The sequence below is a fragment of the Amphiura filiformis genome, chromosome 5 (assembly GCF_039555335.1).
Source record: "Amphiura filiformis chromosome 5, Afil_fr2py, whole genome shotgun sequence".
Lineage (NCBI taxonomy): Eukaryota > Metazoa > Echinodermata > Ophiuroidea > Amphilepidida > Amphiuridae > Amphiura > Amphiura filiformis.
The window spans coordinates 12,165,405-12,237,493 of NC_092632.1; the positions used below are offsets into that span (position 1 = coordinate 12,165,405).

The 72,089-nt window shown below is 36.9% G+C and overlaps 2 protein-coding genes and 1 long non-coding RNA gene across 3 annotated transcripts in view; all 3 read right to left on the minus strand.

Annotated features, from left to right (window-relative positions):
• LOC140151809 (uncharacterized) overlaps window positions 1–6,521 on the minus strand; it is a 6,802-nt gene extending 281 nt beyond the window's left edge. The window contains exons 1-4 of the long non-coding RNA XR_011858963.1: window positions 6,440–6,521; window positions 4,576–4,649; window positions 2,725–2,823; window positions 1–486 (exon numbers count right to left, since the gene is read on the minus strand). The exon at window positions 1–486 is cut by the window's left edge and continues 281 nt beyond it. This is a non-coding gene — a long non-coding RNA (uncharacterized lncRNA). The remainder of the gene's footprint in view (window positions 487–2,724; window positions 2,824–4,575; window positions 4,650–6,439) is intronic.
• A 12,214-nt stretch (window positions 6,522–18,735) lies between these two features.
• Window positions 18,736–57,519, minus strand: LOC140152629 (uncharacterized). Its single transcript, XM_072175051.1, has 5 exons — window positions 57,428–57,519; window positions 25,495–25,583; window positions 25,062–25,135; window positions 24,243–24,341; window positions 18,736–22,994 (listed from the first exon to the last, which is right to left on the minus strand). The coding sequence occupies exon 5, from the start codon at window positions 22,897–22,899 to the stop codon at window positions 20,353–20,355; it is 2,547 nt and encodes an 848-aa protein (XP_072031152.1). The 5' UTR covers window positions 22,900–22,994; window positions 24,243–24,341; window positions 25,062–25,135; window positions 25,495–25,583; window positions 57,428–57,519; the 3' UTR covers window positions 18,736–20,352.
• A 10,148-nt stretch (window positions 57,520–67,667) lies between these two features.
• Window positions 67,668–72,089, minus strand: part of LOC140152633 (uncharacterized) — a 10,628-nt gene continuing 6,206 nt past the window's right edge. The window contains exons 2-4 of the mRNA XM_072175057.1: window positions 70,843–70,966; window positions 69,615–69,670; window positions 67,668–68,645 (exon numbers count right to left, since the gene is read on the minus strand). Of these exons, the coding sequence (XP_072031158.1) occupies window positions 68,508–68,645; window positions 69,615–69,670; window positions 70,843–70,966 (318 nt within the window). The 3' untranslated portion in view covers window positions 67,668–68,507. The remainder of the gene's footprint in view (window positions 68,646–69,614; window positions 69,671–70,842; window positions 70,967–72,089) is intronic.

A 72,089-nucleotide genomic window follows, 5' to 3' on the forward strand; every position in this document is an offset into this window, starting at 1 on the left:
ATTAACAAATTCACTTTCATTTTTAAGTGCCTTTGTTAATATACAGACCAGCAACCTTTGCAGCCACTGGACATTCTGAATTGTATCTTCTTTATGTCCTTTATTACCAACATCCCTAAACAACAATGCAATAAAAACATGTAGAGACATACCCCTTCTTACTTTCTTCTTAGAATTTGAATATGGGTAAAAATGGTCTTCGACATTTAGCTGACAAACTGTTTTTACAAAGTTTTCAATCCTCACCCATCCAGATTTAGAAACATGGCAGTTCAATCCTAAAAATTGTTTAACAATATTGATGTCTAGATAGTTATCTTCATATCTTTCAACATCACTGTAGCAAAGAAGCTCCTCCCACATAGCATCTTTGAGCTCCTGCCTGTTCATTGTGATCTACCTGCTTCTACTATCTTGTCCACTGGAGATTGTTTTTCAGCATTCCACTTAAGCAAGTCTGCGGTGTTTACTCAGGTGATGAGTTCTCTGTAAGGAAAATGGTTAAAGGTGCATGTAGTGACACTCATAAGAAAAGCTTCAACATGTTCAATGAAGATACTGATTCCAGTGCTGTATCCAGAGTGCAACTTTGGGGCAAAGTGAATAGTTTGATAATTGTTTTTTCGTGTTCATTGAATCACTGAGTGGATATGTTGGATTTCAAAGTGAACAAGCAAAAAGATTAAAGGTCTGCATGAAAGGATGCTATTGATTTGAGGTACATGTCAAGAACACACTCCTAAAGACAATCTCTAAGAAATGTCCTCTGCAGAGAAGACAAATTTTTGCCAAAAAAAGTGAAGGAAGTCATTAAAATCAAACAAGAGACCAGCCCAACCCTAAATAGGGACAGGCCAAGAACTTCCCAGAATCACAAAGGACAGAAGGATATTGTCAAGATCTAGAAACACTAGAGAATCATCAGGTAGTTACCAACAGCATTACAGCGTAATGCTGTTGGTAACTACCAATTTAATTTACACTGTTGGTAATTTACACTGCTGATAGCTGCTGATGACGGAGAATGGTTTCTCTGAAATATTTGGTTCAAATAAACAGTGAGTATTGTTGACCAGTTTTAAAATCTACTTTTAATGTCTATTCCCAAGGCATAAATCTCTTCATTCATGAATTACATGGATGTTTATGTCTATTTAAACACATCCCTCCATTGTACATACTAGGGATGGGTTTTTCCGTTTTTTTTTCTACACGTTTAACGCATCAGAGATGCGTGCGTTTAACATATTAGCACACATTGATCCAGCCCGTCTGGCGACAAGATTTCAACTTTCAACTGTTGATCAGCATTGAAAAATGGAAAATTGAAGGTTGAAAATGACTTGTGTGTTACACGTTTACCACAATTGCTAAACGTTTAATGGATCATGCGTGCGTTTAACGGTACATGCGTTTAATGTTCCCATGTCTAGAACATACACATGTACAAAGATTGTCAATGTTTTATGACAATATATATTCTTGAAGAGGTTCATTAGGTTTGTATTTTGGAGCTCACCGTATCAGAGAATCAATACAAGCATGGAACACTATGAACAGAGACAAGGGGACATGTCACATTATACTATTCTCTTTTGAGCTCACTCATCTGAGTGCTAGAGTGCCCTCTATTGATGTGAAGAGGTTGGATTGACAAACATTACTCTGAAGGTGGCTTTCATCCAAGATGGTCAAAACTGTCAGCATTACAGCGTAATGCTGTTGGTAACTACCAATTTAATTTACACTGTTGGTAATTTACACTGCTGATAGCTGCTGATGACGGAGAATGGTTTCTCTGAAATATTTGGTTCAAATAAACAGTGAGTATTGTTGACCAGTTTTAAAATCTACTTTTAATGTCTATTCCCAAGGCATAAATCTCTTCATTCATGAATTACATGGATGTTTATGTCTATTTAAACACATCCCTCCATTGTACATACTAGGGATGGGTTTTTCCGTTTATTTTCCTACACGTTTAACGCATCAGTGATGCGTGCGTTTAACATATTAACACACATTGATCCAGCCCGTCTGGCGACAAGATTTCAACTTTCAACTGTTGATCAGCATTGAAAAATGGAAAATTGAAGGTTGAAAATGACTTGTGTGTTACACGTTTACCACAATTGCTAAACGTTTAATGGATCATGCGTGCGTTTAACGGTACATGCGTTTAATGTTCCCATGTCTAGTACATACACATGTACAAAGATTGTCAATGTTTTATGACAATATATATTCTTGAAGAGGTTCATTAGGTTTGTATTTTGGAGCTCACCGTATCAGAGAATCAATACAAGCATGGAACACTATGAACAGAGACAAGGGGACATGTCACATTATACTATTCTCTTTTGAGCTCACTCATCTGAGTGCTAGAGTGCCCTCTATTGATGTGAAGAGGTTGGATTGACAAACATTACTCTGAAGGTGGCTTTCATCCAAGATGGTCAAAACTGTCAGGTTAGTAAATAATTTTTTGTTTGGACAAGATGAAATGTACAGTATGAATTGTAGTATCCTCGGAATCTAATATCAACATAGCAACAGCAACACTCACACACTCATATACATCAACTGGCAACACTCTGGGCAGATTGGAGATGGCCACCAAGAAGAATAACACCAACAGATGTTCTGATATTTATATCATTTATATGCGTCCCTGTGTACCGTCATTTACAAATATTACATGAATATGTATAGTTATACACATACCTTCATCAAAGAAGCTTGACTCTCAAGTGGCAAAGTGATTTACTGGCAGTAACTGCTGTCTCTGTGTTGAATCATTATATACGCACCCAACTTTTCAATCTGCATAAACGATAAATAACAACAAAGTTACAGAGGTGGAACCAGAGGGGCCGTTGGGCCCGACCCCCCCCCTCTTGACAGCTAAATCATGCAAATCAGCCTGTTTGGGATTATATCAGCCACTCAGTCCTCTCTTTGCTTACAATTTAGACATTAGGCCCCTTCTTTTTAGAAATCCTGAATCCCACCCAAGTTATATAGCAATTGGATGTAATAATAAATAATATTTCAAATATATACTTAGGTTGGATCCCAAGAACCATTCCTACATATAATTTGCATGACACACATCCGTTTGAGAATTATTCCAAAATAGTGCACCCCATCCATCCAAATGTGAATTGAGAGTTTGATCATAACTGAAAGTCTGATGATTTACATGCTCAACACCATGGCCTTTTATGAAATAATGTGATTTTTTCCCTCCAATTCACATACTGATTATTTCAAAGCATTAATGCTGATCTGTACCAGTGCCGCCGACAAAGGGGGTTATGGGGGTGCGTTACCCCCGGGCCTGGGGTCCTAGGGGACCCGTAAAAAGTAAAGCAAAGGAAAGGGACCTCAGGGACCCGTAAAAAATTAAAGAAAAGATACTTTGGCATCTTTTCTTTCGGGCTGACTAGGGTATCTTTTCTTGTTTATTAGGCCTAAGGTATCTTTTCTTTGCATTTTACGGGCCCTCGGATCAAAGGGGCCCATGCGTTCATTTAACCCCCGGGCCCGGAATTGCTCTCGGCGGCACTGATCTGTACACACTTTTGATACCTTTTTATACAGCCTTTTTGAAACCTTTGAATTTATTGCTGATTTGCCCTCCTCTAAAATATATTTTAAAAAATAACCGGCAAAACAGTAATGATTTTGTAGGCAATTTTGAAAAAACTCCAGGGGGAGGATGTCTCTTCTGGCTTCCCCCAGAATGGCCAATACAGTCGCATTTGCTGCCAAATTGTTGGACAAAAAATCAAAAACTTGGATGCACCCCTGTTGACACCCATCCAGAAACCACAGCCCTTTGTGGGAGCAAGCAATGAAGGGGTCAGATGGGAAGCAAAATACAAATGGCTGAAAATCTCTGACAAATAGGGTAACATAATGCTTCCCTCATCTCCACAGTCTATTCAATCTGCAATATCTGAAAAACTTTTAAGGCAAGTCAGAGCATATGTATTGGAGGAGATGACCTAGAGGTATTGGCCTTCAAATTCCATGTTCTCTCTTATGAAATTGACAAATTAAAAAAATATTCTCTCTAAATTGAATTTATAGAGAGATACTTTTCTTTTAATTTTTCAACCAAACTGTTTCATGAATGCTGTCAATACCAAGGCCATTGTTATAGAGACATTGTTTACAGTATTTGTAGAAGACCTCTAATTAAAGGTCCCTCTTTTGGAAAATGAAACACCTCAGTGACATTAATTATCACATAAATAAAGCTATCACAAATGAGGAACATTGTTATGGACTCAAGGCTTAATATAAGGGGTGTCATTTGTGCCTCATGAACCACAAGACCTATTGGCAATATAAACAACATTATTGGCTTTCTTAACTCCTTTCCAGTAATTTCAAGTGTAGTTTTTTTAGTTATTAAAACTGATGGTTTAATATGGCTCCTGGCATCCCACTCATCTTAAAAAGTCAATGGACTCATCAGTGCAGATATGGACACTATAATTTACTAAATAAATGACCAATCATAATAATATACAATCAGGTTTATCATAAATATAATGAAACACTCACAAAGGCTTTGATAATATTCCTCCTCATTTGAGACAGTAAGCTTGAATATGTGTACATCTGAGCAGGAACATCATCTGTAAGAAATGCAGACATAATTTTATTACATTATTATTTGGTTTTCTTTCTTTTTTGTTTCTTTTTTATAGAGGCCCTGCATGCTTTTATCGATTGGCTCCAAATAAAGGATTTGAACTGGTGTCCTTCACCGTAATCATAGCGCAGTACAGTCCATTCAATCAAATGTTGTCATCAACCTATTTGATCGAAGTGCATTTCTTAATGTGTGTGAGACAAACTGTCGCGGTTTATTGCAATCATGCTTTTGTTGAATGCATTTGAGTAGTTCACCATATTTACGGTATGATACGTCATATGCACAACCTCTATTATTTCATATTTCATATAAACACAGCCATGGAGTTGTATCACACGGCGGAGCTAGCGTGAGTACCAAGAATTACGTCGCCTGAATAGGCCGGTAGGTTAATCGATTATAAAGCGCATCGGAGAGGTCTAATTTCATTGTCATTAAAGGTTTACCCAAGCATGTCAAAATGCAAATCAAATACCCTGCTCTTTTAATGTGCGCAGGCAAGTGTCCAATGATTCCTGTATGGGTTGCTTCGTGCCACTTAATAAGCTGATACCACGCATTGGCTTTTTGCGTGGTTAATTCATAATTTGTCATTTTTAAATTGCACAAGTTTCCATATAAACACAGCCATGGAGTTGTATCACACGGCGGAGCTAGCGTGAGTACCAAGAATTACGTCGCCTGAATAGGCCGGTAGGTTAATCGATTATAAAGCGCATCTGAGAGGTCTAATTTCATTGTCATTAAAGGTTTACCCAAGCATGTCAAAATGCAAATCAAATACCCTGCTCTTTTAATGTGCGCAGGCAGGTGTCCAATGATTCCTGTATGGGTTGCTTCGTGCCACTTAATAAGCTGATACCACGCATTGGCTTTTGCGTGGTTAATTCGTAATTTGTCATTTTTTAAATTGCACAAATTTCCAAATAACAGTTCCTATGCTCATGATGATTAAACTTCTTATATCAAATTTGGTATCAACCTTCGAAGGAAAGTGTATAGAAAATTATTATATAAATCATTTTGCCATAAACTCATCAGACTCTGATTAAATGGAGATGGAACTAGTGGCGACCTTTTAATTTGGCTGTGTTTAGTACTGTTGCTCATGCATGTTGTGATCAAACAAGAACTCCTTTCTACACTAAGCCAAAAAAGAAACTTATAATTTTTCACAAGGTCATATCTTAAAATCCTCTCCATAAAAATGAACAAAAATTGCACACATGATTACTTCAATACTCTACTCTAAACACTGGTCAGTAACCAAACAGTTGTCCAATTGACACAACAGCAAAATACACTGACATGCAACACCTTCCTGGACCACATTCACAGCACAACAGATTCTTTGGCTGGGTTCCAATTTTTCGCCTGTACATGAACAAAAATTACACACAGGATTACTTCAATACTCTATTCTAAACACATGTCAGTAACCAAGCAGTTGTCCAACTGTCACAAAAGTAAAATACACTGACACGGAACAGCTTCCGGGATCACATTCACAGGCGAATAATTGGAACCCAGCCAAAGAAATCTGTTGCGCTGTGAATGTGGTCCAGGAAAGTGTTGCAAGTCAGTGCATTTTGCTGTTGTGTCAGTTGGACAACTGCATAGTTAGTGACATGTGTTTAGAGTAGAGTATTGAGGCAATCCTGTGTGTAATTTTGGTTAATTTTGATAGACAGGATTTTGAGATATGACCTTGTGAAAAATTATAAGTTTCTTTTTTGGCTTAGTGTATAATACAGTATATCACTTAATTACTTTCATAATCTTCAGATGAATGATCCTATGTCATGGACCCAACTCTCACAACTGGAGCCCCAGTTATTCAGCAGCCAATTACCAGTGACTGTGAGAAAAAGAAACAATTATTAATCAGCAACTTGTAAAAAGGAATCTTCACTTTGAAGTTCACAAGCTGAACTGTGCTCCGGTATGTATATAAATTAGCTCAGTACATGTATATCATGTCAAGCATGGTAGACTCAGTGGCGGCGCCACGGGGGGCAAATTCCCCCAGTCAGAACTCTTGCCCCCCTGTTGCCCCCCCAGTAAAAACCCAAAATTACGACAAAAACCCAACATTGATTGGTGGGGAAGGGGGAGGGTTGGGGTGTTAGGAAAGGGTTTAGGCTTGTCACCAAAGAAACCTCCACTTTATCACGTTAACAATAACGGAAATAAGGCAATAATATAGTGTACGTTTTCCATAAGTGTCCCAACACATTTTGGCCATGGTTGTATTTGAAAAGTTGAAAAAATCATCTAATTTCAGTTTTTTGCTTATAACTCAAAAAAGTAATTATGATATTGACACCAAATTTGGAGCAGTAAGAGATCCTATCATTTTGCTTGACCACAAAAAATATAAATGGCTACATTTTAAATTTAGGGACTGGTCACTTTAAAAGTCTTAAAGCCATATTTTTGGCCATGTTTAAGTTCACTATTCGTCACTTTAATTGTCAAAAAGTTAGGTTTTAAAATGACAAATTATTGTTTTCACCAATTAAAATCTTATATTACAGTTATAGAAGAAAATAAAATTTATCACAACATCTCGTGATCAAAAAACAAATAAAGGAATTGAACCCATGCACACTTGTTTTTCCAATTTAATGCTGTCTACCTCAATTGAAGTAACGGAGTAAATCAACTTGTTAGCATTACTTTAGACTACATACAATAATGGATGAACAAGTACAGTGTGTTAGCTCAGTTGATGCTCTGCTTTTATTTGTGATCTTATTTATGAAAAAAATTCCTACACTTTTTCATTTTCATTTCAACAGAAATTCAGTGATGTGAGAAATTATTTATTTTAAAAAGAAAGCAAAAAAAAAAAATTAAATCGTTAGGAATTGAACTTGGACTTTTTGAGTACAAGACAGACGACTTATCAACCGAGCTAACATGTTCAAGTGACATTACGAAGTATTTTTAGGTATAAAAGCTATTACAAATGGAATAAAAGTGTTGAAACTAACCCGCTGCTTATAGGACATGAAACGTAGCTTATTGGCTATAGAACAACGGTATTCAAGGCCTTTTCGAAGAAAATCGATTCTTAAAGTGTAGAAAGTTTGAAACCCACGTTATGCACTCGTAAACTGAATCAAGAGATAGTAGTGATTCTCTTTTATTATAGTGCATACCGTGACATGAACTCAAGCATGTCCGCATTCAGTCTCGTTCCTAAAGTAAGACTAATCATGAAATTTAAATATATTGTATGGACTTTGTATTTAGGATGCGACGGTAAACCAACGAAACACCATCATGACCATACGCAAATGAATGCATCCCATCGATAAACCATTGCTATAAAGTCTGATCATAGTCAATTGCTTTTATTCTAAGAATACGGTGGTATATCGTGGATTCATGGCGTTATGTTTTACAAATCGACACAATATTTTCACAACAATATGGATTACAGATATGATCATTTCAGAAATTCAACTTATTTAGCTTAATATTGTCAATTTAAATATCATGATTAATTTTACACTTGTCAATAAACAAAACCATGATACGAAAACCAGTAGTCTCCGATAGCTCAATTGGTTAGCGTGCTGTTCATCTCCTGTAGACAGCGCGGTTCGACTCCATCCAAATTTTTATTGTTATAATTATTTTCTTTCAAATTACTTTGCAGACTAACAAACTCCTTTTTTTCAAATAACATACAAAATGTCACTATTATGCACATTTATTGTGGCTTTTTAGTATTATCTACTGCGGTTGTCTGTGTTATAAAGGTAATGTTGTATCATGAAGATCATTCACCTTTTGTTGTAACTTATCTCTAAATCATGAACTATCATATTTACTAGTACGGTATTCATCCTTAAAATCGGCATGACTTAATATGCTGAATCCATGAATCACGGATACCAAAAATAATGTATATGCTTTAACCTGCTAAGGGACCGTTCATTATTTCCACCGGAGGGGGAGCCGGGAGAATACATGGGGGGGTCAGATGGTTTTTGTCAGGCAAAAAGGGGGGTCAGATGGTTTTTAGTTATGGAAAGGGGGGGGTCAGATGGTTTTGCATCTCAAAAATCCTGGAGCTTCTGGGGGCTTCGCCCCTGGACCCCCATCTGGAACATTGCCCCTGGACCCCTGACCATTAAATTTGCCCTTTGCATATGGGCCGACACGTTGGTCCTAGTCCGGACTTAAGTCCGAAAGTCGGGCCTCAACCTGTTTTTCACCTGCCACGGTGTGAATTGACATAAATTTGCACCAAAAGTAAGTAATTTATTATAACATTTTGAAAAAATGGGTCATTGGGTAAAACATATTCCAAAAAATGGAGAAAAATTCTAGATTTTGCTTCTAATTTGCCAAATGTACAATACAAATTTGCTGAAATAAAGAGAATTTTGAACCATATTTCATAAATATACATGTACACTGCTATTTTCGTATAGAGAATTAAGAATAATCAAGCTGCTGCACAGTAATGCTGTGGTTAGACTCTTCTTTGTTCTTTTACAATGAAAAGAGACAACTATACCACCCCAAACCGCTCCCCCAATACACATCCACTATCAAACCCCACCCCACACAGGTGTCATTTCCATAGGCCCCCTACCCTAGTTAAACTACAAAGACTCGCCCAAACCACCATGACAGTAAACTTGGGCAATGTATTCAAATACATTTATAGAAAAATAACATAACAAAAATAACAAATGTGCAGTGACTGCCACTGAGTAGTGAACACACACAAACCACAGCCACCCTAGCCCTATGGATGGGGGGTACATGTCTGTGTGCATGTTTTCTCTCTTTCAAGAGTTTAATGAATTAGAAAGGTCCATGAAAGAAATTTTAGATATTTTTATATAGTCAAAATATTAATTAAAATATGTACAATTATCAATTATTTCATTAACGGTAACAGTAATGATTCTGGGAAGTGACATATAAATCTGAATAATTTTGTGGATATGTTGGATATTATGACAACAAATTTTGAATCAAATTTGAGATCTATTTTGACATTTTTAGATAATCATTTCACATTTTACATGGATCTAATTGGACCTTCTGTGTCCAAGTTTGAGCCGAACCGAGTCTGTTTGTGAGCTTTTGTGTCCGAGTCCGGCAAAATCACCCCCCCCCATGTTGACGCCTGAATATAGATTTCTGACCACATATTTGCCCATTTTAGCCCCAAAAGTGCAAATTTCCGTGCGCTTTGCGAGCATTTATTCCACTTTTGCACCATATTTCATCAGCTTAGCTTCAAAATATCACAATATTTCGCGTGCCATTTGTACCATAAACTTATTTTGTCGCCAAAAGGTGCTGGATTCACTATACTTCAAGAATTTTTTTCAAACACCACCCCCCCCATGTCAAAAAGAATTCTATGCCACTGTACATCACTGATTTATGGTAAGATGTCACAAACTACTTTTTATTCCTTTTAATATACTGATGAAGAAGATTTTGCAACTCATTCATTTTACCCCCAAAGGGGCCATGTACTGCACCCAGTATCAACAAGTTGATGCATACTTACAATCTAAGAGATTGAAAATTAATAAATCAGCTTGATAGTTTATTAAACTCATTCGATTTTTTATATTCTGTATGAATGAATTAAATTACAACTTAGTCTTAAAAAATGAAATAAATTCGTTTTACAGCCATTTTAGCCTAATTACATAAAACTAATGAATTATAATAATTTTGACCCCAAGTTTCCAAACCTGCCACTTGAAAGATTGTTCTTGGTGCAAAAAAACTGTAGTCCTATGGATAATATCACTGTGGTTTGTTGAAGTACATGTACAATTGTACATACTAGCTGGAGCACAGGGTGGCAGTTTGAACCAAAAACTGTGTACATGCATGTGAAATAAATAAAATTTTAGAAAAATAAATAAAACAAGTTAAAATAACCTGTGGGGTTCTACCTAGTTGAAGGTATATGAGGATGTGCCACGATTTTGGGGTTCTTTTCAGCTATTTTGGTATATTGTTGATGGGTGGCTATTCAGTAAAGACCAATATTTGGAGAAAAGTGCCCAATTACTGCAATTGGGGTAAATGTAGGTGCTTTTTGTGAAAAATTGGTTATATACTGATGATAGCCGGGTGGTAAAAACAGTAAAGGCATAATTTGTCAGCCTGATATGTGGCAGTAACGTGCAGTGTTGAGGCAGCTGATCCCTGCGCGCTATTGCGCGTCATTGCGCGTGTGCATACGTCAGGTGGGGGGGGTCATATGATTTTCATATGTAGCTCGGAGGGGGGGGTCATGTGGTTTTTATTATCGGAGAAGGGGGGGTCATATAGTTTTCGGCAGTGACTTTCTGTCTGCTCCCGGCCCTCCCTCCGGTAGAAATAATGAACGGTCCCTAATTTGCATCAAACAAAATGACCACCAAAATCATTAGAGTTTTACATACTAATTTAATGATTTTGGTGGTTATTTTGTTTTTATGCAAATTAGAAGGTCAAAACATTACTATTATTTATGGTATCAGCATACCCAAATTGACTTTAAAAAATAGATACCGCTTTTAACTTTAAAAATGCACCTAACACTTCTATTTCTCAGCAGGAAGTCGACTAGACTAATAGGATATGAAGGTGAATTCAGCATCGAAGTGGTTACGTAATTCTCTTGGTTACCGGATCACGCTACTTTGGTATGCCTTCGAGTGCCATATACTTTATGTGGTGATCATTTCGATCGTGGTTCATTACTCTAGCGCGTGATCCCGTTGACATAGTAACATTACGTAACTTCGATACTGAATAGTCAATGATGTTTGCTATCTTCTGAAGATAAAATTCTGATTTAGGAATTATGTGTAATATTATAATAATTACTCTTTTTATGTGTTATGTTATTTTTCAAACGTAAGTTTCTTTGAAAGCGCTTTAATAGATTTCAGTCATAAAACGTAATTTAAGCCCACTCCTGCCAACTATAATTATATTTACACGATATACTTGTTGCAAATACCACATACGTTTTTGATGCAAACGATGAAAATTATTAAAGTTTGTTATTTTGTCTAAAAATTAGCTTTTTTTAATTTAAGTATTAATTTTTTTCCAAAGTCACTCTTTTAATAGACTTCAATCAATTCCTGTCAACAAATACCATGTATTTCTGGCGACTAAATCACTACTCTTTCAAAATAAAACGTCATTTTAAGCAAAATACGTAGTTCGCATAGGCTAATAATGTACAGCACACACTGTAAAATACATGATATTGCGTATAAAAAGCGACCGTATCGTTATATCACGTGAGGAAAATCCAATAGTTTTTATATAAGTGTAACGATAAATAGTTTCTCCATTTTCATGTAAAATTTGATGAAAATCCAAGCTATGGTTGTGGAGATATGGGCCAAAACACACATTTAAAAATTGGATTTTTTGTACCTTAGAGACAATGCTGGCCATAAGTGTTGGGACCGTTTGATAGGGTAATGTAAATAAACCCCCCACTCCCCCCGATCAATGTTGAATCCTACTTTTTTGGTCACACGCGCTAGTGGCACCCAACATTGATTGGTGGGGAAGGGGAGGGTTGGGGTGTTAGGAAAGGGTTTAGGCTTGTCACCAAAGAAACCTCCACTTTATCACGTTAACAATAACGGAAATAAGGCAATAATATAGTGTACGTTTTCCATAAGTGTCCCAACACATTTTGGCCATGGTTGTAGGCCTATACTTCTGATTCCAGAAAGAGTACTAATTTTTGGAATAAAAACATTAGGGTCTATTTATCCTGCTTTGCTAAATTAAACATAGCCCAATCTTATTAGGGCTGTGCAATAACTATGAGCCCTGGGGAGGGCAAAATTGGGGGGCAAGAAATGTTTGGCGAGGGGCAAGCAATTTCTGGCAAGCCGAGAGGGGGGCAAGCAATTTTGGCACACATTCATGGGGTGCCTTTTAAATAAAACAGTACGGAAACGCATAAATATGCAAATTTTCCTGCTCGCTGCGCTCGCAGCGTTGCAAATAGCTGGTATCGCGTAGCAAAATGCTACACAATTTTATCAATTTGCTGCACAATTTTGGAGTTGAGTAGCATTTTTATGCATACACACTGAAGTATGTGAATGTACCAAGAGATAAGTAATGAAAGCAAATTTTGCTATGCATGAAAAAATGCTTAATTCCAACACTGTGCGCTCGTAACATGTATCTAGACCATTTAAGGTTAAAAGATCCTCATAGAATTTTTGGCGGGCCAAGAGGGGGGGCAAGCTATTTTTGGCGGGCCGAGAGGGGGGGGTGATTTTTGGCGAGCCATTTGGAAATCCCCCCAGAGGCTCATAATTATTGCACAGCCCCTTATAGTGAATAACTTCCTGTAGTAGTCCTTTAGTTGGAACTAATTAGCAATAAAAAGTCCAGTTTTACAAAATGTAATATTTGGCCATTTCTTGAATTGGCTCATTTTTAGCCTGTATTCCTTAAGCTTCTACCACAGCTAGCTGTGATGTCCCTGGTCAATAATTTCGGTATATCAAACAATAATTTTCAAACACAGCTTGTTTCACTAGTACAGTTTAGCTCGAGATACAGGTTTACATTTACTATCTTACCGGTACATTATAGCTCATTATCTTGCTGTATTTTGCTGTATCTTGCTGTACAGTCATGATCGTTCAGCAGACCTAAATACATGACAAAATATAAACTTATAAATGAAGATTCATTTTATTTAGTATTACAAAGAAAAGTAAAAACCGGTACCTTAAAATTTATAGGCCTTCACAGATACAGCATTGTAAATCCAACAACACAACACAATCAGGGAAGTGCAAACCACAATATAGGGTCCCTCTATAGGTGCACTAGATGGACTGTGAAATCATGGTGGAATGCAGTAGTTGTGCAACTATCATGATAATCATCACTGACCATGCTGACTGCATGTAGCTAGTGAAAAGGGAATAAAATGCCCTTGAAATAAACATGAATAAGAAAAACTGCAAAGAAAATGATGCTGGCATGCTGACTTTATACAATGTTTCAAGGTAAAACCCTAGTCTTGACTCAAGTCTTTGTGTTTTTACACAGTTTAACATAATAAAAATGCATTGCCCTCTTTTTAAATAGTAAGGGACCGTTCACAAACACTCGTTGGGGGCCTGATGCAAAAAAATTTCATCACAAAAATATTTCAGGACCCCCCCCCTTTACAGACCTCAAACATTTCAGGGCCCCCTTTTTGACATGAAATTATGGGTCAACCCCATAGAAAAGCATATAAACTCAATTTTCCCAGGAAAATTTGTGATCATTTTTCAGGGGCCCCCCTTAGGAGGGTCAAAACTTTTCAGCGCCCCCCCCCCCCTTTTTTTTGCATCAGCCCCCCTAACAAGTGTTTATGAATGGTCCCTAATAACTTCTTGAAGTTTTAATTTAACAAATTTATTTTCTTTGCATCACACTAGGAACCTGATCGACTCAAATCAGTTTCACACAGGCTAATGAAAGTCGATTTTGACTTTCCCATCACCCACCCTCACTTCATTTTCTGACCCAATAATTTTCTTGCTCCCCAGTTTTCCCCCACTTTTGAGGTAAAACCCAAAAAATTATGTAAATATCCACTTTTTGCGGCAATGTTTCGCCAAATTTGTCGATTCCCCCCCCCTGAAATTGTTGGTGCCGCCACTGCTTGCAGACTATTTTTAATATACTTTTGAATCTCATTTGGGTTAAACATCCATCTTCAAGTGGGTGAGCAGTAAATAACAACACATTTTACATGTTTGGTCATATAATTAAAGGCAGAAAAATAATAAATAATGAAGAAGTTACCTCACTTGTTTTTAGAAATTATATGACGGGAAACTTAAGATCGACTGTTAGTGGCCTAAATGCTCAATATTCACTACTTGCACGGTTCCGCCATTATGCACTATGTGCGGGAGAGCCTCGAACTGGCAGCATACATGAATGGGAATTGAACTAGTCATAACGTTCTGTGTAAGGTTACATAATTCTTCCTTTCATGTATGCTGCCAGTTCGAGGCTCTCCCCGCACATAGTGCATAATGGCGAACTGCAAGTAGCTTAATTGTAACCTAGGGTACCAGTGGAAGTTCTTAGTGGAAATAAGGGTACATTTTCAGCCATAGTTTAGGCTCGGGGAACATTAGCAGCCATTTTGGCTAAATTGATGGCCCTCAATTTCATGAAAACTGTTATGTTTTTTTATTGTTTGCAATGTGTGTACGTCACGCTGCTGAAGTGGCATGACATTGGAAACCAGTGTAATAGCACCCATGGGTGTGCATGGATCCATGATGTATGCATGCATCAGTATAGCCATGCAGTGACTGAGCACATGAAGCCCTATTACCCTATATTGGACTATTCCAGAAAACAAGGAGTAACTTTTCAAGAAAAGAAATGTCTGGATTTCCATACGTGTTTGCTTTCTGAAAACGACTTGAATTCCAGTTGCAAATATTGCTGAAAAACTTGGAAATACAATTAAATGAATAAAAAAAATCACAGAATTGTCCTAAATTTTGACATTACAAATTGAGACCTACCGGAGGTATATATAATTATGTAACGGTGAAGATTTTTATGGTAATTTCTTTTGGTACAACGCCGGATTCAGGGACTTATTCAGGCGATATAAATGTCCAATCCTGTTACACAAAAATAATAAACACAGATGACTTGCAGATGTATGATGTTAGTGCTCCAGCTTTAATATAATCATGTAGAAACAATATTCCTGAAGATGGATGGGGATGGATGCAATTAATGATAATATGATGTATGATGATTAAGTTGATGTTGAGCAGTTGGAGGCTCAGATTTATTTTTATTTATTTATTTATTTATTTGAACATACTTTCATAACAGTGGCACATGCCTACATTCAAAATAAACCCAGACAAACAAATTGAATTTCAATCTCTTTAACAGAATACCTCTAATCCCTAATATACTAAATATAATGCACATTAAAACTACTTTTAAAACTTGTAAAAGAGTTGGTAGAGATGAGAGCTACTTCCAGAAAGTAAAGAATGCCCTATTGTTGTCAGATAAGGGAGTGTTCAGAATTACTTTGGTGGGGGGCTGGTAAAAAGGGAGGGGGGCCAAAAAAAGAGTTTTAGGTGGTAGGAAAAGGGGGGGTCCAAAAAGTTTTCCTCTTCAAAACCCAAAATTTTTGCGCTTAAAATGGACAACTTTTGGTTTTCAGCGCTTTTGTTTGAAAAAATGATGGCACTTAGTGTACACATATCTATTAATTAATATAACATTAAAGATGATCAGCAACATCTGGGTTGGTCTAAGAAATACTGGCACTTTTTTATCATAGAATTTTTATATCTCTTCAAAGTAGGCTACAAATATGATTATGTACCAATCTGATCAAAATACAACTTATCAAGTAAATATTGCAAATAAATTGGATTTTTTGCACGTAAACTGCACACTTCAGTTTACGATTTCTCATTGCACAATCATTTTGTACAAAATAGGCCCATGGGTAGATTTACCATACGGCAGAGTGGGCATAGGCCCAGGTACCACGGTCTTTGGGGCCAAAACTGATACCTGTGTACATTTGTGTGACCAAATTAATCTCATATTTGACCATTTTAGCTTTTTGCATATTAAATATGTTCCAATTTTAACAATATTTGACCATTCAAGCCTCAATATGGCCAAATTTTTTGTACTATCATAATAGCCACGGATCCAAATTATGCTGATGTGCCTATATGAACCTCCAAATAAATCCTCTATTTCATTTATCCCTGTAAAATCAGACAAATCTAAATTAAGTATAAAATGAAAATTCCCTTGTGCTTGTATTTCATGCGCAATTGTCCCACTAAGAATGTTTCAATCATTTGCCTCCCTCATGACATGTGACGCAGATAGGCCTACTACACCACTGGAAACAACACTATTAAGTAATAAGTATGTTTGTTATACGATAGGGGGATCAAAAAAGTTTTGTCTGTCAAAAGAGGGGGGTCAAAAAAGTTTAGCGGTCCATCGAGGGGGGTCAAAAAAGTTTTCGAGCGAAAAATTTGAGGAAGACCAGCCCCCCCTACCAAAGTATTAATGAACACTCCCTAAGCAAAATGCAAATTAGCCTATTCACCAAGGTCCTTCAGTGAACATGTCCTAAAAAGTTTTCTCCCTCCCTCTCTCTATTATCTCTCTATTATCTCTCTCTCTCTCTCTCTCTCTCTCTCTCTCTCTGTCTTATGTATTTGTTAACACTATTATCTAACTATCTATTGTATTCCCTATACGGTATTAGTTATTCTTTTCTTTTATCTTCCAAACATTTATGCTTTTATTATTAAGACCAGCCATTCTGGTGCTGGTTACATACAAAAGAATACATTCACATGTTTTTATTTCTGTGGTAGCTGAATTTAACATGAAAAATGCACAAATTTATGTTCCACAAAAATGTGTACAGTACTCTGAATTATATGTATCATAACAGCAATGCCAAGAGTTTTCAGGTGATGTGTTTCCATGGAGCTTACCATGTGTGTTTCAAACTAAATAATAATAAGTTATTAATATCACAAGAAGCACAATTGTGTTTAATGCTACCTCTGTACTGTACTATATCACTACAACAAAAGAACATTAAAATGTTTATAATTTTTTCACTCATATGTGCAGTAACCTGTATTGTTGTTTTTTTTATATCAGAAGGGTTACGTATCAATCGAGGGACTCATTAAATGGAACCACACCATCTATATGCAAAAACTTTATGGTTCCTTCCCTGACACATTTCAATGCCAATGTACCGTAAAGTAACGTTCACCTAATGGCGCTATGGGCTCCCTTGACATAACTGGAATTTTATACAAACTAAAAGTGCCCTCCCATAAAAATCCCACCAGCAAATAAGGGCACATACACTTAATTCTTGTTGGGATTTTTTAGAGAGAGCTACATGAAATTTACCCCAAGGCAAAGGAGCCCAAGTGCGCCATTAGGCGAACGTTTACGGTATGTACATTTTGCGCAAGAAGTATAAGATTGTTAGAAAATTTACTGTGATAAATAAATAAATAAATAAATAAAAAACACTTTATGGCAAAATGAGCCATGTTTTGTGACACATACTGTAAAGTGACAATTTCCAAGGAACATTAATTATTGTGCTTTTTGTGCTTAACACAGCAATTGTAAAATTATCTTACGTTGTACTAATAAAGTAAAAAAAAAACTCAAAAGGTGACATGTTGCTGTAACTTTTTTGCCAACAACAATAAGTTGTTAATGCATACCACTTGATGCTCGAGAAATTGTACAAACTAATGCACTTGTACTGAGATGTTGATGCGTCTAATGCACTCCCCACTTTGGGGCTTGTGCATTAGATGCATCAACATCTCTGTACACATGCATTATTTTGTACAACTTCACTCCCAACAGGTGATATGCATTAACCTATTCATTGTCATAATCAGAAAAGTTAAGAAACCAAATCACCTCAAAATTCTACGTACACTCAACAAATAATTTCTTTGAGTGTAGGTTTAGGGACCGTTCACAAACACTTGTAAGGGGGGCCTAATGCAAAAAAGTTTTAACGCGAACATTTTTCAGGGCCCCCTTTACAGACCTCGCAAATTTCAGGGCCCCCCCCCCCTTTTGACATGAAAATTATGGGTCAACACCATAGAAAAGCATATAAACTCAATTTTTCCAGGAAAATTTGTGGTCATTTTTTCAGGGCCCCCTTAGGAGGGTCAAAATTTTCAGGGCCACCTTTTTGCATCAGGCTCCCCTTACAAGTGTTTGTGAACGGTCCCTTATGTAAGAAACTCGCAGATATTTTTACAAGCGAAGTAGTTGAAAATGAATAAAGCATAAAAAATGCCACTTTTCCAGTACTGTATTGGGATATTCCAGTTGGAATCCATACACCCTATAGAAGACATGATCTTATGCTTCCACACAATTGGGTTACCAGAATGGGTATTATCCATTTGAAATTCATAACCTCATAACCTTGAGCGCCATTGATTTGCATTATTTACATTATTATTATTATTATTATTATTAATATACGCCATGTATTTAATCCAATCACAGATACTAAATTTTATGTAGTTTTGATAAGATTATTTATACATATTCATTCCGACAAATTTGTTTCGAAGTAGGCGCACTAAGTGAACCTACCTCTCATCAGGGAATGAGATGAGAGGTAGGTCCGCCTATGCGCCTACTTCGAATCAAATTTGTCGGAATGAATATGAATAAATAATCTTATCAAAACTACATTAATTGATCCTTTAATAAAAGTTGAGCACTTTATTGAGAACCACCTTCAAAATTGAATATATAATCTAATTATAAATATACTAAATTTTAGATATGTGGACGCAAATGCAGGTTATTGAAAAAGTACAACAACCACGTCTCGGGATGTAGCAAAAAGCATGCTTTACAATGACCGTGTTATGTGACGTGTTATGCACGGCTGCCGTATTTGGACATCGCCTGATTGAGAGCTAGTGTGATTGGTTGCTAGCGATATTTCGTTAATGGGCTATTCGATTTTTTACAGGGAAAAAACGAAAGATACAGTTACAATTATCTTTTGATTTCAAATTTAAAAGAAGAAAATGTGACGTAAATTGAATTAAAAAAGTGAAAAGTGACGGCTATGAATGAGGCTAATGATTTTGCATCAGTTATTTTTCGGGTATTGTGAAATATCTAAACATTGTGCTTCGGACCTCGAAATATCCCCATGAGTGAGAGATTAAGGTCATGTGGGTGTATTGATTTAAACTGGAATAGACCATTGTTGACCTTAATTTACTGATACTTTCATTTGACCCTGTAAACATGGTGCATATTAGACTACTCCGTAGTCCACTTTCCCATTGTGCATACTCTGGATATTGTATTTAAGCTTAAAACTCTGATTTAATTAATGTGTGCACAATTGATAGATTTTCACAACTGATCTTTTCAGTCACCGTACTCCCTCTGTTTATTAGCTTCCCAAGTGGACTACTGACTTTGACTTGCGGTTAACATTTTTAACACGGGACTATGGAGAGTTAGGCCAATTTCTGGCCTAACTAAAATTGGTCATGATGTAATGCATCTTTAAATGAATCTGGCTTGTGATTCGTGCCATTACCATTAACTATGCATGGTACATAACTATCTATGGAATGCGGCGCTTTTGTGCTGGCGCGAAAGTTGGTGGATGAACGTGCGCATCTAGCGCGTTTGTACCACCATGCTTATTGCTTGTGGTTAGATTTGATTGATAAACAAGTATGATTGACAGTGTGTTTTAGAGAACGAAGTCCCAGGCAAAGTTCTGCTTAAAAGTCAAAGTACATGGTAGGATTTTCGGGTAAATAAACTGGTAGATTCCAAAATCAGAATTGTTCAGCATTAAAGTGAGCCATTATTCAAGATATATTGCATTCAATAACATAAGTATACGTACTTTTACTGTCACTAATTATATAAACTCTTTATGACCATAATAGTTAATACACATCAGTATAATTTTGAGCTCCAACAGGATGCGTTCATCATGGTTAATAATAACATATTTTCATTTAAATCAAAATTCGACTATGGCATAGTCTAGGTGCATATCTGCAACTGAGACAGGATTTTTGATGTCCTTATTCCTGGTGGAATATGCACACTTTCATATGTGCCTTGAGACTTTTTCCAGACCTTAAATTCTTCTTACAAACTGCACATTGAAATGGTTTTTCTCCAGTGTGCTTGTATAAATGCTGCTTCAGATTGCTGGAATTTATAAATCCCATACCACACTCATTACACTTGAAAGGCCTTTCTCCTGTGTGGACTCTCATGTGAACATCAAGATTTCTCTTTTCTCTGCACGTTTTGCCACAAACTTCACAAGAGAATATAGTCACCTGCCTGGACCTGTATACTTTCTGTCGATGGTTCCATTCGTGACTTTGTAACTGCTGTTTTGATGACAAATAGTCCCCACAAAATTGACACAGCATTCCAGTCTGATGGGTAGTTTCTATATGGCTATCACACAATTCTTGAGTGTAAAAGTTCATTTTACAGTAAGTACATTGATGTAACTTTGTTATCTCTTGATGAGACTTATTTACATGTGCCTCTAAACCCCTCGCAGACAGACACTTCTTGCCACAAATACTACATGGCAGAGGTTCCTTGGTACATCGTCTATACTTGGTGTGATTGTGAAATGACTTTTCCTCTGCAAATTTTTTACAACAAATATGACACTGAAAAATTTTCAGGCACCTCTTCTTGTGTCTAAGCATCTTTTCCCCGGTATATTCCCTGCCACAATACTGACAATGGTTTCTTGTTATATGGTTCTGCAAATATCCAAGTCGTGTGAATGTCTTGCCACACATTGTACATGTAAATGATTGTTTCTTGCGACATTTCTCCATATGTCCCTTGAAATACTTTTTGCTAAACACCTTGTCACACAAACTGCAAGTCACTAATTCTAACTTAGCTTGGATGCGATGTAACAGTATTTTATGGTCCCTCAGCTTATTCCTGTGACTGAATCTCTTCTTACAAATACTGCATTCAAATGGTTTGTCAGTTGATGAATCATCACCATCACATTGTTGTTGGGATGATATCTGCTGATTTTGTGGTTCTCCATTGTCATCTTTTGTCATCTCAGATCCTGATGAGTCACTATGTGTTTTCTGTGTAAACAAGTCACTTTTGGCATTATAATGTTCACCTGCTGACATAATTGGATTGCATCTACTGGTTGGTAATGCATCACCACTGGGTACATTATCAAGCATATCCAAACTTGATAGCTTTTGCTCATTGATGTTTCCTTCTACATCATGGGAGCCTGAAGTGTTGCTAGGTCTTGCCAAACGACCTACTAAAACACTTGATACACTTGCAATATTGCAAACTTGATCATTCACAATGTTAGGAGAAATGAAACTTGTTGACTGTTGGTGGATTCTGGTTCCCTCAATTTGGGTGACATTTGGTGTGACTTGAATATCTGTAATTCTATCTGAGCCCACATTTGTTGACTGAAGATGAAGGTATTTTCTTTCCATTGATTGGGTTAAGTTTGGCATAGCTTGACCATTTGCAATGCTATGAGCACTTGTTGCCTGTTCATGGATTCTGCTTTCCACTGATGGGGTGAGGTTCGACATGACTTGTCTATTCATAATGCTAGGAGCACTTGTTGATTGCTCATGGATTCTGCTTACCATTGACGGGATGAAGTTTGGCATGGCTTGACTGCTTTTGTATCTAAATTTCAAGTATTTCTTTTCATGTCTCTTCAAATGTCTTTTGAAGATAGGGAAACCCCACACATGTCTACGGAAACTTGCTCGGCAATACTTGCATCTATACCTCTTGCTATTACTACTCGGAGCACCAATTTGGTGTTTAGATTTATTGGCTGAACTGAGGGATTCTACCGGCCTACCCTTTTCACTTTCCCCATGTCTAATTTCTACTACAGACCTAGTCTTTTCACTATCTTGATGTCCAATTTCTAATACAGGCATACTATTTTCACTTTCTTGATGTCCAACATCTACTGCAGTTTCTAACACAGGCCTATTATTTTCTCTTTCTTGACCCCCAATTTCTAACACAGGACTACTATTTGCACTTTCCTGATCTCCAATTTCTACTTCAAGCATACTCTTTTCACTTTCCCGATTTCCAATATCTGTAATGCCATTCTTCTTCTTCTCCTTCTTCTTTTGTTTTCTTTTCAAATCGTAACTGCTGAACGTTGTTGATTCACTATTATCATCTTCATTAACAAATTCACTTCCATTTTTAATTGCCTTTGTTAATATAGAGATTAGCAACCTTCGTAGCCACTGGACATTCTGAATTGTATCTTCTCCATGTCCTTTATGGTCAACATCCCCGAACAACAATGCAATAAAAACATGTAGAGACATACCCTTTCTTACTTTCCTCTTAGAATTTGAATATGGGTAAAAGTGGTCTTCTAAATTTAGCTGACAAACTGTTTTTACAAAGTTATCAATCCTCACCCAACCATATTTAGAAACATGGCAGTTCAATCCTAAAAATTGTTTAACAATATTGATGTCTAGATAGTTATCTTCATATCTTTCAACATCACTGTAGCAAACAAGCTCCTCCCACATAGCATCTTTGACCTCCTGCCTGTTCATTGTGATCTACCTGCTTCTACTATCTTGTCCACTGGAGATTGTTTTTCAGCATTCCACTTAGCAAGTCTGCGGTGTTTACTCAGGTGATGAGTTCTCTGTAAGGAAAATGGTTAAAGGTGCATGTAGTGACACTCATAAGAAAAGCTTCAACATGTTCAATGACTACTGATTCCAGTGCTGAATCGAGTGCAACTTGAATATTTTAATAATAGTTTTGGTGTGTATTTTCGGGTTCATTGAATCACTGAGTGGATATGTTGGATTTCAAAGTGAACAAGCAAAAAGATTAAAGGCCTGCATGAAAGGATGCTATTGATTTGAGGTACATGCCAAGAACACACTCCTAAGACAATCTCGAAGAAATGTCCTCTGCAGAGAAGACAAGTTTTTGCCAAAAAAAGGGAAGGAAGTCATTAAAATCAAACAAGAGACCAGCCCAACCCTAAACAGGGACAGGCCAAGAACTTCTCAGAATCACAAAGGACAGAAGGATATTGTCAAGATCTAGAAACACTAGAGACACATCAGGTAGTTACCCACAGCATTACACTGCTGATAGCTGCTGATGACGAAGAATGGTTTCTCTGAAATATTTGGTTCAAATAAACAGTGAATGTTGTTGACCAGTTTTAAAATCTACTTTTAATGTCTATTCCCAAGGCATATAAATCTCTTCATTCATGAGTTACATGGATGTTATGTCTATTTAAACACATCCCTCCATTGTACATACACATGTACAAAGATTGTCAATGTTTTATGACAATATGTGACACGATCTAATCCATGGGGGCCAAAGGGGGCATTTTTGAAAATTGAGATACTGTAATTATTACATTTACATGTATATACAATATCATTTACTGAAAACACCAAAGGTCTAGCTTATTTGGCATACAAGCTTGGAACAACACTATGAACAGAGACAAGGGGACATGTCATCTTCAGTCACATTATACTATCCTCTTTTGACCTCACTATATATCTGAGTGCTAGAGTGCCTTCTATTGATGTAAAAAAGTTGGATTGACAAACATCACTCTGAAGGTGGCTATCATCCAAGGTGGTCAAAACCGGGGTCAAAAATCTCAGATCAGTAAATAATTTTTTGTTTTGACAAGATGAAATGTATAGTATGAATTGTAGTATCTTCTGAATCTAATATCAACATAGCATGCAACAGCAACACTCACGTACATCAACTGGCAACACTCTGGGCAGATTGGAGATGGCCGCCAAGAAGAATAACACCAACAGATGTTCTGATATTTATATCATTTATATGCGTCCCTGTGTACCATCATTTACCAATATTACATGAATACGTAGAGTTATACACATACCTTCATCAAAGAAGCTCGACTCTCAAGTGGCAAAGTGATTTACTGGCAGTAACTGCGTTCACTGTGTTGAATCATTATATACGCACCCAACTTTTCAATCTGCATAAACGATAAATAACAACAAAGTTACAGAGGTGGAGCTAGAGGGGCTGTTGGGCCCGACCCCCCCCCCCCTCTTGACAGCTAAATCATGCAAATCAGCCTGTTTGGGATTATATCAGCCACTCCGTCCCCTCTTTGCTTCCAATTTAGACACTAGGCCCCTACTTTTTAGAAATCCTGAATCCCACCCCAAGTTATATAGCAATTGGATGTAATAATAAATAATATTTCAAATAAACTTTAGTTGGATCCTAAGAACCATTCCTACATATAATTTGCATGACACACATCAGTTTGAGAATTATTCCAAAATTGTGCACCCCATCCATGCAAATGTGAATTGAGAGTTTGACCATCACAGAGCAGCTCGACACACTTGCCCTATCACTGTTCAAAATTGCAGCTCGATACACCAAAGGATATGGTGAAATACATAGCCTGAGAGCAACTTAATCAAAATTTCAAGAAAACATTTGACCTCAAATGACCTATGGTGACCTTGAAATGACCTTGAAATTATTTGACACAACTTCATAATGTTAAGAGACCTTCATACTTCACCTATGGCCCTAGTTTCCTTGCAATAGGGGAGCATAAATCAAAACTTTAACCAAATGTGTCACCCCCACCCACCCCACACACGGAAAAGTGATAGTCTCCTGCATTATCAGGCGAGACAAAAATCAGGTTTATCATAAAATATAATGAAACACTCACAAAGGTTTTGATAATATACCTCCTCATTTGAGACAGTAAGCTTGAATATGTGTACATCTGAGCAGGAACATCATCTGTAAGAAATGCAGACATAATGTTATTACATTATTATTTGGTTTTCTTTTTTATAGAGGCCCTGCATGCTTTTATCGATTGGCTCCAAACAAAGGATTTGAACTGGTGTCCTTCACCGTAATCATGGCGCAGTGCAGTCCATTCAATCAAATGTTGTTATCAACCTATTTGATCGTAGTGCATTTGTTATGTGTTTGAGACAAACTGTCGCTGTAGATTGCAATCACGCTTTTGTTGAATGCATTTGAGTAGTTGATCATATTTTACAACCTCTATTATTTCAAATAGTACCGTTGCTCATGCATGTTGTGATCAAACAAGAACTCCTTTATATATAGGCCTACAGTACATCACTTACTTTCATAATCTTCAGATAAACGATCCTATGCCATGGACCCAACTCTCACGACTGGAGCCCCTGGTTATTCAGCAGCCAATTAGCAGTAACTGTGAGAAAAAGAAACAAAATTAAAGCTTATTAATCAGCAACTTGTAAAAAGGAATCTTCACTTTGAAGTTCACAAGCTGAACTGTGCTCCGGTAAGTACATAAATTAGCTCAGTACATGTATATCATGTCAACTTCAAGCTGAATTTACATCACTTTAATCTTGTGCATGTGATCTTGTGTATACAACCACATGTTCCAATATCTGTGATACAACTTTGTGTGCCGTTCATTCATGCACAGCGTCAAGCAACTATCAAGTTTCATTTAAATATATCATCACAGCGTAAAGCAACTATCAAGTCTCATTTGAAAGTATCTAGTTTTACCAGATACCTCATATAAATATGTGACTCCTCGCCACAACTGAGCCCGGATGTCGCCAATCATCATTTTTGAGATATTCAACCAAAATATTCTGCTTGAAATTAGCTTTAAAATGATGTATATCATGTCTATAGTACTTGACATTTAAATAATAAAAAATCAATAAAACAGTCAATAAATCCTTTCTTTCCTATTGTTTATTGTTAAGTTCGATGGAGCATATCTCAATAGTGGCACTGGCGACATCCGGGCTCAGTTGTGGCGAGGAGTCACATATGTGACCTGTCACGGCGAATGAGCCGTAAATTCCTCCCCCGCTAAAAATTGTTTTATTTCGTGTTTAGAAAATATACATCGTAAGCTTTAAAATTGTATATTATTTGACTTCAAACGATATCCAGTAGCGGGGTTACGGTTTGTTGAACTTTTCTCCTTCAACAAAATGGTAGATTTTTTCGTTTCTACAAAATGTATGTGTGTCTCTTTTTCCACATTGCTGGCAATAAATATCAAACAGTCATAATTGGCGGTCATATCAAATCATCCCCAAGTCAATGAGGTTCAAGAAAGTTCTCTCATTGTTAATATTGTTGGTTATACATATCTATACAAAATACAATGCCTGGTAACCCACCACTTGAACAGGATTTAGCCAAAGCAAACAAAGACCAGAGCTATTAAAAATTCTATTGCCATCTAAGGTAGAAGCTTATTATCCTCTTCAATAATAGGATTATTGATTGGTGTTTGACTATCAAAATGAGATAGATGTCGCGCCAACAAGAGCGGCTGATGAATACGACCTGCATGACTCGGAATATGATTTAGGGAATTAACGGCTCATTCGAGCTGTACGGTCACATATCATCAGTTTTAAATCTAGCTTCATGATATTTAGATATCGCTACTTTCTATAATATCTTTATATCGTCTAAATATCGTCAACATATCACTACTTTCTATAATATCATGATATTTATATCGTCCAAATATCGTCAGTGTCTATATGATATTTTCATGATATAATCGGCAAGCTATCATTATATAATCAAGTTCAAATAGACAAATCTAGTGTCATGATATTTGGAAGATATATCGTTTTTTAAAATATTGCTATTTTCTATATCTGATATTCATGGTTTATCGCAGAAATATCATCTTTCTAGGCGATTTGATAGTAAAATATTGCTAGTTTCTATATGATATTTACACGATAAAGTCTAGCGTCATGATATTTAGAAGATATATATCGTCTAACTATCGTCAAACAATCGCTAGTTACTATATGATATTTACACGATATATATCACTAAGGGCTCATATTGAAATACCCTACCACGTTTTCACACAGAAAGAAGGCAGGATTCCCCTCGCTAAGCGCGCAGGATTTTAACAAAAGAAGAAGGCTAGAACAGGAAAGCTGAAGGATGGCGCACACCTTCCTGTGTAAGGGAATTTCAATATGAGCCCTAAAATATCATCTTTCTATCAAGTATCATTTGAAAGTATCTAGTTTTACCAGATATCTCATAGAAATATCGTCAGTTTTAAATCTAGCTACATGATATTTAGAAGATATATATCCTCCAAATATTGTTGGTTTCTATAATATCATTATATCATCTAAATATCGTCAAATATCGCTGCTTTCTATAATATCAGTGGCGTACCGTGGCCGCCGTGGCCGCCCAAACCCCGGGGGGCTGAAAAAAATCAATTTTGCCGCCCCTTCCTCAACAGCCCGAATAGGTTGACCCAATTTTTTTCTCGGTCGTTTGAAAAGTGAAGAGCAAAAAAAAAAAAAAAAAAAATGGGGTTTCAGGTGCTAGTGCCCTAAAAGCAACAGATTTTGATGTATTATACCATTTTTTTAATTATTTTTATGCTTTATCAAATTTTTTCGCCCTTTGTTATTTACTAATTCTTTTTGCCGCCTTCGTTTTTGCCGCCCTGTTTTTGCCGCCCTTCTTCTTCCGCCGCCCTTCATTTTGGCCACCCCTGCTTTTACTCCGGGGCTGGCGCTAAAGACCCCAAAAATACACGCATGAATATCGTTTAACTATCGTCAAAATATTATACTTTCATGATGGGGCCTATTATCGCCAAACTATCATTATATCGTCTAAATATCGTCAAAATATCGAAATCTCATCTTTCTAGGCAATATATCTGATAGTAACTATCGTCAAAATATTGCAAGTTTCTATGATATTTACACAATAATGGCGATATATCTGATAGTTAGACAAGTCTAGCGTCATGATATTTAGAAGATATATAGCCTATTGTCTAACTATCGACAAATATCGCTAGTTACTATATGATATATACACTTGACCATCAGAATCAAATTCAATTATGAACCCCCCTGCCCCCTTCCCCCAGCTTAAGTTTTGTCTTCAAGCAGGCACCCTTTGGAGCACTGGCTGGCGCATTCTCCCTATTCCAAAGATCATTGCGGAAACTCGAGGGCCAGTTCACTTGATCATCAGAATGGGGTCACTCCTGCTCAACTTACCCCCCATGACGTACCATCATAGGAGTATGTGTCCCCCCCCCATCAATTTGAACATTTAGAAAATCAAATAGGAAAATGGCCAAAAAAGCGCCTGAGTCACTCCCCGCCATCATACCCGATGTGCCCCCCCCCCAGTTATTCATGCATCTATCATAGCACAAATCTGCTAGCGCTATGCATGATGGGATAGGAATAGGAAGGGTCCAAATTTGCTTCTTCACCCGACTCATAGTCGGCACAGAATGAGAATCTATCCCAGCATCCACAGCATGAGCCCATTCAATTAGTATACGCAAACCATACCGGGTTAAACATGTTCACTCACTGGCAAAAGTCACCGAATTCATACTACATGAAGTCCCCAGTTCACTCACTTTTTGCGCAAGGCATCCATTCAATCTCATCAAACCAAACATTTTTATGTACAAAAAACTACCTTTATTCACCGCGTGCTCCATTTAAATTACCGCTCCACTCCGTTATTTAGATATTTGGAGAGTAATTTGCATTTTTTTTTTTTTTTTTTCACATTGAATTTGAATGCATTTTGAAATCATTATTAGAGTATATGACATGAATACAAAGTATCAATTTTCATATTAAAATACAAAACATCTTGAATTTTTCTTCTTTTTTTTTTTTTTTTCTTTTTTTTTTTTGCACTTTCGGGTCCCCGGTTACCCGCCCGAACATTGCGGCGGGTACCCGGTACAAAATTACCCGAAAATGCCAGGCCTAGTACTATTAAATTTCCAAAAAAAATTAGATCGAAATCGCCACTTTCAAACCCACTAGAAAGTCGCCAAAATTTGCCGCGACCACGTGCGAATCATCTGACCTCTTCCGGATTATGATCAAGTTTAACATTTTGACTTGACCTTGTAAGCTTTGGAACTGTTTCTAATTAACTTGATCTAATTCCCAAATTTTTTTTCAAAAACATCGACGTAAAATTTACTACCGGTAAAGAATTTCCAAAATGGGCCGGGTGCGCGATTTCACTATGCTGAGAGAGACTGAATATTGCGCATGCTCAGGTAAGGAATGCTCACATACCTATCAGAGGCAGAGCTATTCGAAAAGAGAAGCATGAGAAGGGGGACCATCCCCGCCGATTCTGTTATCTGCAATCAATCTACTATTCCTAGGTTCCAGGATCGTGATCGTGCATAGGTTAAAAACTGTGCACGTTAAGCCCGTGCGACAATACTCAATTTGAGGTATGCACGCATAGGAAGGAAGGAATATTCTAATCCTTTTTTTCTTCTTATTCTATTAATTTATAAATGCAAACATACATTTTTAAATCCCCGGTACATGTGCGCCTAGCCAGCGGTGCGTTCATGCATAGAGCAAACAAATTGACTTAAAGTGCAGTTTACATGCATGCCTAAATACATGTACAATCATGACAATACACTCTAAATAATACGGTAATCCATGTATTCCAGCCGTTCAAGGTACCTATGAATAATTAAGCAGGTGACGATTTACCAACTCTGAGGACGTATTTCGACCTAATACAACTGTTTGAATGTCAATTCTAATGAATACTACTACTACTATCATTCAATCGCTGTTAATTATTAAACAAAAGAATCATTATTATTATTATTATTATTATTATATTATTATTATTATTATTATATTATTATTATTATTATTATTATTATTATTATTATTATTATTCCTAGTATAATATTATTTTTATTTTTATTTTTATTTTTATTTTTATTTTTATTTTTATTACTATTATCATTATTATTATTTACATCATTATTATTATAAAAAGGCATACATATTTTTATTTTTATTATTATTATTATTACTATTATCATTATTATTATTTACATCATTAGGCCTATTATTAAATATAAAAAGGCATACATATCTTCTACCAGCCGGGCAGCGTGGGGGGTTTTGTCAATGAACTCAATGATACCTAATCAGTTTATTAATCTAATCAAGTAATCAATCAATATCTACGATATCCATGAATCAATTAAATAATAACCAATTCCATAATAATTATTCATGATGATTCTGATGATGGGTTGGATGATTCTGATGGTGGGTTGGATGATTCTGATGGTCATGATGACTCTGATGATAATGATGATGCGAATGATGACTTGTGTGATATAGGGATGCTGATGCTGATAGATGATGCTGATGATGCTGCTGATGATAATGTTGATGATGCTGCCGATCAAGCTGCTGCTGATGATGATGCTGACGATGTTGCTGCTGATGATGCTGCTGCTGTTGCTACTGATGATGTTGATGATGATGTTGATGATGCTGCTGCTGATGATGATGATGCTGCTGCTGATGCTACTGGCGATGCTGATGCTGCTGCTGATGATGATGCTGCTGCTGAAGATGATGATGCTGCTGCTGATGATGACGATGATGCTGCTGATGATGCTGATCCTGATGATGCTGCTGCTAATGATGCTGATGATCTTGCTGACGATGTTGTAATCGACTGATGATGCTGCTGCTGATGATGCTGCTGCTGATGATGCTGCTGTTGATGATGATGCTGATTATGATGCTGATGATGCTGCTGATGATGATGCTGCTGCTGATGATGATGATGATGATGGTGATAATACTGCTGATCATGCATGTCATCATCATGCTCCGGTCATCATGCATCATCATCATGCAAGTCACTGATGATTGCTGATGATGACGCTGCTGATGATGTTGATGCTGCTGATGATGGTGCTGATAATGATGCTGTTGCTGATGATGCTGCTGACGATGCTGTTGCTGATGATGCTGATACTGCTACTGATGATAATGATGCTGATTATGATGCTGATGATGCTGCTGCTAATGATCCTGCTGCTGCTGATGATGGTGATAATACTGCTGCTGATCATGCATGTCATCATCATGCTCCGGTCATCATGCATCATCATCATGCAAGTCATCATCCGAGGCATCATTGTCATCATCATCATCAGTCATCAGCAGCAGCATCATCAACATCATCAGCATCATCGTCAGCAGCAGCATCATCGTCAGCAGCAGCATCATCAGCAGCGTCATCATCAGCAGATTCATTAGTCGCATCAGCAACATCATCAGCATCATCATCAGCATCGTCAACAGCAGCATCATCATCAGCAGCAACATCAACATCAGCAGCATCAGCATCGTCAGCAGTAGCATCATGAGCAGCATCATCAGTATCAGCATCATCAGCAGCATCATCAGCAGCATCGTCATCAGCAGCATCGTCAGCAGCAGCATCATCAGCATCTGCATCGTCAGCAGCAGCATCACCAGCAGCATCACCAGCAGCATCAAAATCATCAGCAGCAGCGTCATCTGATCATCAGCAACGTCAGCAGCAGCATCATCATCATCAGCATCATCATCATCATAACCAGCATCAATATCACCATCAACATCATCAGTATCATCATCATCAGCATCGTCAGCAGCATCATCATCAGCAGCATCATTAGTCGCATCAGCAACATCGTCAGCAACATCATCAGCATCATTAGTAGCAGCATCGTCAACATCTGCATCGTCAGCAGCATCATCAGCATCATCAGTATCAGCATCATCATCAGCAGCAGCATCGGCAGCATCATCGTCATCATCATCAGCAGCAGCATCATCAGCATCAGCAGTATCATCATCATCAGCAGCAGCATCAGCATCGCCAGTAGCATCAGCATCATCATCAACAACATCATCAGCATCAGCATCATCAGCATCTGCTCGTCAGCAGCAGTAGGCCCTATCAACAGCAGCAGCATCAGTATCAGCATCATCATCAGCAGCAGCATCGTCAGCAGCAGCATCATCAGTCGCATCATCAACATCATCAACATCATCAGCATCATCAGCAGCATCAGCAGCATCATCAACATCATCATCAACATCATCAGCATCATCATCAGCAGCATCATCAGCATCATCTATCAGCATCAGCATCCCTATATCACACAAGTCATCATTCGCATCATCATTATCATCAGAGTCATCATGACCATCAGAATCATCCAACCCACCATCAGAATCATACAACCCATCATCAGAATCATCATGAATAATTATTATGGAATTGGTTATTATTTAATTGATTCATGGATATCGTATATAGATATTGATTGATTACTTGATTAGATTAATAAACTGATTAGGTTAATTAACCGACTGAGTTCAGTGACAAAACCCCCGCCCTTTTAACTACCCCCCCCCCCCCCCCATGTGGGATGCTGGCTGCCCTGATAGAAGATATTTATGCCTTTTATAATAATAATGATGTAAATAATAATAATGATAAATAATAATAATAATAAAACTAATAATAATAATAATGAATGATAAGAGCAGTAGTAATAATAAATAATAAATTGAATATTATCTTTGGATTGACATTCAAACATAAGGCCTATTCGTCAAAACAGACGAAACACTACGTCCTCAGAGTTGGTAAATACGTCATCTGCTTAATTATTCATAGGTACCTTGAACGGCTGGAATACATGGATTACCAAATAATACATTGTAGCTCCTCTAGTCAGCAATAGCATGTCTAGAATAAAATAATAAATGATAGTAAAAATCAGCAACAACGCCTAATACACTCTTACTCTAAATCAACAGTTGAAAGTAACAAAATCTGAAGACGACCTTAAAAATTTACATGAAAGTTGCTCAAAACATTCATTACTTAACACTAATACGTCGAAATAATGCATAGTTTCTGACTTGTCGTATGAGCCTAGCCCTAGAACTCTGGCCATAGTATCCGTTTTTACTTCCACTAGGGCCAGAGGCACTTACATTGAAAAAAATTGTTGGAGATGGTTGAACGCAACAGAACAAATAAATGATGAAAATTGACCTTTTCATTGTGTTCGTGGGTCACCGCAAGAGCTGTAAAATTCCATTTGAAAAAACATATTTTTCATATTTATGCACACTTTCCCTACCTATTTAAATGAACCTCAATATTGACCAACATATTGTACCCATTTGTGTTACCTTCAATTCGACGATCCCTGTTGATTTGCCGTGAAAACGCTTGCATTTACTTGGAGGGAATTGTTCAGTTCTTCCGTTATTTACATCATTGGCATCATTTGACCTCTTGACCTGATGCGAAATCTTCTAAGACCGAATTGAAAAGACTAGTTTGCGATGACGTCCTGTCAACCAGACCAAAAATGCCGTACTCATGCGCGGTCAGTAACCAATCACGTCGCGCTTTGCCCTGACGTCAGACGCAAAACTAGTCTTTTTAATTCGGTCTTCAATTATACCATCATGCAACCGCATCTGACCTCGCCACCTCTCGGGGTCGTCATGTCCATTTTACTTGTGGGGTGGATAAATGACGGAGTAGTGGACTAGGAATAGTAAATTAACATGAAACGTAAAACACCTGTATAAAACGAGAATAACTCACGCATGTCCGACCGGCCGCCTGCCCGTTGGAATAAAAAATACACGCTGGATTGTCTTGGAACTCCAAATGCTTTAGTTACAAACAGAGATTGCGCTAGTAAAAATGCATTTCAGCCCCTGCCAAAGTTCATTTTCGGACTCCCCCGTATAGTAGAATAGTCCAAATTATCGTAACCTTTGACATTGCCAATATCACACAAATGTCGTTTATTTCATACCGTAAAGAAGTATGACCAAGTTTCTGAAGAATATTGGTAAGTTTAAAGGCCAGATATCAGGCTAACGAATATGATCTGCATATATAGAAAGATCCGATCGTTGTCCGAACGTCAAAATTTGATAAATGTCAATGGTACAATTCCAAGCACGTGAAAGTCGTTAGGTCATTTCTCAACACAATACCTGTCAGAGGATAATTTACATAGGCACAAAAGACCGTGTTCAACGTAGCGTTACTCAGCCAAACATGGCAGAGTAGGTCCCGGATGGTCGTACATGTTCCTATCTCCACAACGTTATACCTTTCCAACAAGGAAAGAGATACAAAAGGCAACTGTCTATATGAGCCGTTGACTTCACTAATTTTACCTTATGTACGGCGCCATTGGTACTAACATATTCTGTTACAAATTCCGTTTTTTGTGAGGTGCACAGACAGCACCTATCGTATACACCTATCCGACTTCGCCATTACTGCGGTGTCCCCGATGTAAAACTGCGGTGTCCCGAGGTCGGGGGTTCCATCCATTATTTATTTTGTGCTATATAGTATTGTACCCGGAATTGTACACAACAGTGATATTCAATACACAATCATGAGTATTGAATTACGAATTAAATCTCCTGCTCTGGTACATCTGTGTTGCCGTCAATAGAGGGCCAAATACAGTAAACGCTTCTCGGATTGGTGTATATCCATGAAATCTTGCCGCCACAGACGGGGTTGGCATAAGGGACGCACCATTAGATACCAAGGGGGGGGGCAGGGTAGTTTTTTGAAAAAAAAAAAATTTGTCGCGCCATCTGAGCACAAAAAAAAAAAATTTGCTCCACTTCAGACTAAAAAAAAAATAATTTGATCCACCTCGGACCAGAAAAAAAAAAAAGATTTGATGTCAAGGGTGAAAAAAAATTTGTCACAGAATAGTGAAGAAAAATTAACCTCATATAGCTTTTATATTGCCCAATTTTTTCACGCTTCGCGCGAATTTGCCCCTTTTTTCATCAAGAATATATTTTAGCTTCAAACTGGTAGGGCCTACGTATATTTTGTGCGCATTTGTTTATGAAAAGTTATTATGTGAGCCGGGTCTGTGAGTGAAAACATTTGATTCACTCTACTTCACAGTTTTTCACCAAATTCCACCCCATTGTCAAAATTATTATAGAAATCTGTGCCACATGACTCTTGGAGAGCATAGGCGTAGATCCCGGGGGGATAAAGCCCCCAATATTTGGTCCATCATACAATCATCCCCAAAGTTGCGGACGCCTGTACTGTGGGTTTCTGACAAAATTAACCTAAAAACCACCAATTTTTGCGCGCTTCGCGCGCATTTATTCCATATTTCACTAGTTTAGCTTTAATATGCCAAAATATTTGCGCCAGAAGAGGTTCATTATACTTCAAGAAAATTTTACACATAAAAATAATGGTTTTTTTGTGGCACTCGAAATTTAGTTGCTACAAAACGTAAAAATGATTAAAAATATGGACAAATTTTTACAACTCGACAAACAAATTGTTGAAAATTATAGGACTTTACGATTGCAAAAAAAAATTTGCTTCATCCAGGGCTAAAAAAAAATTTGCTTCACCGAGGTGCTAAAAAAAAAAATTTGTCACGACCCCAACTACCCAGCCCCCCCTTGATACCAAATGGTGCGTCCCTAAAACGCACGTATCACTGATGCGTGCGTCTACGTGTACGAAAATAAACGGAATACCCATTACAAACTATGAGAAGCATTTTGGAACAAAAAAACTTTCTTACAAGAACATAGTAGGCCTATTTAAAACAATAACTTTTTTTTAAATAGGTTACCGTGAGAACCGAATTCTTGTAAAGTCACTGTTTCAAGCGAATGCTGATCCGGGAATGCTGCCAGTATTAAGCAAAACTCAATTTACATGGTAAGTATGAAACCAGTTAAAATAAGAACGAATAATATTAATGTCATTATTTACACACAAAATATAGCTCGGATGAATAACGTTATGCATAAAACGTAGGCCTAATCACGCATAGGCCTACCTCACGGAGCATGCAAGCACCGTGTCGCAGGTGTGAAATATTTTTGATATTTTAATGTTGCTCATTCGTAACCAGACGTGCATCATGGCTCATATTTGAAGTAACAATCGAATTTGCCCCTTTTTTCATCAAGAATATATTTTAGCTTCAAACTGGTAGGGCCTACGTATATTTTGTGCGCATTTGTTTATGAAAAGTTATTATGTGAGCCGGGTCTGTGAGTGAAAACATTTGATTCACTCTACTTCACAGTTTTTCACCAAATTCCACCCCATTGTCAAAATTATTATAGAAATCTGTGCCACATGACTCTTTGAGAGCATAGGCGTAGATCCCGGGGGGATAAATCCCCCAATATTTGGTCCATCATACAATCATCCCCAAAGTTGCGGACGCCTGTACTGTGGGTTTCTGACAAAATTAACCTAAAAACCACCAATTTTTGCGCGCTTCGCGCGCATTTATTCCATATTTCACTAGTTTAGCTTTAATATGCCAAAATATTTGCGCCAGAAGAGGTTCATTATACTTCAAGAAAATTTTACACATAAAAATAATGTTTTTTTTGTGGCACTCGAAATTTAGTTGCTACAAAACGTAAAAATGATTAAAAATATGGACAAATTTTTACAACTCGACAAACAAATTGTTGAAAATTATAGGACTTTACGATTGCAAAAAAAAAAATTTGCTTCATCCAGGGGCTAAAAAAAAATTGCTTCACCGAGGTGCTAAAAAAAAAAATTTGTCACGACCCCAACTACCCAGCCCCCCCCTTGATATCAAATGGTGCGTCCCTAAAACGCACGTATCACTGATGCGTGCGTCTACGTGTACGAAAATAAACGGAATACCCATTACAAACTATGAGAAGCATTTTGGAACAAAAAAACTTTCTTACAAGAACATAGTAGGCCTATTTAAAACAATAACTTTTTTTTTAAATAGGTTACCGTGAGAACCGAATTCTTGTAAAGTCACTGTTTCAAGCGAATGCTGATCCGGGAATGCTGCCAGTATTAAGCAAAACTCAATTTACATGGTAAGTATGAAACCAGTTAAAATAAGAACGAATAATATTAATGTCATTATTTACACACAAAATATAGCTCGGATGAATAACGTTATGCATAAAACGTAGGCCTAATCACGCATAGGCCTACCTCACGGAGCATGCAAGCACCGTGTCGCAGGTGTGAAATATTTTTGATATTTTAATGTTGCTCATTCGTAACCAGACGTGCATCATGGCTCATATTTGAAGTAACAATCTATACTGATACAAAGCAGCAAAAATTTAAATGCCATGGCCTACTTTGAAGAAGCTCTTTGAGTTTTTAGAAATAGGCCCTACCACCGAAATATGTCGCAAGGTTTCGTGAAACCTATACGTTACCCCGATATGTTAACACGTACCTTAGTCGTTGCAAATAGTGAAGTTGAACCAAAATGTCCTTAAATATACTGTTTATCTTGCAAGTTATATGATAGTAATGTGTTCAGGTCAACATGATTTATATATTTGAGATTGAACTCCTAGGAAATTCGGAAATTCAGACTATCTATCTAACTATCAGGTATATCGCCGATATTTCATAAAAAATCCTTGGTACTAGTAGTATTTAAATATCGCCATCCAAATAATTATAATTAGATGATTAGACCATGATTAGACTATGCCATAGTCCATTTTTGATAAATAAAAGCATGTTATTAATGTTAATCATGATGAAAGCATTCAGTTGAACTCGAAATTATACTGATATTTATTACATTAAAATACTAGTATAAAATTGTTATGGAAAAGTTTATATAATTATATTAGTGACAGTAAAAGTTAAGTGTACGTAGGCTTATATTATTGAATGCAACATATCATAATGTCATAGGCCTAATTGTTTTAGCACTTCAATACTGAACAATATTCTGATTTTAGAATCTGCCAGTTTATTAATCGCGAAATTCCAGGTTAAAAATCGAGTATGGACTTTCAATTTTAAACGGGATTTTGAACGGGCAAAGTCCCTAACACTCACATTGTCAATCATACTTGTTTATCAATCAGATTTAACCGCAAGCAAATACAAGACGCGCTCATGCACTTACTGACGCGTTCAGGCAATTACACAACACAAAGGCCGCATACTTGTGTACCATGTAGTTATTAATGGTAATGACAGGTACCCGGAGGATTTAAACCATAACGAGATCTGGGCGACCATTCACAAGCCAGATCCATTTAAAGATGCATTACATCATGGCCAATTTTAGTAGGCCAGATTTCCGACAATCTCATCCATAGAAGCTCATAGACAGCCGTGTTAAGCATGTAAACCGCAATCTAAAGTCAGTAGTCCACTTGGGAAGCTAACGAATAGAGGGAGTAGGGTGACTGAAAAGATCAGATGTGAAAATCTATCAATTGTGCGATATTCTTAGTCAGTGGGAGTGGTCTAGTTCGTATACACATTTTTGATTGGACAATCGCAAGAATTCGGGTGCCGTTTATCAGGCCGTAGACGACCCCACGTCATCATGCGTCTTGATAATGCCTTAATTGTAAAGAAACTGAACAAAAAGGTGTTGTTCAACGATGTATTTAATATAAAATACATCGTTGAACAACACCTTTTTGTTCAGTTTCTTTACAATTTTTACCATGCGATGTAACGTGGGACTCTTAACGTTTTTCTTGATAATGCCTTACACGCTTGTAGAGGTGCGCGTATGTATCGCGATGTATGCGTAGACTAGTGCGGAATACGCGACGCGCTAGCAGTACGCGCAACAGAATACGTGAAGTTGTAAACAAGTTTCGTTCATTTTATAATGAGGGAGTTTTTATGACGGTAACTTAGTTTTTGCTTTAAAAAATTGTTTACAGTTATTAAAATAATATTTAACTGACTAAGAATGAGAATAAACGATAGGAATGTTTATTTTGCCTATCCTCTACCTATGATAGACGACAGGCAGGTCCAATATTTTTATCGTAGTGGATACCGGCTGCGCCGGCATCCACTACTCAAAATATTGGACCTGCCTGTCGTCTATCACACGGTAGAGGATAGGCAAAATAAAAATTCCTATCGTTTATTCTCTAAGTATTTCTAGCTGTCAATTTTGTCTATCGTTCTCAAAAGTTAACCAGACGATATCATATCTATCGTCATTTTGTCTATCAGATATATCGATATATCAGATATTTCAAAAAATTTCCTTAATACTTTATCTATCTAAATACCGTCATGCAAATTTAACTAACTGATATGTATCAAATTTGTCTAAACTATCGTTCTAAAATTCTAGCTAGACGATATGTATCATTTGTCTTACTATCAGATATATCGCCGATATTTCAAAAAAGTTTCTTGCTGCTTTATCGTATTTAAATATCGCCACCAAGCTCTAGCTATTATACATGATATCTATATAAATAAAAGGAAGTCGCTAAATCTTGTCCAGAAGCAGGCTCCGAGATGCTTTCACTTTCAGCTCTGATTTATTCGTAGATCGATCGGGTACATATTGCCATCAAACCATCTGACGTTCATTTTTGCCAAACTATTCAATCACTATGGAAATAACAAAAAAAATGATCGGTTGTTAGGCCGTTGAGGTCAATAACCTTATGGGTCAGGTCATGACAGCAAACGCGTCAAATGCAAGCGATGTCCAACACGCGCGGTAAGTGGCGAGTCACGCACCTGCGCGTACATGGTTTCACGCGCATTGCGGCGCATGGTATGGGCGCACTTAATGTTGGCTTACCGCGCGTAGGCCTACGTATGTGTATGTGACCATAGACATTGTTTGTCTGGGTACGTGACTGACTGCTTCTCTGAGACAGTGGCGGATCCAGGAATTTGGGAAGGGGTGGGGCACACTCGGAAGTTTTTCGCCGCCACATTTTTGAATGGCCACGAAGCACCATTGTGTCTCGCGCCGTGCAGCCGGTTGTGTCCCTTCAGAATTGGAAACTTGGTCAAAGCAAAGGCCTTGAAGCAATTGCGGGGGGATCATTAGGTGTACGTGTAAGCTGATGAAAGGGGGGGGGTCATTGGGTGACAGATTTGCAAAAAAGTCCACTTTACAGAGGGAATGTTAAAATGTAGCCAACAGAGTCGTGCAACTGTTCCGTATAGCCCGAAAAGGTTAAATATTAGGGGGTGGATGAGCCCACTTTAGTGGAACTTGAAAGTCCACATTTTGGAAATTCTGCGGCCCCCACAAATAAATCCTGGCTATAATGTAGGCCTAGCTATTAACAACACGGAATCGCTTAAAATGTTTTGCTGCAACTTTTAAACATGTTGCTTACACATGTTTTATACCATTATAATCCTGGCTATAATGTAGGCCTAGCTATTAACAACACGGAATCGCTTAAAATGTTTTGCTGCAACTTTTAAACATGTTGCTTACACATGTTTTATACCATTATAACCCGAAATTGAAACGTTTTCTAGCAACCTCTTCTAACATTAATGTTTAATGTTTGTTTGGATAAAGTTAAAATCAACCATTATGTCACGAGCTGTTTCAACAGAAATCTGAGGGATTGAGTTAGTAACAACATCATCACAGGTCTGGATATTCAAGTTTAGCTTCTTTAATATGACAGGAGCTAACATAATTTATGATTATCAAGCTAACATGATCATTACTATACTGGATGAATAATCTACAGATTCTACACCAAGACACCATGATTATCATCACCGTTGACCATGTTTACTAACCACTCCCGTTTACTAACCGCTCCCGTTTACTCAACTAGCGGGGACCCGCGCGAAACGCGGGTCTCCCGCTAGTGTATCAAATTTGTCTAACTACCGTATCGTTCTAAAAATCTAGCTAGACGATATGTAGGCCTATCATTTGTCTAACTATCAGATATAGGCCTATATCGCCGATAATAAAATTTCTTAAATCATACTGCAGTTACTGTCCGTTTTCCTATATACACAATACACAGTGCTCTCACCATTGACGCGCGACCTTTACAAATAGTGTATGTTAGAAGTATATTGCATTGTCTAGTTAACATCACTGTGTGAAAAATAACCACCCAATATTTAAACTATTCTCCAAACTTCTAGCAAATATATTTCTCTAACATGACCTAAAATAACAGCTAGGTTAGATGTTCAGAAATAGCCGCACTTTCGTAAAATATGAGTGAGGGCAAGGCAAAGCTAGCTCATAGCTAGCCAACTCCCCGTGTTAATTGAATGGAGATTTGACCGAAAATATTGAGCTATATTGGTAACGGACCGCTCAGTTCTGAAGGATGCCACAAAAAAACGGTACAAGCTACATTTAAATTATTCTATGAAATTCTAGAAAATATAGTTTTGTAACATGTCCTAAAATTTTTAGCTAATTTAGGTGTTTGGAAATAGTCGCACTTTTGTGTTTTAGGAAGGCTATGTAAACGACAGATAACACCAAAAATATGAAGAAATTATTTCCAAACCGTGTTAAGTCTGCAAACCACCATGTTTCTCATTTTCAAGAACGCTGGTTAACAATAAGCACGTATTGTCTCATTTCGTAAACAAATACCACACAGAATTGTTCTCTAGCGCTCGCTTTATAATCGTTCACCCAACTGAAAGTAAAATCCCAGCTCAATGCTCCATTGTACGTGTAAAGCAGACACATATGTTGTGTGTATTTAACCAGAGAAGATATGATTTAATCAGTTGAGCTGTTTTCAATGAGTGTTATCTTGGTTTAATAGCTTTTAATGGGGTTTAAGTCCTGCAAAGGTCGAATTGAATTCTACTGTAGACATGACTGCATCATGTATCGCCATATTGTCCAACTTTCGTTCTCATGATCTATATAGGCGATATATCAAATTTGCCAAAATATCATTCCAAATGTCTAAATATCACCAAATATCATGGCACCATCAAAAATATCTGGCAAGAGTTTCACCAATAGGCCTATTCAAGAAAGGGTAAAAAAACCAGGCTTGCAACTACAGACCAGTCAGCCTTACCAGCGTTCCTTGCAAAATCATGGAGTCGCTACTGAGAGATGCCATTCTCAACCATGTCAACCAACACAACCTGCTCTCAGAAGATCATCAGCACGGGTTCAGAAGTGGAAGATCATGCATGACCAACTTACTCACCACTCTAGAAGACATCACAGGAAGCTTGGATGAAGGATTTGGAGTAGATGTCATATATCTTGACTACGCCGGCCTTCGACACAGTTCCTCATAAACGGCTTATCTCCAAACTGAGAGCTTATGGGATTTCTGGCAAGATCTTAGACTGGATCAAGGATTTCCTTCAGGATAGGAAACAACAGGTTAGAGTGAGAAAAGAATTGTCAGACTGGGCCGATGTCATGAGTGGCGTACCGCAAGGGTCAGTGTTAGGGCCAATACTCTTTGTATTGTACGTCAATGATTTGCCAGAGGTAGTTACGTCAACAACTAAAATGTTTGCTGACAGCTCTGAAAGAAGTGATGCTGTACAGGATGATCTCAACCAACTCAAGGACTGGTCAGATACATGGCTCCTTCGTTTCAATGCATCAAAATATAAATGCATGCATCTGGGAAACGATAATCCTGGGAGATCCTATGTCCTTGGAGATGATGAAATTGTGGTGGCCAAAGAGGAGAAGGATCTGGGTGCAAACCATCAATGCAGTGTACAAAGGCTGCCCATGACGAGTCTGAGAATCATCAAGAGAACATTCAAGTACATTGATAAAGAAAGTTTTTCCATCCTGTATAGATTAGAGCCTATATGTTCGTCCACATGTGGAGTATTGTGTCCAGGCATGGAGTCAAAGCAATCAAAGCAATCGAAAAGGTGCAAAGAAGAGCTACTAACAAACCACATCAGGAAAGGCTTGAAGAATTGGATCTTTACCCGCTAGAGGTCAGAAGATTAAGAGGAGACCTGATAGAGGTATTCAAAATGAACGGCCTAGAAGACATCAGACCAGAGGAGCTCTTCACCAAGTCACACAACACAGACACCAGAGGACACAACTTTAAGCTCTTCATTGAGGAAGTTTTTCTTCTCCCAGAGAGTGGTAGATACATGGAATAAACTTAAGGGATCTAAAATGAGCGTTTATTGGGTTTCGACAGTATTTTTGTGGGACATGAGAGCACCTCAGACCTATCGAATTGCATTCTGAATACGAAGCATGTCTTTCTGATATCAAATAATTTTCATTTTTGAAAATCACAATATAATACAAATTTTATGACAAATTATAAAAATTTGATATTTTTCAAATTTTTGATATATAACAGTCCTCGAAGTAAATTATATAAATCTAATGATATATTCTTAAAGTGTATGTAGCAGGAAGGAAAAGCCGACGGTCAATTTAAAATTTTGACCTTTCATATTGAAGATATGGATTTTTTCCCAAAAGGACCTAATTTTTTTTGGTGTTTTGGGAAAAAAATCCATATCTTCAATACGAAAGGTCAAAATTTTCAATTGATCGTCGGCTTTTCATCCCACCTACATACACTTTAAGTATAAATCATCAGATTTATAAAGTTTACTCCAAGTACTGTTAAATATCAAAAATATTAATTTTGAATGATTTGCCATAAAATGTGTATTAAATTGCGAATTGCAAAAAATCAAAATTATTTGATATCAGAATGACATTCTTCGTATTCAGAGTGCAATTCGATATGTCTGATGTGCTCTGATGTCCCAAAATAAATACTGTCCAAACGTTCATACCCCAGCCCTTAAAGAAGTAGTGAATGTTATTTAGTGAGGGAGTGAGAGCCCTAGATAGGGTGTCTGCTGGAATTAATTCCTCAATCGACAATTTTTGTACTGGTAGACGTGGCTTTAAATATTCAATCACATATCCAAAATCGGCCAAAATCCACCCTGGGCAAAAAAATGTACAGGCATTTGAAAATCACTATTTTTCAGTAAAAATGAACAAATCACGAACGTTTCTGACTGTAAGCCGCATTTTCGCAAACATGGTCAATGCGTCCGCGCTTATCGTTTTGTATTTGCGTGCGCGCTATAAGTGAGCGTATTGGCGTTGCGTACTGCGTAAAACAGAATTTAAACCACAGCGTCACGTCATGCACACAACACACAAAGTCGGTGACTAATTGATTGACATGTAATTCTCGCGATTCCAAATACAGCGCGCCACCAACGACGGCAGTGAAAATTGGCTTGGGGTCGACAGTTTTTCATCAACCATAGCTGACCATTGTGATTATTACTCTAAGGGACCGATCGTTATTTACGCCAGGGGGGAATGGGTGTTTTGGCAAAAATATCGACACAAAATTTCGCGTTCCCCCCTCGCGTCCGCTCAAAATTTTCGCGTTCCCCCTTGTTTTCCCAATTTTCTCATTTAAAATTTAACAATCCCCCTCCTGGTTCAACTAAAATTTCAGGTTCCCCTCAAGACCACAAAAAATTTCGTGATCCCCCTAAATTTACCCATTCCCCCCTGCCATAAATAACGATCGCTCCCTAAAAACACAATGTTTTATAGTACTTTTTGAAATTTTTTGAGATTTTCTGTGTTGAAGTGAAATATTGCAGTTTGATATTCACAGATGTCCTTTTCTAAATCCCGCAAACTTGACGTTGATACTAGCTGTTTCCTTTTTGTTATACATTTTCTAAAACCGCCCTTTTTGTTTTTAAACTTTGCGATGCTTTTCAGCCCGATACGCGCGAGCCTAGTCAATGCGAAGTAGGCCTAGGCCTGTCCTTTTTTTAAATGGAAAACGCATAGGTTTTATTTTGGTTATTAGAATAAATTGTTTTAATTCTTTCTGAATTTATTGTTTGTTCAATACGATAATAATATAACACCAACATCCATACTATAGGTGTTGCATTTTTGTAATCGGCCTATATTTTCTAAAAATGGGTTTTTTTGCACGAAGGCGCTTATAGCGGCCCGCCGCGCGGATAGGCCTACCGCAAAGAAATTCAAGTAAATTTTAAAAGATTCTTAATGTCTCATTACTTATAAACATGCATCACATTGGTTTGCCGTTTTTGTTATTATTGTAATTGTTTGATTTGTCCTTATTATATTTTTAGCCTAAATTTGTATTTTTAATTGTATTAGGTACTATCAAACATTAAAAAAATTACGATCACAATAAAAACACTTTGTAGGCATAGCCTACCGCATAGGCCCTAAAAATAACATTTATTTTTTTTTTTTTTTTCAATTTTAGACTTTAATGCATAAGTTCAACAATACCTCATAGAGTTCTAGCATTATAATAAAGATGAAGAAAGTTTCAAACTGCATGCAAAAGAGTAGGCCTACATGAATTTAAAAGATCATTATTTTACGGCATAGGCCCATCAAGAAAATATGCATGAAAACTCCATAACTTTAGAACCAAGTATGCTAGACCTTTGGTGTTTTCACAGTAACACAATTTTCAAAAATGCCTCTTTTGCCCCCCATGAACCAGATCGTGTCACAATTAGGCCTAAGGTTTAAATTTGACAATTGTCATGCCCGATTTTAATATTAATTCATGTTTCTTTTTCATATTTTATTTTTACTTCCGCTTTCTTGCATGTCATACCATCTTTATTTCATATTTCCCTTTTCATAACCCAAGGAAATTTACTTTAAAAGTAGGCCTAGGCCTACTCCCAATTAAAATAGCACACGTTGGTTGGAATGAGTTTCTTTTTAGTCATATAATATCGGTCGGCACAACATTGAAAAATCAAAAACTGTTTCGACTAAATATTCAATTGGGCAATTTTAAGCGCCTAGGCCTGTACATGTTTTTTAAAAAGAAAAAGAAAATGGGAAAGATTAAAATCTTTCCCATTTTCTTTTTCTTTCTCATGAAATTATAAGTCAACACTGTGAAAAGAACTGAACTGTAGTGTAGCCCAACCTTTACGGCATTGTGGACTTTGGCCAAATTGGAAAGGTTTAAATTCGGAGGGTCGACATTTCTTGCATATTAAATAATGGATCAGGCCCATGGATCATGGACTCAACCTACAAAGTAAAGAGGTCAAATCTGGGGATGGACTTTATTGGAGGGGTGAACGCATTGTTTAGGCCTGCTTCATTTGAGACTGAAGGGGCGAACCAGGACACCCCCCCACACACACACACACAATTTACGGTGAAGAATATACTGTACAATAAGGGACAAAACAAGATAACTTAACAATAGTTTGGAGGCCATTAGGCCTATAGGCCTAAATGAAAATGAAAACATGCCTATTCATACAGAAGGGTAGGCCTATTCGAGCCCCCGCACCAAATTTATTGAGGGGGCTGAGCCCCCAGCCCCCGGTTCATAAGCCTATGTAATTTTGTTGACAGAATTGCACCACAAGAGTTTATTTTTAAAATTAACAGGTTTATTTGTTTAGTGCAAGTATATCTGATATATTTTCTCCCGACATTATACATTGGGCCCAAAGTGTTTTGTTTATGGCTATAGGCTATAGAAGGAAATGGCTTCTAAATTTACCACCTTTCGTGATCATACAGTAGGCCTACATCATGCTACAAAGAGCGTTTCAAAACGTCACACGAAAAATGCTTTAAAACAATTAATTCATATCTATTCAAGTTTGTAAAAAGGTTATAAATGTAAAACATCTATAGGCCTAGGTTAGGAAAAAAATGATAAAAATAAAAATAAGACAAGCGTTCAAAACATTTATGAAAACCAAAAGCTTTTGTCTTAATCATGTATCACGCATGGTATAATTATGGGAAAAGTTATCCAAACAAGAAATAAAAAAGATTTAGATTAAATTTCCTGTTTGAAATTGTCTTGCATCAAAAGCATTTTCTATTATAGGCCTACCCAAACTCGAAAATTGACATTTTGACATCGGGTTTATAGGCCTAGATGGTCGATCAGAGACATCAACATTTTTGACATCGAGTTTTAACCGTCGATGGTTGAATAGGAATAGAGTACATTTGAAATTCGAAAACGTTTTAATCGTATGAAAAAAATAAATGCTTTACGCTGTCCATGCTGTTAAAATATGTATTGAATATTTCGTTATTCTAAATATTGAGAATTAGGCCTACTTTACTTAAAACAAACAAGGTTTAAAAATTGTGGGTATTTTAAGGATATATTCATGAGGGTCTAAGTAGGCCTAGGGGCCTATCCCCAATCACTGATTTTTCAGTGTTTTCTTTTCTTGTAAACGAGAGCCTAAAGTATTTTCCCAAGCGCCTCGGATCGGGTTCGGAAAAGTTTGAAAATAAGGGTTTAATTGATGCCCATTATTTTGTGTGGGAATAGGCCTAACACTCTGAACATTCACAGATGTAGGCCTAAACCATGACTGTCGAAATTAACTTTAAAATGGAGGCAGAAAAAAAACATTAAAAAATATATACTTTACGCTGTCCATGCTGTTAAAATATGTATTGAATATTTCGTTATTCTAAATATTGAGAATATTAGGCCTACTTTACTTAAAATAAACAAGGTTTAAAAATTGGTTTTTTAAGGATATGCATGAGGGTCTAAAGTAGGCCTAGGACCTATCCCCAATCATATTTTTTAATCAAGTCTATTATTGGCCTTCTTACCATGCTTACAACAAAGCTTAAAGACCTGAAAGTGTTTTCTTTTCTTGTAAACGAGAGCCTAAAGTATTTTCCCAACACCTCAGAAAGTTCGGAAAAGTTTGAAAATAAGGGTTTAATTGATGCCCATTATCTTGTGTGGGAATAGGCCTAACACTCTGAACATTCACAGAGGTAGGCCTATACCGGTAGGCCTAAACCATGACTGTCGAAATTAACTTTAAAAAGGAGGCAGAATTGGAAAAAAATCGTCGGAGTGTTGAATTAACAGCTGATCATCATCAACGTAAATAAACAAATTTGAGTAATCGATAGCAACACTCGTTACGTTTCCAGGGTCGATGGTTCATCGTCGACGCGTCATGGATGTCGACTTTTACCCATGATGCTCTGCGCGAAGTTGATCAGCCAGGCGTGATCGTAGGTGGCGCGCTGTATTTGGAATCGCGTCAATTCTCGCGATTCCAAATACAGCGCGCCACCAACGACGGCCGTGAAAATTGGCTTGGGGTCGACAGTTTTTCATCAACCATAGCTGACCATTGTGATTATTACTCTAAAAACACAATGTTTTATAGTACTTTTTGAAATTTTTTGAGATTTTCTGTGTTGAAGTGAAATATTGCAGTTTGATATTCACAGATGTCCTTTTCTAAATCCCGCAAACTTGACGTTGTTACTAGGTGTTTCCTTTTTGTTATACATTTTCTAAAACCGCCCTTTTTTGTTTTTAAACTTTGCGATGCTTTTCAGCCCGATACGCGCTAGACTGGCCCCCAGTCTCGGTTCGGTTCCATCTCTGGATAATGTAACAATAAATAATTACGTAATGCCTTATGAAAAAAATGCCAACTCCCCCCTTATTTTCTTCAATGCCAAAAACCCATTCCTCTTCATCCACAAATCGACGCCACTAATTACACCCACCACAGTCAACCATGCAGCAATATAGAAATATACTCGTATTATAAGTGAACGCGAAAGTCCATTGAGCGCTGATTTTTAATGCTATGTAATCTACATTACCAGTCGTTCTCCACGGACCCGAGGGAGGGTCTAGATACGCGCGAGCCTAGTCAATGCGAAGTAGGCCTAGGCCTGTCCTTTTTTTTAATGGAAAACGCATAGGTTTTATTTTGGTTATTAGAATAAATTGTTTTAATTCTTTCTGAATTTATTGTTTGTTCAATACGATAATTTTATTTATTTATTTATTTATTTATTACACTTTATCACTGGCACAGAATTACAAGAAATATATAATATTGCACATAAGTTACATCAAAAATTACACAATATTATGAAAGGAACATTTGTTTTAAAAGTCCAGTGAATGGCTGGAGCGAACAGGTGCCAGGCACCTCTAAGACCGCCCCACCAAAACCAAAAAAAGAAGGGAAGGGAAAAATAAATTAGAGGGGGAAAATGCAGGTAAGTTACATTTGCCTGCAATTTGGACAATTACAAAAAGAGGTCCAAGTGCAAACAGAAGTTGCATCAAAGGTGCGAGCAAATTTGGACTGGTAAAACTCCAAAACTTGGTGCTTAAATGAAGCAACAGAATTTGATATTTTATATTGATGCATTATTTAATTGGAGCAAAACTTGGGATCTCCATTTTCATCCCTCTAAATGCCAGATCATATCAATCACCAGACGTAGGAAATAATAATATAACACCAACATCCATACTATAGGTGTTGCATTTTTGTAATCGGCCTACATTTTCTAAAAATGGGTTTTTTTGCACGAAGGCGCTTAGGCCTATAGCGGCCCGCCGCGCGGGATAGGCCTACCGCAAAGAAATTCAAGTAAATTTTTAAAAGATTCTTTTAATGTCTCATTACTTATAAACATGCATCACATTGGTTTGCCGTTTTTGTTATTATTGTAATTGTTTGATTTGTCCTTATTATATTTTTAGCCTAAATTTGTATTTTTAATTGTATTAGGCTACTATCAAACATTTAAAAAATTACGATCACAATAAAAACACTTTGTAGGCATAGCCTACCGCACAGGCCCTAAAAATAACATTTATTTTTTGTTAATATTTCAATTTTAGACTTTAATGCATAAGTTCAACAATACCTCATAGAGTTCTAGCATTATAATAAAGATGAAGAAAGTTTCAAACTGCATGCAAAAGAGTACATGAATTTAAAAGATCATTATTTTACGGCATAGGCCCATCAAGAAAATATGCATGAAAAACTCCATAACGTTAGAACCAAGTATGCTAGACCTTTGGTGTTTTCACAGTAACACAATTTTCAAAAATGCCTCTTTTGCCCCCCATGAACCAGATCGTGTCACAATTAAGGTTTAAATTTGACAATTGTCATGCCCGATTTTAATATTAATTCATGTTTCTTTTTCATATTTTATTTTTACTTCCGCTTTCTTGCATGTCATACCATCTTTATTTCATATTTCCCCTTTTCATAACCCAAGGAAATTTACTCTTAATGTAGGCCTAGGCCTACTCCCAATTAAAATAGCACACGTTGGTTGGAATGAGTTTCTTTTTAGTCATATAATATCGGTCGGCACAACATTGAAAAATCAAAAACTGTTTCGACTAAATATTCAATTGGGCAATTTTAAACGCCTAGGCCTATACATGTTATTAAAAAAAAAAAAGAAAATGGGAAAGATTAAAATCTTTCCCATTTTCTTTTTCTTTTCTCATGAAATTATAAGTCAACACTGTGAAAAGAACTGAACTGTAGTGTAGCCCAACCTTTACGGCATTGTGGACTTTGGCCAAATTGGAAAGGTTTAAATTCGGAGGGTCGACATTTCTTGCATACTAAATAATGGATCAGGCCCATGGATCAAGGACTCAACCTACAAAGTAAAGAGGTCAAATCTGGGGATGGACTTTATTGGAGGGTGAACGCATTGTTTAGGCCTGCTTCATTTGAGACTGAAGGGGCGAACCGGGGCACCCCCCCCCACACACACACACACACCAATTTACGGTGAAGAATATACTGTACAATAAGGGACAAAACAAGATAACTTAACAATGTAGCTTATTAAACAATGTAGTTTGGAGGCCATTATAGGCCTAAATGAAAATGAAAACATGCCTATTCATACAGAAGGGTAGGCCTATTCAGCCCCCCGCACCAAATTTATTGAGGGGCTGAGCCCCAGCCCCAGGTTCATAAGCCTATGTAATTTTGTTGACAGAATTGCACCACAAGAGTTTATTTTAAAAATGAACAGGTTTATTTGTTTAGTGCAAGTATATCTGATATATTTTCTCCCGACATTATACATTGGGGCCAAAGTGTTTTGTTTATGGCTATAGGCTATAGAAGGAAATGGCTTCTAAATTTACCACCTTTCGTGATCATACAGTAGGCCTACATCATGCTACAGAGAGCGTTTCAAAACGTCACACGAAAAATGCTTTAAAACAATTAATTCATATCTATTCAAGTTTGTAAAAAGGTTATAAATGTAAAACATCTATAGGCCTAGGTTAGGAAAAAAATAATAAAAATAAAAATAAGACAAGCGTTCAAAACATTTATGATAACCAAAAGCTTTTGTCTTAATCATGTATCACGCATGGTATAATTATGGGAAAAGTTATCCAAACAAGAAATAAAAAAGATTTAGATTAAATTTCCTGTTTGAAATTGTCTTGCATCAAAAGCATTTTCTATTATAGGCCTACCCAAACTCGAAAATTGACATTTTGACATCGGGTTTATAGGCCTAGATGGTCGATCAGAGACATCAACATTTTTGACATCGAGTTTTAACCGTAGATGGTTGAATAGGAATAGAGTACATTTGAAATTCGAAAACGTTTTAATCGTATTAAAAAAAATGCTTTACGCTGTCCATGCTGTTAAAATATGTACCGGTATTGAATATTTCGTTATTCTAAAATTGAGAATTAGGCCTCCTTTACTTAAAACAAACAAGGTTTAAAAATTGTTTTTTAAGGATATATTCATGAGGGTCTAAGTAGGCCTATCCCCAATCACTGATTTTTCAGTGTTTTCTTTTCTTGTAAACGAGAGCCTAAAGTATTTTCCCAAGCGCCTCGGATCGGGTTCGGAAAAGTTTGAAAATAAGGGTTTAATTGATGCCCATTATTTTGTGTGGGAATAGGCCTAACACTCTGAACATTCACAGATGTAGGCCTAAACCATGACTGTCGAAATTAACTTTAAAATGGAGGCAGAAAAAAAACATTAAAAAATATATACTTTACGCTGTCCATGCTGTTAAAATATGTATTGAATATTTCGTTATTCTAAATATTGAGAATATTAGGCCTACTTTACTTAAAATAAACAAGGTTTAAAAATTGGTTTTCTTTTTAAGGATATGCATGAGGGTCTAAAGTAGGCCTATCCCCAATCATATTTTTTTAATCAAGTCTATTATTGGCCTTCTTACCATGCTTACAACAAAGCTTAAAGACCTGAAAGTGTTTTCTTTTCTTGTAAACGAGAGCCTAAAGTATTTTCCCAACACCTCGGAAAGTTCGGAAAAGTTTGAAAATAAGGGTTTAATTGATGCCCATTATCTTGTGTGGGAATAGGCCTAACACTCTGAACATTCACAGAGGTAGGCCTATACCGGTAGGCCTAAACCATGACTGTCGAAATTAACTTTAAAAAGGAGGCAGAATTGGAGAAAAAAAAATCGTCGGAGGGTTGAATTAACAGCTGATCATCATCAACGTAAATAAACAAATTTGAGTAATCGATAGCAACACTCGTTACGTTTCCAGGGTCGATGGTTCATCGTCGACGCGTCATGGATGTCGACTTTTACCCATGATGCTCTGCGCGAAGTTGATCAGCCAGGCGTGATCGTAGGTGGCGCGCTGTATTTGGAATCGCGTCAATTGATTGACGGCTTGCATTGATTTCCGGCTATAATTGCCCTGTGATTGTCACCTGTTATAGTGTGCCCTTAAATGACGGGAGTTCCATAAAAGGTAAAAACTTTTAATTACTTTTAGTTATTCTTTTAATATCGTAACTAAGAATAAAACGGTCCTAAAACGTCACGTAACCACGATTCGTTGTTCGTATACATGGTATAATGATAACAGTATGTAGGCCTATCACTGTAAAATATTACCGTTATTTTTCGGGACTTTCCCGTAAATTTTACGTTATTTACCGTAAAAATGAAATACTATTTCACTAAAAATAGGCATGTTAGTACCGTTTTATCACATCACTGGCCATCTGACCGTCAACATGACTTCAGCATCAGCTATACCAGTATACCAGTATACGACAGCGACTCGACCACCAAACCAAAAAGAAAAGAGGCAGTAGTTCCTGTGAAGAACGGCAAAATCAAGCCAATCACCAAACCAATCACCAAGCCAATCATGAAGAAGTTTCAAGACCAAGAAGGACTAGAAGAGAAACCAAAGGCATGCAGCTCGCCAACTTAAAATCTAAAGTTGGCTCTTTTTTAGAGAGATCTATGTGTCTAATATGCGAGAAAATACCATAATGCTACTTGAATCGAACAAAATATCAACAGTTTGATACTTGATAGTGTAAAATGGCAAATAAAAGAAAGTTTCAAAACAAGGGTGTTAAGAGACAAAATAAGGACAAAATTAAGTCCAGAAACTGTCACTTAAATTCCAAAATACTCTTAAAATCCAAGAAGTCCAAAACACTTCAGGACTTGGCCAATATAAACAAAAAAATCGTCATAAACTTAGCAAATGAAAAACATTTTCTGATGCAGAATATTCTGTGTTAGGGAGACATTTTGTAGATATCCCAAAAATCAAAGCAATTTTGCTTGACAGGGATACTACAATCTTTCTCTCTTTCTTTCTTTGCTTCTTTCTTTCGTTTTTCTTTCTTTCTTTTTCTTATTTCTCTCTTTCTTATTTCTTTCTTTCTTTCTCTCAGCCTTTCTTTCTTTCCTTCTTTTCTCAGCCTTTCTTTCTTTCTTTTTTCTTTCTTTCTTTTTCTTTTTTTCTTCCTTTCTTTCTTATTCTTTCTTTTTTTTCTTTCTTTTCTTTCTTTCTTTCTTTCTTTCTTTCTTTCTTTCTTTCTTTCTTTCTTTCTTTCTTTCTTTCTTTCTTTCTTTCTTTCTTTCTTTCTTTCTTTCTTTCTTTCTTTCTTTCTTTCTTTCTTTCTTTTTCTTTCTTTCTTTCTTTCTTTCTTTCTTTCTTTCTTTCTTTCTTTCTTTCTTTCTTTCTTATAGCACAGGTTTATGACATTTCGTGACACTAGTTTTTGGTTAAACTGTCCGTGATTTCATTATTGTGACCTTTTCAAACATTATGCTTTTTACTGAGACCAGTAATTACTCCATTATATAAAATGCGCTTAAGCAACGCAACATAATGGATTTAATTAAATGGACTAAAAGTAGCATAATCATAAAGGCCTACTTATTGATTCACTATGAAGGCACTTAAATTATAGAGCCTACTCCTCAGTTTATACCAAATACAAACTTTATACCTATTGTACCAACTAGATTTTCATTATCATGATCATATGTAGGCCTAGTAATAGGTCTACTCTTTTCTAATAAAGAAAAGACATCAATTTTAATGAAATCAAAACCACTCATGCTTAATTTTCATAGTAGAACATGATTTCTGCCACTAAATATTAGCATAGGCCTACACAATGTCATAATAGACATTGCATTTGCCATTTTTAGAGAAAAACTCTGTCACTAAAAATGGACCAAACTGCAAATGTCAAAAAGTTAGGCACTTTAGACCTAAGTTAATTAGGTGTGCAGATCCATGTTTCTACTGTGAACAAATATACCAAAATACTAGGTGATCTTAAAATTAAGCTGAGCAAAATGTAGCTGATGAGATTAATAAAAAGATCAACTAAGCCTTGATCACCATTAATCGAAACGCGTCCTACGATAGCTTTCTATAAGTTTCTCAAAAATAGAGAAACTCAAGTGTCTATTTTCCTATACGGAATTAATGGCCATTTGGTTGGAATTTCTTCACAACCACCCATATTACAACCTCTATACGCATTTTTAGCTGCGGGTAGCAGCTCTATAAGTCACCATGTCTCTCCGTCTGTTAGTCCGTTCGTCCGTCCGTCCGTTAGTCCGTTAGTAACAAACGCTAAAAAATGCTGTTACGTCTACATTGTTTGTCGCATGGCTATGATACTTGGTGAGGGGGAGGGCCTATACCGGCCCCATACTGGAAAAGAGTTTCGTCCCGAAATTTGGGAAAATGAGGGTAAATTGAGGGAAGTTAAGGAAATTGAAGAGAATTAAGGAAATTGGGATTTTTTTTGAAGAGAATTAAGGAAATTGAAATTTTTTTGTCCGAAATTTTTTTTTTTTTGAAATTTTTTTTTTTTTTTTTTTTGAAATTTTTTTTTTTTTTTTTTTTTTTTTTTTTGAAATTTTTTTTTTTCCTAATTTTTTTTTTTACTTACTTTTTTTTGAAATTTTTTTTCCTAATTTTTTTTTTTTTCCCGAATTTTTTTTTTTTTTTTTTTTTTTAAATTTTTTTAAAGACACCAACACTGCAAAATTGAATTCCTTGTCCCGCAGCGACCGCTACGGATCCGACAGTACTTGTTTGCATAGCAAAAACATAGTTTCTTTTTACCTAAAACTTAGCAATGAATTTGCACGAAGGTAAAATATATAGCTATACCTATCTATTCGCTTAAAATATAGGCCTACCGATATCTGAACATTAGATTGCGTAACTCTATCACCCCCTCACCATTCTACAGATATAATGTGTTCTGAAGAAGCCATCAACCAGCATGACCACGTGGTCAACTGAAATAGGCCTACGTTATTTATATTGTTGGAAGTGGTGAAAGATGTCTGTTATCCCATTTTTGTACGTTTTTCTAAGTTTGTAAATCTCAAAATTATATATTATAATATAATATTATAAAGTCGGTTGTTGATTAGTTACAACAGTACAGTACAGGCCGGGGTACAGGCCGGGGTACAGGCCTAGCGCCTATAGCTGTAACTTCAATATTCAAATATTATTTTTTTAATAGGCCTATGTAAACCTTGTCTATTTGTTTTCACAAAATCCACTGTAAGAAATAAATAAATACGGTACATCTAAAACATACTATATAGCTGTCATATTTTGTACGTGTTCTTGCTACATGGTTTGGAATAGACCCAATGCAGGTTTACTGTTTAATTTGTAGGTTAAATATACACAGGCCTAAATAAATATATCGGTAGGCCTATTGTAGTGTTTCTCGTCTCAGCCCGATTCCTTTTTTGAGATTTTTTCAATTTTAGTCTAAGCTTATTATTTTGAAATTCAGTTGTGATGTTTCTTTAGGTCTTGCAATGAACACTTTTGGAAGGTTTTGTGGCCTACCCCCGGGGGCCTACTTCTCAGAACAACAAAATAACTAAACCCTCTTCCTTTTTACAGACATATACGCTGAAACAGCGTATAATAAGTTTATTTGCATTTGCACCGATTTTGCGATCAAAATAAGAAATAAAAAAAGCAACCTTTCCTCTTTGTTGTTTTAAAAACTCGGACGAGCAATAGGCCTACTTGGCCTTATTTATTACAATTGTGGGTCTTTAAAAGCTTATCAATTTTGAACCGTCTATAGGCTACGCATCTAAAATTATCAATGATTAATATATAATTCCATAAAGCAGGCAGCGCAGCGCCTATAATCATTTAGACTAATAATACATACTGTTGTATACATACCTTTGAAATAATAATATGCTGAAGATTCCAACTAACAAACGCATTTCGTTGGTAAAACAAACGTAAACAGGTGAGTGGTATTTGCAATCAACTTTACTATGCTGCAAACCGTGTGTCAGCGGAAGGATAATAAATAAAATGTGAGTCAGCGCGGTAAACGGTGTATGCGCACTATACGCAAAATTTGTCGCTCATGTGTCAGCGCGTAATGCCGTCGCGATAGCCGCGTGCGACCACGCTTCGCAATTGTATTTTGATTTACGTCTTCGGAATTAAACTTGCCCAAAGTTAGAATAAGTGCAACTTTCAAGGGGTTATAAAAAATTTGCCCAAAGTAGATTTTAGCCGATTTTTGTTATACAATACTACAATATACTCTGCATCCATTGATACAAAAATCGTCGATTGAGGAATTAATTCTACCTAAACTGCCTTCACTCCCTGACTAATTAGACAACAAACCAATTCAGTATCGAAGTTACGTAATGTTACTATGTCAACGGGATCACGCGCTAGAGTAATGAACCACGATCGAAATGATCACCACATAAAGTATATGGCACTCGAAGGCATACCAAAATAGCGTGATCCGGTAACCAAGAGAATTACGTAACCACTTCGATGCTGAATTCAAGGGCAAAATTGACAAGTTTTGGAGCAAGAATGGATATGGGGAACTAAAAGGCTTAAACCTATAATTTTAACCCATCAAATCTAAGTGTAAGTGTAAGTGGCCTATATCTAAATTTTCGCCTATCTTTTAGTACGTAAAATATCATTCACCCAGCCAAAAAAGACCAATCCTGCACCTTCCTCGATGTCCTTCGTCAATAATTTTGGTATAGGCCTATACTTAGAAACAAACAATAATTTTCAGACACAGCTTGTTTCACTACAGTCATGATCAGGAATTCAGCAGGCCTATAATACAAGACAAGTATAGGCCTAGAGAAAACTTATGAAGATTCATTTTATTATACATAAAAAGAAAAGTAAATACCTCTAGGCCTTCACAGATACAGCATTGCAAATCCAACAACACAACACAATATATATGCACTGTGGATTGCAGCCTTGTGTAACTATCATCATTGACTGCATGTACAAAGAGTACCTATCCTTGAGAAGTTGAGAGGGCAGCTCTGTTCACGCGGTTTCTTTTCCAACGCTAAAAGATCACGAATTTTGGTGCTTTGCAAGTGAAAAGTGTCCGCACTATCGATTGATTACGTAACTGTTATGAATAATTTATTAGGTTTTTCAATGCAATCGCCTCGACCCATTTAGTAGTACATTATTATCTGTATTATCAAAGTACTTGGAATTTAGCAATCCGGTGAGTTCAATGAACTACGCCATAATACTGATGGAGTTAATGGCGTTTCTTCTCTCCATGCACAGATGAACAAATACAATATAGATGAAGGTCAACACGTATGACCTCCTACGTGACATGTTATATGAGATGTAGGGGAGAGCGGGGAGTGTTCGCCCTATATTTTTCTGACCAGGCCAGCGATGTCAATTTTAAGGTTAGGGATGCTGATTAGCCAATGTAAGCCATTTCTTAGCTATATACGGCCACAGATAGAGCAAAAAAAAAGTTTTGCAAAGTGGCGAACTTGCCCCATATTGGGGCAGGTTCGCCCGTAAGTTCACCCTAATCACAAAAAAGATTAAAACATTGCATAACAATAACATAATTAAATGCAAACATTTAGCAAGAGAAAACAGGGCATTCATTCTCTTCTGGGGAGTCACTAAATTTGTTGCAGGGGTCGGGTCAGAGTAAAATGTATGGGTCCAAAGTGAGCTTAAACGTATCATGTTTACAACTTCGGGGAGATTATGGATTAGGACATAAACGGTGGTATGCGTAATACCACATAACTTTAAAAAGCATGCTTTTCAGTAGTTTTACCTTGTTTAATGGTAAATTATAAATATTTTGCATGATACGCTGATGGGGCAGGTCCGCCCGCAAGTTTGGGGTAAGTCCGCCCGGGGGAGATATAGGGCGAACATGCCCCATCCTCATAAGGGCGAACGTGCCCCTTGTGCACATTTTTGTATTTTCTTCAGGGTATGCAAAATACAAATCGAATAAGGAGTTTATAACTGCATTAAATCTTTGACAAATCCCATATGTTCCCAATACAGATTTCCATTAAAACCATCTGTATTTATTTATCAATGATAACACAACATTATTAGGCCTAATGCAAGAAAAAATTACGTTTTGGTGTAATATTTTTGTTTTGGCTACAGTTCGATGAACACGTCCCTATATGTCGCGTAGCTAATATGAGAAGTTTATGACAATACGGTACATGCACAGTGTTATCGCCCCGATATCTTCATGGCAGAAATCGACATGGTAGGTCGAATCCACAGCCACGCATGGCCATTTTGTTCCGACCTTTGAAACGCATAATGAGCCGAGGGACATGACTAAGGCTACTGACAATAGCCCGGTAATTGATCTCTCTCTCTGTGTGAGTAACTTGTATACGCCATTGAGGTCAATGGTCATCGACTTTTACACTGCCTCCACGGGAGTAGTGAGTGCAGCTGGCCTACGCGCTGTACAGGACCAACGCAATATAAAATCAGAATTTTAGTCAGTTTTTGAGTTCAAGACGCACGCTTCTTTCTCAATACTCAAGCTAATGACTATCATATCCTTTCAACACATATGTTCAAGTGCAAGGATCTAAATATGGCTTCTTTAGAACAAAAAAAATTATGGGAGATATTCATCATTTTCTACCCCGGTATGATATCCAAAGATTTATGGTCTGAATATCAAATGCATAGCACATTCACATGTATCGATCCCGGGTATTTATTTAAAGTTGGGCACACACGAGGAAATTTCAATTGCAAGGCCCATTCGCCACTTGCACGGTTCCGCCATTATGCACTATGTGCGGGGAGAGCCTCGAACTGGCAGCATACATGAATGGGAATTGAACCAGTCATATAACATTCTGTGTAAGGTTACGTAATTCTTCCTTTCATGTATGCTGCCAGTTCGAGGCTCTCCCCGCATATAGTGCATAATGGCGGAACCGTGCAAGTGGCGAATTACTTAGTGGGTGAGTTATGTGCTCACTGACCATGAAGCTGAGCAATTGATCAAAATACACGAAGAAATGTTGGGCCTTGCAGTTCCTTGAGCGTGATCATAGGTTTGGGGATACACTCAAAACATAAGTAGTGGTTAATAATTTTCGTAATCTTAAAGTATCAAAATGGCTCATGTGTTGTCCTGAAAGCAAAAGATTGCCATCCTCTCCTGAATATCTATACAATTTTCCATAAAGAAAAGGCTAAGGAAAACTAAGATTAAAAGGGCTAAACACCACCAACAACAACAACATAGGCCTACAAGTGTATAATGTAGCATGTGCACACATTATCATGTTGTGGATGGTGAATCAAGCTGGTCCCTACACGTTCCCAAATGAATGCAGTGACCAGCCGGTGTTCACTCAGCTGATTGGCTGGAGGAGGTTAGATTGCATGCAACAACCTTGAAAGTAGAGCATGTCTCTACCGTTTTGCCTGTTGCTCGGGGGATTGATTTGCCTGATGCTTGGGGGATTAATTCCTTGCAAATCCAAAATACACGGAGCAATCTTTTTACAAGGTGTGTGCAACACTGAGGCAATTGCTTGGAAAATTGCCTCGTGTATGTCGGCCTTTAGTGTCTCTGCTGTACCAAGTAATTATTAGCCAGGCGATGTCAGTGTGCGGTATATCATTGTATATAAAACGACTAAATAGATCCTACAATCATGGCGTCAGGTCAATGGTTCATCATATCCCGTATGTTTCTTAAAATTCATTCATATTTGAGACAAATTGCTGTGCCCATTTTATAGATGCACAGGTGGATCTGTGTTTTTTTGGGTTTTTTTCATTTCTTTTTAATGAAAGAATGAAGGTTCTCCACTGCACGGGGGCCACAAGGGTGATACTAAATTAATGCTATTACCGGTATATTTAAATGAATACGTGTTCCTGGTTGGCTCTATAGCGATTTCACAGAAAAGGTTTTTCTAGTACAATGCAGCGTCGGACTCTAGCTGTGTTGATTTATGTTTATGGCATGTCACGATTTATAAAAAAAAATGTAAAAATCATACCAAAAGAGACATATACCACCCGGTACATGGCAACTTGTGCACATAAAGTATATGAACGATGCACTCTATGAAGAGGTTACAGATATGAAAAAAAACCGTAGCTCCAACCGACTGATACACTATTAAATTTATCGGACAGCTAGGTTATGTACAAAGGTGTAGGATGCAAGATTCTGAAGACATAATAATGAAGTTAATTGGTTATTGCGTTGGAGCTGGAGAGTGGATTAATAAATTTGCTTCCGCCTGGACAAAGAAACAAACAAGCAAGGAAACATAACATAAAAGCATTTGAGCACACAAATGTGAATATTGTTGTTTCCCTGGAATAGTACAAGAAAGAAAATCTTTGTAACATCTACAAATTGGACATATTTTGCATCAAATTTTGTTTTTATTTTGCAAGATTGTGCAATGCAAGAAAAAAATACAAAACAATCACTTCAACCTGATGTTCTTTATTACCCAATCTTGAAAACCATCAATATGACAAAAGCTTCTCTTGTTCACATCATCATCTTGCAATCTCACAAAAAACAATTATATGATAAGGCCAAAAACAAATAGTACACATGTCTAAGAGCTTGCTAAGATAATGAAATCCAATGTGGAATACATTCCTCAACCTTTATTTACCCCCCCCCCCCCCCGCTATACACAAACTCAGTCAAAATAAGTTTGATGCTCGAAACACTCTAAACTTACATTTTAATACAGATCACACAATTCTTCCAACAAAATGAATTAACATTTTTACTGATAGTTTTTGTTTGCAAATTACAAAAAATGGGGTTCAAGTGCGAATTTCTGAGACAATTGTGCACCATAAAAAGAAATGCTTATGGCAGCTTTGAGACAAACTATTTTGTTTTTGGCCCAATTATATTATCACAATTAACATCTATTGCAGGCAATTAACTACAATGAACAACTGCCCTTAACAACACACACATCTCATTTGTCTTGAAACATTAGAGCTATCTGTACGAAGAAGAGGTGCAAAACACGATATATGCCAAGTACTTTTGCCTTGTATTATATTGAATATTCCCACACCCCCGCATCTAAGATAGTCTCAGGTGGGGGGTACGGACACCAATTTCGTTTCTTGCCCCGGGCGCTACCAACCCTAGTTACGCCACTGATTCAGTGTATTTAACACCCTTCTTACCGTGTATCCTCTAATAGTCGCCCCGGGGGCCTTGCATTTTCCAAAAATGGGCATTAATTAAAGGTCATTTTTAGAATGATAATTCCTGTTTAAATCATTAGGTAAGCTTAAAACTCGCACTGAAATGATGAACTATAAACTTGGTAACGATGACTTCCAGTTCACTTCCAGGTTTACGATCAGACTTTCGGCAAAAAAAATGGTGGAGGCATTTTAATAGAAGGGGCGACTATTTGAGTATAAACAGTATTTAGTTTTTACACCAAGTAACTCTTATACATAAACCAAGAAAAAAATACACAGGGAGGGCAGCCTTTGGATATATCGCCTTGTGCATCAAACTCTTCATAATGTACATCACATATATTTGATCTATAAACTGCATCTCTTCCTGTCACTTATATATCAACTGCTACAAAAACACCAGTGACTACTTGGAGCGCACAAAGGTTAACTGCCTCTGTTTAACCTTAGCAGCTGTCACACAAGCAGTTTGTGCCCCAAGCAAACAAAGAGATCACCTCTTCCAGATGCATCCCTGGATGCACTTACACAACCAGTATAGATTTCTAAATTGGGACCCAGACTCTGCAATATGGTATAGGAATATAACTAGACAACTAACCTCACACGGCAGCTGTTAATCAATCTAATATGAAATGGAATTTCAGTTTGCTTAACTTTACCCTCCACCACTGCAAATTTGAACCAAGGGATTGCTAGATATACATCTACACAGCACAATCTGTACCAACTGGTGGTTTTGTTTCTAATAATTATAATTATGAAATAAAGCCTGGATAGTGCCACTAAGAGGCGATTTCGTTTCTAACCGTAAGAGTCCTGTTCAATGATTTGACCCCCATAATTCTACAATGTTCAACCTGGATTGACTTGTCGGTCTGCATGCATATTCATGTCCAATTTTCTGTACATCATGTTAAATGTAAAATATTAGTCGGGCCAAAATCATGCCAAGTAGTTTCACTTGCATTTTGATCTTGGAATTTTGACATTGGATTTGATCTGTAACTTATTCCACTTGCATCTGATTCCTGGAATCTTACTTGGATCTGGACTTATGAACCACTGGAATTTCACTTGGACCTAAATCCTGGAATCTTACTTTGATTTGAATCTTGGGAGTCTTACTTATCTGGATCTGGATTTGACTTGAATCTGGATCTGGATTTGATTTTGATTTGACTTTGATCACCATTTCTCAATTTTGCATGGATCTGGATCAAGATGCTCTATGCAGATAGCTCCAAAAGTACATTCATAACACCAACATAAACACTACAAATAATAACAAACAGGCATAATATTTGGGCAAACATAACACCTATCTCAATACATGTATTTCCCATGAAATAAGGAAATATAAAATAGAAAGTATTGCTCTCATAGCATTGCTGATTCAATTCATCATTTTTATTTCATCTAAAATATTTCTTGAATATAAATATTTTGGCATCATAAGCTTATGATTCAGATAAGAATTAGACAGATTAATCTTGAGTTGTCACATTTAACAAACTTTTCCAACATATAAGTTTCAAAATCTACACACTAATTTATAGAAAAAGATGTGTGTTTTATCTAGTTATGTGGAACAATTCACGTTCCTTATCAGCATAAAATTAAATTCATGCTTCTCCAGATATATCACAATTATATTAAGAATTTAGAACATAACATTGATGTGTGATATATGCTGTATAGCCTTGATACAAGACTTTGGACCTACTCCTTATTCTTTCAATTTTTGATCATTTCCATTTGGGTAGCATGTCCCCTGCCTTCATCCCATTTTCTACTGTACAGCTTACATGTCACAAGTGATAGGGTATTCTCATATTAATGCTGAGTTTGGGCAAGGCCAGCTATGATCAACTGACTTTCATACAGTGATCAGTGGTGATACATACTGTACATTGTTGAAAGCATAATGTATGCAATTTCAATGTGCAAAAAAAATAGGCCTAATTAGTGAAGTATGTATACATGGTTTCTGATGAATTGGAAAACAATTTATGCCTTTAAATTAAAGAAATAAACCATTTTATATCAATATGGTTGAATTTATATTACTTTTGGCATGTACAACTCTCTATAGTTAAGAGAGATTGAATGAACAGTATGTGATGTGATCAAGCAAAATACATCATTTGTCTCCATATGAGCAAATGAAGTCTCCAGTTTCTTTTGTGTTATATGGTTTTTGGCAACATCAAAGGTACCATGCAAACTATAAGCCTAATGGCATGATATAACCTTCAATGTACCAAAATATTGCAACCACAGAGGAGTAAGATAAAACAGAGCGCGTACCACCAGTCAAAGGCTCCGCCTCATCCGATAATGAGGGCCGATTGTTCAATGAAATGCGACAGGCGAGACTGCTAGGCAATTGCCGCGTATTTTCACGGTCTATCGCGTAATCGCTAAAACACGCATAACGCTCTATCAGCGTATCACGCAGCGCCGGGCGTGATTGTTAGACACGGCATGATCGAACAATCGGCCCTCATGAATATGCGAGAACTGGTAGCATACAATACACGGGACTTTGACTGGTTGTACGCGCTCTGTTTCTTCCTCCTCTGTGATTGCAACAGCTCATCTCAGGGCCTCCATTTTGTCTTGGTTTGCGAGAATCAAAATCCATCATAGTCACTGCACTTACTGTATGATACACATAGAGAAGTTGATTCTCGCAACCGAATCTTAAGAGAATCATTATGAGAATCAATTCTGTGATTCTCGTCGAAATTGAGGCCCTTTATCTAGTGTTCAAAATAAAGTGGGCCCTCAGCCAAAAGCCAGTGAAGATCACTGTGAGGATGCCAATTCGTAAAATATCCTGTGTGCCTGTGATATGTTGTCACTAAAGTGGGCAAGACGGACTCGATGCTGACATCAATGCATGGTATTTACCTGTTGCTTATTTGTAAGTATTACTAAACTATTTGCAAGTATGAAAGTGTCACTAACGTGGACCAGTGTAACACTAATATTACATGTTTACAATTTGAGTTGGCCTGATTGGCCTTTGAAGATTTAGGCTTATTTTGAACACTGCTCACAAACAACCCATTTTGCTTTCCCACATCAGATGACTGCATAAACCTTGGAAATGTACAAAGAATGATTTACAACGCCCATAATTTATTTACATTTCAGAGGCTAACATGTTACACTTAGCCATTCATTTTCATTTTTTAAAAGGCTAAACATGAAGTGAACAGGCTATGGTCTTTCTCGTTTCAAGTGGAGAGTAACGCTCTCTTGGATTTCAGTGGCAGATTAGAATGACAAATGCCAACCTAATCCTGTGGGGCATATACAAATGCATAGAATGGCGATGTGTCCATGCGCTGGCGACACAACCGAGTAAACACACTAATTTGAATCGGTCATTGTGAAATCCAACATGGCATTACTCTCAACTTGAAACAAAACACAGTATGGTCTGTTATTGGGCTAGTCCATTTGAAACACACACCCTCTTAAGGAAGATTCTGGATCCAACAATTTTCATCCAAAAACATGGGAAAAGGTGTAAAAAACTTTCAAATACAAAAATGTCATCTACCACAGGGTGGGGGGGGGGTGATTTCAAATGGAATAGCCCATTTTCATGACTGCTTTTGTCTACAAGCATTGCCTCCCTTTGCTACAGGAAAAGTGTTCTTATCTATTACAGATTTCCTTTTACAAATGAAGCATACTGCTCAATGTCCAACACACATTATTTTACACAGGGTCCTATGCACATGCTTGATGTCGCGCGCATATACTGCGAGGATCAACGGCCAAAATACACCTATTTTTTTCATAATTACATATAATTTCTGTTTAAACAACACAGAATGTTGAGAATTCATTATTGAAACATATGGTGCACAAATATGGATAATATTTAGAATTGCAAGTGGGCTGATATTATACTATTATCAAATCAATTAAAAAATTTTGAAAGGTAAGAAACAGTTTGGGCTCAGCAACTGCCGAGTCTGCTGTAAAAAGCTGTGTACCCTGTTCAATGTTGGCCAGTGCTCTCTCCATGTATGTATAGCAATGTACAAGAAAATTGGTTCATTTTACAAAGATTTCAAATCTTTTTCTAAACAAATCAAAAGGACCTACTTTAAGACTAGGAAAGAAGATGCTGTATTTGACCCAATTAGTCCCCAGATTGCTTCTCTTAGTTACTGGCATGAGAGGGTATTTATTACAATGTCCTATACATATGCAAGTCAAGATGGACACTTTCAATCTAAAACAATGTTGCAACCAAATTTCAGGCATTGCTGTTCAAGATGGTTTCTTACCATTTTCACTCCTTAAAAAAGGTTGTTTTAACAGATGTCCGTTAGAAAAATACAGCGTGTCTAATTAGGGCAGGTGAGCTTCATAATAATTATTAGCTCAAATCAATAATTTTACAAGCTTAGTTTAAAAGTGTACCAAAATTGTCTGCAAATCAGACATTTCTTTACCATCAGCTTAACTTAGCATACATTGGTGATGAAAATCATATAATACAGTTTGTGCCAGAATGATTAGAATTTATTTTGTCCTGATTCTAGACATTCATGTACATGTACTAACTTTCTTTAAATATCTGATAAGCTAATGTTTTGTTTACAGTGCTTTAGATAGTAGACCTTCATGTCTTTCAAATAATTTGTGGTCATTATGGAACATACCCAATGCGTACTGTAGCATACACATACAGTGTGAATTTGGCCATTTCTGCACAGATTCCAGCTGCGCAGTATGTATGTGTTTTGCTGCCTGTGAAGCTGTAAGTGTAAAGTGTGTTCCGTGATGGACACCAGTTAGTTGAAAGACCTGTATTGCAGTCAGTGATGATGTAACTGCAGCAAAGTTGGCTGTTTCACAAGCAAATCTATGCAACATCTTTAAACATGTTTAATGGTAAAGCATGTTCACCATTGCTTTAAATTAACATGATTAACCCTCACAATTTGATGTTGCAACCAATGATATTTGTCACTCTCATTTGAAGTTTTATAGTGATTTTTACCCATCTGTTTGGATGGATGGATGGTACATTGTACCTAGCCAAGTTCCTAATCACAGTGTAATTCTCTAACATACAAAGTCAATACCTTACAGTTCCTAATTACAACTTTATGGAGTGAGTCAAAACAAACACTGTACAAACAAGGGAATTTCAGCAAAACCTCAAAATTAGTTCGCTGATATCATGCTGCCAAAGGAAAAAATACCAAAACGGATCTTTTTATTTGAATTTGAAAATATATATCACACAATCTTTAGGTTGCAATTCACAAGAGCCAGCTGCCATGTTTAAAAGACGTGCAAATTATTATTGCAAATGCATCCAAATTCATCATCAACCTAAAAACTTCTTTTGGATATGAAGACTTAGGTCGGGTGGTCCGATTGCAATACATAGTGATTTCTATCGCACATTGAAACCCATTACCCAAACATTCATTGCTCCAGTGACTTGGATTCTAGAGGCAAACATGTGTATCACAGTGGCCCATAGAAGAGTATACAACTTCCTGGGGTAACCAGTCAGACAACCATGTGTTTGTTCATACCACCTAAACAAAACAATATTCTTAGCCTACAATTTCACTGGGATTATAACAAAAGTATTAGCTTTCACCAGATACTAAAATCTGTATTTTTGATGAGGTAAAATGGGGGGTGAGGCTGTCAATCAGATCACACACCTTTAACAATAGGTTTGAGCATGCTATAGGGAATTGCAAATCTTTTGTAATATAAAGAACATCTTCCAAACCCTGTATTGTAAGTGTCCAAATAAGCCTCCAATACTGCAGGGCTAAACATAATGATGGCTTGTTTGTATAAAATGCCTCTTTGGTAATATACAACTCCAACTTTCAAGGTACAGTTTGTTTGACATCCATGTTTGAATTGAATCATTTGTACACACTTTGAATTTAATATTCCTTCCAATATTTATGTTGTGATGTATTCTATGCTCAAGAAATTAAGCAGCAGGAGTTGAGCAGAGGACATCTTTTAGAAAGCCCCACAGTAGTTGCCAATAGATATTATCTTTACTTGATACACCCTCCAGTTCCCCAATGAGAGAGGTGTTGAGGATCAACGCACTGAACCTTATATCCCTCTCATTCAAGTGCAACTGGTAGATGTATAGAGTATAGATAAGAACACAACTACTTTTCTAATTTGACTTCTTCCTTCCCATTTAAAAATGCAGTATATATGCCTTGTTAAAAACAGCAAATACTTTTCTTTTCTTTGGAACCAGTAGAAATTAAAAATGCCATATTTGTGGTGCTCTCTACTTGTAGCTACTGCATTTTGTACATTAGGGACAGACTGAATCAAACATCTCCAAAGCAAAATACAGCATATGCTGTGTTATTTATTAATGCATACTGCATATTTACTTGGAAAGGCATGCATGTACCTGCTTCAAGACCTTTCTCATCAGCCCATTGTAAAAAAATAGACTATTTCAGAGTGTTGCCCCAAGCTTAAACAAAATCATGGTTGTATAATAGACACCATCTTAGTGTTGTCAAGACAACCATCTGAAAGATGTCCAACTGCCTAGAGCCCCTGCTAACATTAGCCTCTGCTTATCTCCTACCTTAAAATACATCTATGTATTATACAGATATTCTAGTCTAAGTCTACATTCTAAATAGCTATGTGTCCAATTTGACTTTTTATTTTCTGCTAGATGTGAACTCTCTCTACCTCAACCATAATTTGAGGCGTAGTGCGTCTACTCCGTTCAAGTAGTAACGGAAAATTCGCTTATCACGGACGAATCCTAGATTCTCGTAGAGACGCAGTGCTGGTTTGTTTGTGATCTCCGTCTCTAACACGACCTGAAAGATACAAATAATAACACAGCTGATATGAATTCCATTCTGAAGGAGAACTGTGTGATTGATTAGAAAAAGGTACCAAGAATGTTTTGAGAGGGTACATCTTGGATTGATATAAAATAGCATTAACACACAACTGGGCATATTTGTGTAATATATCTTGAAGATATTTTGTGTTTTCCCTGCTCCACTTAAAGCTCACAGACTTTGGGTGACACCTTTTCAGCATTATCTGCATGATGCATTGATTTACTGCTATGGGTTAATTTGAAATCCTGAAAACAAAATGAAAAACAGTCTGACACAAGATATTGGCTCAAATATGATGTTATCTGATCCAAGCCAGCCAAAGGCAGTAATTGTGGAATTCACAAAAAAAAAACATTTAAAGAGTCAGGGATTTTTTAAAACACAGTAAAATACATGAAATTTGGTATTACAAAGGCTCATAACTTTGCAAACAAGTATATTGTAACTATGATCTAATCTTGAATTTCACCAATTATAGTATATATGTACTTGCTGTTGCTGAGCAAGGGCATGGCTCGAAAAAGTGGGGAATTTGGGAAGCTCATTCCCAGGAAATGTTGGTATTTGGAGGGAAATTCTGTTATTTGGAGGGAAATTGTGTCTTTTTTGTATATAAAAACATGGTATTAATTGTGGGAAATTTAGCTTGCTTCCCGGGAAATTAACATTTTTTCGAGCCCTGAGCAAGGGGATGATGATATCTCAATCTCCAACATGGCCTTCTTTAGTCTGGTTGAATCAGATCTTATCACAAATGCACATATCAGCCACTGTGAACATTGGCAAAATGAAAGTAAATTCACTAAATATATGAAGTCATTCTGAGCATGTAACATAAGCTTCCTCTGATTCAGAATCTTACAAGCATTCTTCCTTTCCACACAATGACCAAGCACATTTAGTATTGCTGCATTACAGTAAATTGAATATGTTACTTACTTCATCACAGTCTCCTCTCACCATTGCTCTGATTGCTTTCCTCACCAAGCTAGATCCTGTAGAAAATATTAAATCAATGAAACCGTCACATTTTTTGACATGTTCATAGCAAGAGAAAAGTATAAACAGTATAATAATGACACAGTCTGGTCCACGGAGGCCAAAGGTGTCATATTTGAAATTGAGATAAAGGCAAAAATATGGAGTAAATAAATAAGAAAATACAGAATAGACATCACAAAACTTCATAACTTTAGAACGAAGTATGCTAGACCTTTGGTGTTTGATAGCGTAATGTTTGTATGGTAAATTATAGCAACTCAATTTTTTTAAATGCCTCCTTTAGCCCCCACAGACCAGATCATGTCACATAAGGTTATGTCTCCAACTACAACTGGAGGCAATTGTCGCTTCAGCAGTCTAGTCATCAAGCAAAATCAATTTAAGTGACCCAACTGACAACACCTTTCCCCCCTTTACCCCATCAAAAGGCAGATTTTGGTGAAAGATGACATTTTTATCATAACCCCAGTGAAATATTAGGCCTTGAATGTTTCATGTATGTGCTCTTAACAAAAACACAATAGCTTGGTAATCTATCTAGAGGTGGTGCCTAGCCCGTATTCAGAAGTCATTTAGTTACTCTTTTATGGGCTACTGTACAAAAACAATTAATGTAATACTATTCGTAAACTGGAACAATTTAAACTCAGGAAAAATGTTCAGGTGATGGGCCTCAATGTGAGGTAAAATATATTAGGATCAGCCCATCCACCTTTCAAATTGTTATTAGTCCTGGGCAGGGGTAGCGCTAGGTTGCTTTTTGGGGTCCCGGACCCACCAAAATAGAGTTCGGACCCCCTGTTTTTAAAATTTCTGCAAGTTCAGGGGTCCCTGACGACCCCCAGTTTTTCAATCTAGCGCTATTGCAGACATACTATTTATGCTGCATTTGTGCAACTCGGGACTCACCAAACTCTACTCCGGACCCCCTACTTTTTAATTTTCTGCCCTGGTCCTGGGAAAGAGTAATGGAATATCAGGTAGTGAGATTAGAACACACAGTACAGGTCTATCTGTTACTCTGCAAGTTTTGGACTGAATTAGTCAAAAAAAGAACAAGGGAGTGAAACAACAAGCCAATTAGATTGTTGGTGATTTTAAAAAGTGTAATTTGATGTATGTCTGTCCATTTGATCTTGCTACATGTAAAATGATCACAACTTACCAATTTTACATTTCCTGTGCTTTTCGTCGACAGCCAGCATAGCGATGTAACCCCTCCTGACCATCTTTTTATGTACATCTAATTTGCATACAATTGCACCCACACATGTTGAGCCATGCATTGCCTGTGAACAAAAAAACAAATTATTTAACATCTTACAATCCTCAATTCGGAGGTACATGTAGGAATAAATTTCTTTGTTTGGATCTAAAGTTTAAATCAAAATCATGATTTATACCAACACAGATGAACTGGCAGTAATGGCTGAATTATATGCAACTTTTAATTACCAGTACGTCCTTCATTTTCCCCCTCAAACATAGATTAAATGGGGAGCAACAAATATTTTTTTAATCAATCAAATAAAGCAAAAGTGAAATGTGTATTTTAAATGTCATTATGTGTGTCAATAATATGTGATTACATTCAATTTGCTAGACAGTGTCTGTCATGTTGTATTTTTATTGCATGTACATGACTGCATGTATTCCTCTTTTGCTAATTGTTAGCGAAGTACAGATATTTTCAACAGGTGGAAATATGTACCATTACAATGTATATATCTCAAACCTAAATTGCAAAGGTAATTTATTCAATATGTTAGCCTATAATTTTTATATAGGCCTACACTTCAGTGACAGAGACATTCAAGTATCAACCATCTATTTGTACATTTCAATGGAAAACACTAGTGTACATGTACACAGTGTCCTGATATTTATTATTAGAGAGTGAAAGTGAAATTACTTCCCAATACTTTCTAGTTACATACATTTCTCATTCAACCTATATAAAATAGGTGAATCAATCATTTTTTTCACAATCATACATGTGGCACTGTCAGCTTTTCAAGACAAATGGGACAAATGCTGCCTCTTGCTTATTACTTTAAGGTGAGTGGAGTCCTCGAACACCTTTTAACAATAAGCAAGGCAACATTTGTCCCATTTGCAGGCCTCGAAATAGGCCAGACTTCCGGAGGGCCATTTGAGCCCTTGATCTTAAATGTTTGAAGGCCCTCACAAATTTTTGTGGGCCCGAATTTGGGCCATTGGAGAACCCCACAAAAAAAGTGGGCACGCTGGATTTATGTATCTTTTGCGGGCCCTCATTGATTTTCGGGGGCCGAGGGCCCCATTTGCCTCAATGCAACAACAACAAAAGGGCCATCCTCAATTTCAATTTTGATCCTGGTTTGTCTCTACTTGCAACTATATACGACTATACGAGTGGATACTTGTAATTTA

What these genes read in the sequence shown, in the direction of transcription:
- LOC140152629 (XM_072175051.1), bottom strand. Translation starts at nt 22,899, where the DNA reads ATGAACAGGCAGGAGGTCAAAGATGCTATGTGGGAGGAGCTTGTTTGC.